The sequence below is a fragment of the Miscanthus floridulus genome, chromosome 8, assembly GCF_019320115.1.
Source record: "Miscanthus floridulus cultivar M001 chromosome 8, ASM1932011v1, whole genome shotgun sequence".
Classification (NCBI taxonomy): Eukaryota; Viridiplantae; Streptophyta; class Magnoliopsida; order Poales; family Poaceae; genus Miscanthus; species Miscanthus floridulus.
This window is the reverse complement of record NC_089587.1, coordinates 49,417,338-49,488,218: the sequence shown is the minus strand read 5'-3', so window position 1 is coordinate 49,488,218 and position 70,881 is coordinate 49,417,338. Positions and strand designations below refer to the sequence as shown.

General features: G+C 47.0%; 4 protein-coding genes and 1 pseudogene across 16 annotated transcripts; 2 read left to right on the top strand and 3 right to left on the bottom strand.

Annotated features, from left to right (window-relative positions):
* The first annotated feature begins 10,223 nt into the window (after window positions 1-10,223).
* LOC136471936 (glycosyltransferase BC10-like) lies at window positions 10,224-33,563 on the top strand. Of its 7 annotated transcripts, none has more exons than XM_066469682.1 (13): window positions 10,225-10,414; window positions 22,840-22,877; window positions 23,446-23,554; window positions 23,718-24,203; window positions 25,077-25,175; window positions 25,733-25,833; window positions 25,913-25,984; window positions 26,139-26,229; window positions 26,460-26,540; window positions 32,251-32,313; window positions 32,418-32,540; window positions 32,620-32,658; window positions 33,175-33,563. In XM_066469682.1, the coding sequence occupies exons 4-13, from the start codon at window positions 23,850-23,852 to the stop codon at window positions 33,301-33,303; spliced, it is 1,152 nt and encodes a 383-aa protein (XP_066325779.1). In that variant the 5' UTR covers window positions 10,225-10,414; window positions 22,840-22,877; window positions 23,446-23,554; window positions 23,718-23,849; the 3' UTR covers window positions 33,304-33,563. The 7 variants fall into 7 exon arrangements, with proteins under 7 accessions (XP_066325782.1, XP_066325779.1, XP_066325778.1 ...); XM_066469681.1 differs by having other exon boundaries at window positions 23,443-23,554; XM_066469683.1 differs by lacking the exon at window positions 22,840-22,877 and having other exon boundaries at window positions 23,443-23,554.
* A 5,880-nt stretch (window positions 33,564-39,443) lies between these two features.
* On the bottom strand, window positions 39,444-39,746 carry LOC136469024 (uncharacterized). The gene has a single exon (XM_066467375.1). The coding sequence runs from the start codon at window positions 39,744-39,746 to the stop codon at window positions 39,444-39,446; it is 303 nt and encodes a 100-aa protein (XP_066323472.1).
* Window positions 39,747-47,235: 7,489 nt separating this feature from the next.
* Window positions 47,236-54,175, top strand: LOC136476325 (BTB/POZ and MATH domain-containing protein 2-like). Of its 6 annotated transcripts, XR_010763527.1 has the most exons (4): window positions 47,236-47,373; window positions 47,513-48,471; window positions 53,345-53,530; window positions 53,648-54,175. XR_010763527.1 is itself a non-coding variant. In XM_066474111.1 (3 exons), exons 2-3 carry the CDS (start codon window positions 47,556-47,558, stop codon window positions 53,746-53,748), a joined length of 1,017 nt encoding a protein of 338 aa, XP_066330208.1. In that variant the 5' UTR covers window positions 47,236-47,373; window positions 47,513-47,555; the 3' UTR covers window positions 53,749-54,175. The 6 variants fall into 6 exon arrangements, 5 of the variants coding, with proteins under 5 accessions (XP_066330208.1, XP_066330207.1, XP_066330209.1 ...); XM_066474111.1 differs by lacking the exon at window positions 53,345-53,530; XM_066474110.1 differs by lacking the exons at window positions 53,345-53,530; window positions 53,648-54,175 and adding an exon at window positions 49,348-49,477 and having other exon boundaries at window positions 47,513-48,467.
* LOC136476324 (BTB/POZ and MATH domain-containing protein 2-like) lies at window positions 52,188-56,476 on the bottom strand. Of its 2 annotated transcripts, XR_010763526.1 has the most exons (3): window positions 56,355-56,476; window positions 55,058-56,257; window positions 52,188-52,272 (listed from the first exon to the last, which is right to left on the bottom strand). XR_010763526.1 is itself a non-coding variant. In XM_066474109.1 (2 exons), the coding sequence occupies exon 2, from the start codon at window positions 56,247-56,249 to the stop codon at window positions 55,152-55,154; it is 1,098 nt and encodes a 365-aa protein (XP_066330206.1). In that variant the 5' UTR covers window positions 56,250-56,257; window positions 56,355-56,476; the 3' UTR covers window positions 54,589-55,151. The 2 variants fall into 2 exon arrangements, 1 of the variants encoding a protein (XP_066330206.1); XM_066474109.1 differs by lacking the exon at window positions 52,188-52,272 and having other exon boundaries at window positions 54,589-56,257.
* Window positions 56,477-58,727: 2,251 nt separating this feature from the next.
* LOC136469023 (BTB/POZ and MATH domain-containing protein 1-like) lies at window positions 58,728-59,567 on the bottom strand (annotated as a pseudogene).
* Between the last annotated feature and the right edge of the window lie 11,314 nt (window positions 59,568-70,881).

The window sequence follows — 70,881 nt, the reverse complement described above, 5'->3', positions numbered from 1 at the left end:
ACTCTGGATTCTAGCGTTCGGTCAGTTCACAGGAGGTGAATAGAAGCGCAAAGGAGTGACTGGATGCTGAAACAATGTTCTTCCTACGTCCGGTCAGATGGTCCTGCGTCCGGTCAAGCGAAGAAGATGAATATAGGACCGACCGGACTCTGGCTGCATCCGGTCAAGGGTAACCGGACGCGTCCAGTCATGACTTGTGGGGATTTGGACCTCTCTATAGTCTACCAGACTCTAGGTGGCAGCGTCCAATCATTGCCATCGGAGCGTCCGGTCAGTTGGGATCGTGTGGATCCAGAACTCTCTCTTCTTTCCTTATCCGTCACGTTGAGGGACCACCATATAACCCAAATCGTTGCACGTGCCATTTGCCCTAATCCACCGACTTCACCTGTGCCACCGCATCGCCGCCTGCCCACTGCCTGCCCCGCCCGTGCTGCTCCCGTACCACCGCAACTCACCCACGTCGTCGTGTGCCTCACACCACCTATCGATGCTGCATGTCCACGCCACCACCGCAGCACCACCACGCTGCTCCATGCCGCAGTGCTCGCACCTTGCTCCATGTCGCCATGCCACGTAGCAGCGCCGTGCCCATGCCCTAGCACCACCGTTCCACGCCATCGCCCATGCCCGAGTCACCAGCTTCCTCACCCACAGTCATGCTCCATGCTTTGCAACAGTGCTGATGTGCCATGCCCTAGCCACGCCTGCGACCACCTCTCCACTCCATTGTCAAGCGTCGCATTGCCTCACCAAACCCTAACCCTAGGCGATTCCTGGTGGATCCCCATGATTTTTTCCTCTACTCTTTGGCTCACCAGTTCGTCAGGTAGCAAGCCATCACCTCTAATTTTGTATTTATTGCTTGCTTCTTAGGGTTTCGTATCTCTAGATATATATTGTAATTATTCATATATCCAATCTATTCTATCATGCAGCGAGTCGGTGTTTGTGAGGTTTCTTTGGCAGTGGTCAGTGAACTCAGGGCCAAGCCCATGAGTACGGATCGAGGCCAAGCCTCAAAAGTGTCAGTTGGCAGTCGGTTCTTGTCAGTGGCAGTAGTTCTTTTTAGCTCTAGCAATGGCATGTGTCAAGAACGCTAGAGGTGGTCCAGGTGATGAGGATCTGAGGCCTCTGCCTCGCTTGTCTGCTCAGGAGAAAGGCAAGGCCAAGAAGACCACAACAAAGAAGCGAAAGCTTATCAATGTAGAGGATGAGAGAGCAGTTGCAGCCGCCGCAGAGCGTGCAGAGAGAGGAGGAGCTTAGAGTGGTGTTCGCATTGCAGACCAGCTTTCACCAGCTTAGAGGGCCGCCGTCGAGTAGGTTGAACATCGTCATGGTAGTCCAGCTAGGATTGTCATGCTTGAAGGACGATGGGTCGCTTTAGAGGAGAGTCAGCCTTAGGGGGAGCCACAGTAGCAGACACAGCCAGCAAAGAAGTTAGAGGGTACCCAATAGACAGAGCAGACTCAGGAGGCAGAGCAGACCGAGGAGATAGAGCAGGCACCTCAGCCACAGTTGCGACACTATGGTCATACTCATGCTCAGGTGACACCGAGGCTACAGACACAGCAAAGGGGTTCTCATCCACCTCCCAGACCATAGGGTCCGCCTCTAGTGACATACCTTGATCTAAGGGCAGCCACAGCCAAACAGGTGCAACAGCTCTAGTTCGTGTAGTTCGAGGACTGGTTTTCACCGAGGCGGGATGAGTGTGCTTCGGAGGGATTCTATACACCACTATAGGAGGACTTCTACAATGCTTATCTGAACAGTGGTGTGGCTTTCAAATCACAGAGAGTTTGCTTGATTGAGTCAGTTGCTGTAGCAGTAGGAGAGTAGATCCACCCGCACCTCTCTTACTTGCTAGGGTTGACAGACCTACTTGGATGGACTGGCCGCTATGTTCCATCATGGGTCCATGAGTTCTACTCTTCGCTTTGGATTGGCCCAGGCCATAGGTTCATACACTTTGTATTTAGAGGCCATGACTATAGGCTAATGAGTTTCAGGGTCAGAGAGATTCTCAGGATACCAGAGTCACCCATATGCCTTCACGAGGTTTGCTATGGTCAGACATAGCCTCCCAGATGCCCTCATGGCGGTCTTGTGCCTCCTATAGATTTGGTTCAACCTTGCTTCATAGAGCCTTTTGGTAAGGGGTTGAGCAGGACACCTAGAGACCTTACTCCTACAGCTAGGCTACTTAATGCTATCATGAGGAGGACTTTGCTCCCAAGGATGGGTTATCACGAGGGATTGACTCGCATCCAGTTGTGACTAGTGAACTCTCTGATACAACAGACAATCTTTGATATCTGGGATGTCATTCTATCTAAGATGGAGGATACACTTGTAGAGGGGTTTAGAGGTCACAGACAGCTGCCTTATGCTCACTGGATCACATTCTTGATTCATAAGGCAGTTACAGTGAAGTCTCTAGAGACGATGGCTGAGTACACAGGAGCCACTATAGAGTTTCCACCATATAACATGACTCTAATGCTCTACCATAGTACAACGAGGACACCTAGCTAGCCGCACCATCGCCCAGAGGTGCTAGAGACTATAGCCCAACAAGATGAGATCATCAGTGGCGTAGCAGCGGCAGAGGAGGAGCAACTAGATGCTTAGCAGGAGGGTATGGTCGAGAGCGACCGTAGTGACAGTTTAGATGATGATTATCAGGCTATCCCTCAGATGCTTCCTCGATGACATGATAGTGAGGCCGATGGCTCTAGCTCAGTTCCACCACAACCACCATAGATAGACCCCGCTCTCCTTGCTATTCTTGAGCGGATGAGGCAGGATCAGGCACGCTAGGCTTAGGAGACCGCAACAGCCCTTGCACAGGTTTAGGTCAGACGGGATGAGTTCTAGAGACAGTAGCAGGCTATGCAGCAGCAGCAGCTCCTAATCCAGCAGTAGTTACTTGGTTTTATGCAGCATGTCATTACTGCTATTGTGTCTACACTACCACAGTTTACACCTCAGCTCGGCCAACCTATCACCACTACAGTGATACCAACTTTATAGCCCAGTGGGCTTCAGAGTCAGAGACAGCTAGCTACATAGTTTGCTTCACCGACAGAGTAGGTGTCCTAGTGGTTTGCTTCACTAGTGCCAGCCTAGGGTCCTTCCTTCACACCTATTGTTTTGGGCTTCACTCTGGCTCAGAGCTCCTCAGTGCTTGTGACTGACACCCTAGTTTCCAGGAGCCTTGGTGCTACATTCAGTGAGTTGACAGGGTAGCCTATACCACCAGAGCTATAAGTCCTTGCTTCTACCATAGTTGCTCTAGTTACTGGGACTACAGAGACGCTCCCTTCATCTGTTGCATCATTAGAGCCACATGCTATAGTGTATCTGTAGAGTCACAGGCCGCACCAGTCCCATAGTAGACCCAGACCGCTTCAACTTCACTTCTAGTGATAGAGGGTCAGACAGCTCAAAGCTCCGGATCAGAGGATGATGCTACACAATTTCAGAGCCCACCGCACCTCATGGTTTTGGTGCTTGACGCCAAAGGGGGAGAGGGATCGAGTATGTTAGACCTAGGGGGAGCGATATATCTAGGGGGAGTTTATGGTTTATTACTTTTTACTTTTGGCTTTTTATGTGTGATACATTACTATGCATTCATGTTTACTTTCATGCATTGAACTACATACGTGTGATTGTGATATTTATGTGATATGTGTTATACTTATGTGATATGTGACATGTGTGCTCTCTACTTTGATCTTTATATATGTCATGTCACTTTATTATGCTCATTTGGTATGCTTCCGCGTGTTACTCCGATGCAAATAAGCTTTATTTCGTGTACCCATGCTTATTTCATATCTATTGAGTACATCATGTTGGCTTGGGTCATATAAGCATGCCTAATTCTTTTGTTCTTATTGTCAAAAGCTAAAGCATGTTGAAAACCTCACCTCTTTTACATACTCAAGGTTGTATTGTCATCAATCACTAAAAAGGGGAAGATTGAAAGCATCTAGGCCCCTAAGTGGGTTTTGGTGATTAATGACAATATGAGATTACTATGACTAACATGTGTTTTGTAGAGGCAATTAAGTTAGGTCATGGTAATGACAATTGATTAGGCAATCATGGTTATCATGCCCCTACGATGGAAATCGTTTCGGTTTTCAAAGGATGGATGACAAGGTTAATGATGGACTAGTTCTAAGTGTCGTTTGGTGTTGAAGAGACACTTAGAGTAGTTTAAGACTTTGTTTTTCCTTTGACCATACTATTAAGAGGGGTATGGACAAGTAGCTTGACCTAGGTGAGTCTAGTGGGTTAGGTGTGGTGCACACTTGTCAAATCTAGCACTAGGTAGCTCAGGAGTAGCCCTAAGATCAATCGGAGCAAACTTCATTCACATATGATTTCGAGTTGGAAGTGAATGGAGGGTCAAATAACTGACCGGACGCCGGTCTAGTTGTGACCGGACGCTGAAGGGTGAGTCCGGTCAGTTCATTTGATCAACTAGAGCCGTCTGATTGCGACCGGACGCTGAGTGAAAAGCGATCGAACGCTGGGTGCCAGAGTCCAGTCAACTCTAGAGAGTTTCTAGAGAGGGAAATTCCTGATCGGACACGTCTGGTCAGTGCTGACCGAACGCTGGTCATGATCCGATTACTGACCCGACGCTGAATAGCGAAGTGATCAGACTCTGGATGTCGGTGTCTGATCAACATCAGTAAGGTTCTACAGAGCAGTTTTCATGACTGGACACATCCGGTCAGTACTGACCCGACGTAGGTTAGAGTCCGATCACAACTTAACGGCTCTATGGCAGGGATAACTGACCAGAGCGTCCGGCCACCCCGCAGAATGCTGACGCAACCTCCTAACGGTTCGTTTTGAATGAGGGGGTATAAATACTTCCTCTATTCATCCAAGGGAGGTCTCTTGCCCATTTGATCAGCTGAGAAACACCCTTGAGAGTGCTTTGGAGAGCAAGAGCCTAGTGAGGTGATTGAGATTTGAGAATCCAAGATTAAGGCCCCATTAGTGCAAGGAGAGTAGCAAATGTGCATCCACCCTTCTCATTAGGCTTATTGTGGTAAAGTGAGAGTTCATGCTTGTTACTCTTGGTGATCACCATCACCTAGATGGCTTGGTGGTGATCGAAAGTTTAGTGATCATCCAGCGGAGCTTGTGGATGACCCAACTCAAGTTATGAGCGGTTGTGGGCGATTCACCGCGACAGAGTGTCGAAGAATCAGCCCATAGAGAGTACTTGATCCTTGCGCAGATCAAGGTGGAGCTACACCCTTGCGTGGGTGCTTCAACGAGGACTAGTGGGGAGTGGCGACTCTCTGATACCTCAGCAAAACATCACCATGTTCCTTCTCCTCTCTTTACTTTGAGCATTTACTTTTGAGCAATTCAATTCTTGTCTTTACATTCTTAGAATTGCCATGCTGGAGTAGGATTGGAACTTAAGGTGCTAAACTTTTGTGCGGTAGATCATTAGAATCACATTCTAGGCACAAGGGGTGAAGTGGGCTAAGTGTAGGGTTTAATTATTGCAAAGAATTTTAGAATTAGCCCAATTCACCCCCCCCCTCTTGGGCATCTTGATCCTTTCACTTGCCAGTATGATTTTGCACTTCATTTTGGAACTCTTTGAACTTTTCGAAGGATTCTGCCTTGTTCCTCATCAAGTAGATATAGCCGTATCTACTCAAGTCATCAATAAAGGTAATAGAGTACTAAAACCCACCTCTTGCGGTTGAGTTCATTGGGCCATATACATCTGTATGTACTAGGCCTAATAGCTCATTTGCTCTCTCACTTTGTCCAACAAAAGGAGCTTTAGTCATCTTTCCAAGTAGGCATGACTCACATGTCTCAATTGATTCATAATCAAAAGAATCCAGAAGACCATCCTTATGGAGCCTCTCTATGCACTTCTTGCCTATATGGCTTAAGCGACAATGCCACAAGTAAGTAGGATTACAATCATGTTTGTAAACTCTCTTAGCATTAACATTATTGATTTCAGTTTCCTCAAGATTAAGAACATAAAGCCCGTTCACAACGGGGCATCTCCCATAGTACATGCCATTCGTAAAAATAGAACAACATTTGTTCTTTATTACAAATTCAAAACCATCATCCTCTAAACATGAGGCAGAAATAATGTTCTCATTCAATGTAGGAACAAAATAACAATTATTCAATTCTAGCACTAATCTAGAAGGTAGCGACAATGAATAAGGGCCGACGGCCAACGCAACAACCTTTGCTCCATTCCCGACACGCAAATCGATGTCGTCTCTTGCAAAGCGCCTAATTATTTTCAGTCCCTGCAATGATTTGCAAGTGTGAATCATTACACCAGTATCAAATACCCATGCATCATTAGGACATGTTGCAAGATTAATTTCTATAACATTAATACCTTGAGTGGAGGTCGCACCTCCATTCTTTTTCTTCTCTTCTAGGTACTTCTTGCAATTTCTCGACCAATGTCCTTTCACACCACAATAGCAGAGGAGGGGCCAGCCTTTTATTCTTTTCTTTGGCCTTAGTTGCCTGCCCAGAAGTCTCACTTTTGGTAGGTTTTTGACGCTTTCGCTTATTGCTCTTCTGGACTATCATCACATGACCAGGAGGCTTCCTAAGGCTCACCTCTACCGTCTTCAGCATCCCATGCAACTCAGTCAGCGTCTTCTTCAAGCCATTCATGTGATAGTTCATAATAAATGGCTCAAAGCTAGCTGGCAGAGACTGCAGTATCACATCGGTGGCGAGATCGTCATCGAGGGGAAACCCAGTCTCTATAAGGTCTCAATGTAACCAATCATCTTGATTACATGATGGCTGACCGGAGTGCCTTCAGCAAGCTTGCTACCAAATAGGGCCTTCGAGGTGTTAAACCTGTCAACCCTTGCCTGGTTTTCAAACATGCCACGCAGCCCCACGATCATATCATGCAGGTTGGTGCTCTCATATTGCTTCTGCAGCTTAGAGTTCATGCAAGCAAGCATCAAGCACTGCACATCCATAACATCATCAGTGTGCTTCACATAAGCACGATACACATTAGAATTGTGCGCGATATTTTGAGGCTCATCCGGGTAAGGCGTATCAAGAACGTACTCTTTCTTTTCCTGCCTAAGAACAATTCTCAGGTTCCGGTTCCAATCAACAAAATTAGTTCTATTTAGCTTTTCTTTCTCTAGGATCGATCGCAAATTAAAACTCAAGTGGCTCGACATTTTCTACAACAATAGAGATATGCAACGGTTAACACTACTTTCATTAAAACATTTCTAATAAAAGAAACCCCTTTATGTTTTGCGAACGTCCCCCGACATTGCATAGTGGGCCGAGACCCCACGTTCCCTATGGAACTAGTGAGCTTTGGCATCACGGCTAGCATCATAGTGAACTGATCAGTAGGCATCGCTTGCCAATCGCATTCAATGCAACTCTCGTTGTTGGTTGATATCATATATCTTGGCTTCCAACGCTATGCCCCAAAACCCAAGTCCGACTTGATAGTTTCGTCAAGTAAACCAACACTTTGCGGTGGTGTTCGACACCACCCAATAGATCAAGGTAGATGACGCCCTACTTTGGCAGACCCATCACCTACTAACAAGATCCAAAAGGTACAGCTGTTGGAAGGACATAAAAACTTAATTTTTATGAGGGATTTTTATACTCATCACTGGCAGTGTATAAATATAAATGTCACAGATAATTAAATTATTGTGATAGTATGGCCTCTCTTCGTCCAACGAAAAATAGCGCATCTAGACAACCGCTAGCAACGGGTGAGGGTGCCTACTCCTAGGCATCCCAATTTCAACGGCCTCTTCTGGACGGTGTGGTCGCCGAGTCATCTTGCCTCATGTCGATATATTACATAATTTAATTTGCCTATTGCATGCTAATAGCAAATTAAAATATAAATTACATCACATGAGCACTCCACAGGACTACACGCAGGCCGAATACAATAAATGAACAGCCTCAACCCAGCTGTAACAAATGGCGACACACATGCCGCACCAAATATTACATATAGATCATCACATATGATTTTGAGGCCATACCATCACATCATTCTCTGCAAAAACGAGTTAGACGCTACGAATAGCGTTACGGGTATTTTTTTTAACACGCAATTGGCTCCGCCAGCTGATGATGGATAGAACCATTTTTTTGCATGCTGTTACAAACTAACAAGCATGACGTTCTAGCCGGAGTAGCCATACAACTGTGTATCAACCGCTTCGCTAGACGAATTCACAACCTCGTGGTCAGCCGCGCGACGCTCGCGCGCCGTAGTAAAGACGGCCGATTAGCCAGTCACATAACGAGGGAGCAAAAACGGAGTAAAACAATCCAATACACGCATAATGCTATCTGTTCAAACGATCTATTCTACAATCAACCGCATTAAAATAATCTAGATAAAAAACAACGCAAGCACGGCTCTAGATACAACTATTAGGTTACGCGGGTGGCTACACACTAGCACAAAATAAATCACCGTGTAAAACTGGATCACTTGCTTGTAGATGATCATAGATTATATCTTCCCGACGCGTGGCGCAGCGGAAGACTTGGTGGAACGCGCGTAGTCGATGTAGTCAACGTCGAGGAAGGAGTTGTACGGCTTTACATAGTGCGCAACTCAGCGACACCTCTACCGACGTCCACAAGTATGGAGAGAAGAACAACGGCAACGTGCGTAGGTGCCTTGGGAGATTAGGGTTAATAATCCTCTGGCCGGATCATTAGTATTTATAGAAATACTAATGGCTAGCTGCATGGGCCACATGGGATTTTGATTATTGGGCATAAATCCAACAGTTGTACTGTCCCATTGCATTGGACCATAATGGCCTTTTCTGCGACCACGCAGTGAGGTCACTGGAAAGAAGAAACCAGCTAAACTTGTCGAGCTTGATGCGAAGCTTAAGAATCTTGTGCCATGCCCTTATCCACAACCATGCCCATGGTGACGTCATGAGTCTAACCAAGCCACATACTTCCAGGGAAAGGCATCCCATGAACAATGAGTAGGTGACTGCCGTGTCAACTCTGCCTTACCTTCTCCTGTCGCATGCGACGAACACTTTGAAAGCAACCAATGCACATACCTGAGAGATGCATCGAAGCAGAAGACCTCTCAGTGTTCTAAGCCCAAGAGCATTGGTGTAGAGATCATCGTAGATTAGGCCAAGACAAATCTCCAGTGACTTGAGCCTCTGTGCCTTCTCCAAACGAAAACATGTCTATCATGGGGTATAGTTTCTTGAAACATTGCTGATGCACGAGAGACAAAAAAAGAAAAGACCTTTGGCATTCGAGATATAGCATCCAAAACAGTGCTCCAGTAGTCATCTGTTCTCTCTTCTTCAGCCTCCATCCTTGAAGGAACCAGCAGCTGTGCCCGCGGAGGTCGGTACTGATGTCCAGAAGACTCCTCCAGGCTTGCAAACCGGGCACACCTGAGAGCGTTGAAATTGAAAAATTGTATAGGGAAACCAAATAAAACATACAGAAAATAAAAAAAGCCAAAAAATGATCAGATGACTGTTCAAGTAATTCTGATTATTCTCATTTACGAATAATCAATTTACACCGATTGAACATAGAATTTACAAAAAAAAAAAGTAGTAAAATATGGTTCAATGACGTGTAATCTGCTCCTACTAAACACTAAGGACTGAAACTGCATGCATAAGAGGTGACGTGATGGGTCAGCAGCTCCCTGATTTGATCTCGTACAGCACGCCATCTGAACCACATGCACATGCACCTGCACCTGCAACCGAGTAGCACCTGCGCCGCTCGCAGCATCTGTACCGCATGCACCGCTGACCCGCACCACCACCTTCACCAAGGTTGATCTCCTCCGTTCACAGCGAGATCAAACGGCCACGAGAGATCGAGTGAGACGCGGCCAAATTTCACCCGACCGCCCTATAGATTTAGCGTAAAAAAATGAAACTGCTCGGTATTCTAATGACTATCAATTAAGACTACCTAGTGATCTGTGGAGCAGTATTTGCGATTGCCACCTTTCGACTTCCCTCCGAGACAACGGCGGCCGAGCCAGAGGGGAGGCTGCGTGCTGTTTGTTTGTCTGTGGGGAAGGAGAGGGAGAAGCTGTTCCACTTCCTCCCCCGTCTTCCCCGCCGAACACAAAGCAAAGGCCACGCATGCAGAAACATTTCTCCATTGCAATTATTCCCCGCTCTCGTGCCCCTCTCTTCCTCGAACGCCCGTGCCACGAGGCCCTCTGTAGTCTCCATCGCTCCCCATCCCCACACAAATCCTGCCCGGTTCCATCGCATCGCATGCGTTTTCCCAGCTGGGTTCCCGGTGGTTTCTTGGATCGCCGCACCTTGCCGGCTTTCCCGACCTGCAGCAGGTATGTACGAGCATTTCCCGTTTCCCGTTTCCCGTTTCCATTTCTCTTGTGGGGGCAAATTCGACGCACATTGTGACGATTTGCTTTGGGTTCATGGAGCCGATTCGATGTGGTGGTTGGCATTGCACTGGAGGATTGACCGCGTTAGTCTGGGGTTAGGAGAGGACTGCCGTTGCTCTTGATTTTCGTGTTGCTCAGTTTTTGCGCTGCATCGTCACTCGTCAGATCGCTGGGTGTGAAATCTGGGTGAATTTCGTGTTTCTGTGTAGGTGAATTATTGACCATACGATGCTCCTTCTTATTGTCCCTTAATTTCATAGGCAGTGCGATCGATATTCTCTGGGATCAGAAATTCAGAATAATGGTTCCTTTTGCTCGTAATAAATTGCTCCTCGCATTGTAAACATGCAAACTCAAAACTTATGATCTGGAATCATCTTTTTAGGAGTAATAAATAATGCAGAGGTAGGTCCTGATCACATCCTAGTTACCTTGTACAGAAAATGTAGCCACATCAGATGAAAATTATTATTTTTTTACTGAAAAAAACAATACTCTTTCTGTTTTGAGAAGAAAAAGTCCAATATACCTTTAACGAATTATTGAACTTGGTGGGTAGTAACTTCGTGGTACAGATGAAAATATGTATCCTTGATTGGGACCCTAAGCCACGTGTGCATGGGCTGAGGACGAACATCAACCTGTGCTCGAGAGGACTTTGAGGGGCTCCAAGGCTCCGACTCCCATCTAGGGCGGGATAAGACTTGGCTTGGCTCGACTTTGTCGGTCTGCTCAAGTTGACTCGTTAAGGTCACGAGTCTAATAATAAATATCAGCTCAAAGTCCCAAATAAAAAGCTTTGTTGACAACGAAACCCTGACTAAAACAATGCTACTGCATACTGCAATAAATTTGATTTGTATGAGGTAGTGACAATATGTACAATATCTTTCATCGGCACAGCCAATCAATTTAAATCCATCTATCACGGAGAACAATATATATAAGAATCAAAACAAAGCTATGAAACTTGATTCAAAGGAAAAACATAAAAAATCCCATTATCATAAAGAATACAAAGTTAATCACGTCGGTAAGATCTAAGATGGTTCCGCTCGGCTCTGGAGTGCCCAAAGAAATCTAGTGGCTACATGGTTTCCGGTACGTCTTTGCCTCGCCTGAACTCGCTGCGTCGGCATGAGCGACAAGGTGCTCGCCCGTCCAGGCGAGCCAAATCAGCTCTCTCATGCGGGCAAGTTCATTCTTGCCGGCACAGTCTTCAACATGATCAGGTAAGGAAACCAAACTTGGCACTGTTGGGTAAAGAAAGCAAGCGGCCCCCTAATCTCTACTTAAATTGAAGGAAGCATTCAGCAAGAGGGCACAAGAGGAAGACTGGTGAGTTGTGTGCTTTGTGTGGGGCTGAGGTGATGTAGTATTGGGCTGAATGTATGTTGGTGGCCCTTTTACAATGTTTAGCTCATTAGGCTCGCAAGCGCAAGCTTGGGCTTTAACTAAACTAGAACAGTAGCCCGCGCATGGTTTAAAATGAAATTATACTACTTATAGTTACTTATATGAGTGCATAATTACACTACTACAATAAAACTTAACCGAGTCGTTTGGCAAACGGCCTCGGAGGCGGGCGGGCTGGTTGCCCGCCTCTGTTATTTGGTGGCTGGGCAACCGCCATGGTTAATCATTAACCGTGGCGGGCGCCTTATGCTGCCCGCCTTCGCTAATATATTAACCGAGGCAGGCGCTTTAAAACAACCGCCTCGGTTAATCGATATTAACCAAGGCGGGCACCTTATGCTGTCCGCCTCGATTAATTTATTAATGGAGGCGGGCACACTAAAAGGCCCACCTCCAAAAATAGTGGCCCAGCAGGCAGCCCATCTCGACCCGATATCCCGCTCATTGTATATATATGGGAGTTAGGGTTTCACTCTTAGCCACTCTCTCTCAGCCCTCTCCCCCCCTCCCTCCCTCAAAAGGTGCGTGGCGCACCCTCCCTCCCTCCCTCACATCGCCCCTCCCCTCCCAGCGCCCCACGTCCCCTCCTGATGCGATAGAAGGCGCGCCCCTTGATGTAGACAAGGTCCGATCTTCCGAAAGGTATGATAGCGTCGATTGGTGGAGACTCGACGTTCACGATCTAGGCTTCAAACCAAGGCTGATTCGGACCCCCACAACTATTACACCACTACTCCGTTGGTTATCAACCACACGAACGTTATTGACCTCGCCGAGAAGGCTTTCCTGCAAGCGAATCGAGAACACAAGCAAGAACGAGATGAACACAATCTGAAATTGCAAATAAATATGAGGCTTATGATAACAAGAAGGAGTTTAAGTCTTTATTCGAAAGGATTAATCACCACAGGCGAACAAGATCAAGAACTAGGGCCCTGGTTCACAGCAAGCAGCCTTGGTGGCACAGTTGCAGCAAAACGATATCTGTTTCACGAGAAAATCAAGAATTAAACAAAACCCAAACCATAAGGAGAGCGACGACAGCTATTTATAGAGTCTTGGGCATCACTCCCCTGGACGCGCCCCCTAATGGGTCCAAACACGATACATGGTCCAACGGACCAAAAGACGGTGTCACAGCACCCTAGTAGATTTTGGACGCTGACTTGTTTTGATGATTTCCGTTGATTCCGAAGGTCTTTTGATGTGAGACCACTTGGATTGGCTTCCTTATCAAATTATCTTTCCAACCATATGTGGATCGTCAAAAATGGAGTCCGGATACGTCCTGGGTGACCAGTTTAAGGCAGACTGGTCCTGGAAGCCGAGGCAGACTCGAACTTGAGTTGCTTTGGGCCTCCACCTTGGGGATTCGAACCGAATTAGCCTCGGACCTCCTTCTTGACTTGGACACCCTTGTTGGCCTCCTACCCCTCTATACCATGCGTCAAACATGGTCATATTCATGGGTTTCATATCCTCATCATCCTCCCCTTCTCGACGAAAAGCCATCCTCGGTGTCGATTGTGCTTGAAACTGATCCTGCACAATATAAAGGAGAACGGGGTTGCGAAGACAAAGAGAACTAAAATAATTGTGAGAATAAACGTGACCATGTTTCCAAGTTTCTAGCATGTCATCTCGCATAAAAATTTCAGCAAGCATGTAGACTCCATGATCCAAATGCACACGATGTATGTCAACACTATCTTGCAAAAGATTAGAATTAGCCAAAGACAATACAGGATTAGATGGTAGCAGACATAGGTAGCAACCAACAATACTCCCCTTCTTGGAAGTGAACTTGTTTCTCTAAGGAACATGAGAAAATGTTTATATTATTATGGCTGCCCTCTAAACGATCATAATCTTATACAACAAAAGGAGAATTCATATTACTACAAATGTATACTCGATGTATCATATATTGTCCCTTGTTGTTATATTTGCCAATAACATAATATGTATGTTTAGAAAACCAAGACAAATCAGCATATTTAAATAGGCTCTCCTCCAAACAATCTAGGTTAAACAAAACATCAAATTTAATGTAACCCAAAGTATGTAAAGAAGACAACAGTTTGGACTCATCAGTTTTAGTAGCAATATGAATAACATGTTTATTTTCAGCACAAGTGACTGGTTCCAAAACATGAAAAACTGAGGCATCATCAACCAATTCATCTTTATCACAAGGAGCTTCAAGCAAATTATCATGGGACGGAGATAAATCAAGAGAGGGTTCCACTAACAATTGCTCTATGATAACATGGTTTGTGGAAGAATTTAGTACATTAAAATAATTCTCACCTTCCGTGAGTATAGCACCATGGTCATTACCTGTGTTCTCAGCAGGAGTAATAGGTGCATTGTGAAGTAATGGTTCTGAATTTGCATATGAGGTTGTGAGCTCCTCATTTTCTTCCATGTCATCCTCTCTCTTATGTACATTATCCTACAGAAGATTAGTCATAGCAAGAGGAATAACAACAGACTCTTCCTCTAAATAGTGCATCTCAGCATATAAAGTCAAAACAGGAGATGGATTAACAAAGGTTTCTCGCATAAGGAGTTTCATATCATTCCAAGTTTGAGGTTTATCATAAGGATCTAAAGACTCCCACCAAGATAAAGCAGAATGTCGTAAAACACTAGCTGCATTTTTTAACTTCCTCCTTGGATACATAAAACGAGTAGTAAATATGTTATCGATGGTAATTTCCCACTCTATGTACTCATCAACACCTATACCATCATAAGTCGATGGATACAAACAACGTGTCATTGTTAGAAGACAACAAAAGACAACACAAAAGTATTATCCCTATCAACAACTTAGGTTGTGGACAAGAAAAAACAAGGCACTCAACTCTCAAGCGTCTTATCACGGTCTTACAAAGTGTTCTTACCAAAGCAACATGTGGTGCAATCGGTCGGTGACTGTGATACCGTTGTAGCTTAAGTGTAACAGTTGCAAGGTGAACCTGTACTTAGTTAGAAGAAAATAGAGCTTGGATAGGCACAATATAATAGCAAGGAATAAAAATATTCGCAACTAAATAGCAAAGCTGAATAAATATCCCGAGTACTTATCTTAGTTGCTGGCCTACTCATGTTCCAAGTACTAGATGTATCAAGTGATGTGAATGGTAGGAATATGATTAGGAACAAGGCAGAATTTAGCACACACAAACACAGCTCAAATAACGCTCTCTATGTGCTCCTCTAGATATCGTTCCACTTTTGCCCCTCTCTTTTTTCTCTATTTTTGGACTGTCGTTGTTTTTTGGGATTCTTCGACTTTTTCTTTTTTTATATTTTTTCTTCACTTAGGAGCACAAAAGAAGGAACCACATAAAATATGAGCTTAAACAAGTAAAAGGCGTGCCATGTGGAAATTTCAGAAGATGTGCTCAAAATCGATAAAAAGCTTGTGACCACAAAAATATGATCTTGTGACCAGTTTTTGGCCAAAATAAAAATTTCCGAACCCAACAAAGCAGGGGACAGACGGATCCAAAAATTTTTTTGATTGATTTTGATATATGGAACGTCGAAATCCGAGTTCGTATACGAAAACTAGACCAGTTTTACGAACTGACTCCGAATTAGAGGACAAAACGAGAACAATGCGCGCAAAATTAATCACGACAACAAGGATTTGATGGAAACAGTGAAGACAAGTGTAACAAATTAGATGGCGTGGACTAGAGTTTGATGGATATAAAGGAAATACAGCAAGACTTGAAGGTGTTCACGGATTATGATGAAAAACAAAGGGAAAACACAAACTGGACTAAAAACGATCTAAAACCAGCAACCAGAACTTGCCCTAGGACACAAACTCAACAACACGAAACAGAGATAAAATTACATGGCACAACGAGGCTATAGGACTGGGAATAGGTGGCGGTGGTTTTTTTGGCTTTTTGTGGACTATAGGTAATGCAAAAACAATAACAATCTAATGGAAAAAACAAAGTTATACCTAACGGGCAACAAGGGCTCTGATACCACTTGATGTAGACAAGACCCGATCTTCCGAAAGATATGATAGCGTCAATTGGTGAAGACTCGATGTTCATAATCTAGGCTATGAACCAAGGCTGATTCGAACCCCCGCAACCGTTACACCACTGCTCCGTTGGTTATCAACCACGCGAACGCGATTGACCTCGCCGAGAAGGCTTTCCTGCAAGCGAATCAAGAACACAAGAAAGAACGTGATGAACGCAATCTAAAATTGCAAATAAATATGAGGCTTATGATAACAAGAAGGAGTTCAAGTCTTTATTCGAAAGGACTAATCGCCACAGGCGAATAAGATCAAGAACTAGGGTTCTGGTTCACAGCAAGCAGCCATAGCGATACAGTTGCAGCAAAACGATGTCTGTTTCACAAGGAAATCAAGAACTAAACAAAGCCCAAACCCTAAGGAGAGCGACGACTGCTATTTATAGAGTCTTGGGCATCACCCCCTGGGCGCCCCCCCTAATGGGCCCAAACACGATACACGGTCCAACGGACCAAAAGACAGTGTCACAGTACCTGGTAGATTCTAGATGCTGACTTGTTTCGATGATTCCTGTTGATTCCGAAGGTCTTTTGATGTGAGACCACTTGGATTGGCTTCCTTATCAAATTATCTTTCCAACCATATGTGGATCGTCGAAAACGGAGTCCGGATGTGTCCTGAGTGACCAGTTTAAGGCAGACTGGTCTTGGAGGCCGAGGCAGACTCGAACTTGAGTTGCTTTGGGCCTCCACCTCGGGGATTCGAATCGAATTAGCCTTGGACCTCCTTCTTGACTTGAAAACCCTTGCTGGGCTCCTACCCCTCCATTCCATGCATGAGTTTCATGTCCTCATCACCCCTCCCCTCCCGACCCGAGCGCGGCGCCCCTCTCCCAAATAGTGCCCCAGACTCCCTCTCCTCTCCCTCTATGTTCTCCCTCCGGTGGCATGGGCCCCTCCCAGGCGGTGAGTGAGGGCGCGGTGGACGGGGCCTCTCCCCAGGCAGATCCGATCCCGACGACGATGGAGCAGGGGCGGGGCCTACTCTCTCGGCCAGATCCGGTGGCGGCATGAGGGAGCCACCTCCCACCTCCCTCCGCTAGCTACGGTGCGGATCCGGTGGTGGCGTGGGGGGGGCACCTCCCTCCTCACCTAGCGATATCCGGTGGTGGTGCAGGGGAGCCACCTCCCTACGGTGGCGCCACGACGTGGGGACGCCTGATCTGGCGGCGTCTCGGCAAGGGGACGTCGGATTCGGCTTGCGTCGGCAGCACGCGGGGATGCGGCAGCGGTGGGGCCGTGCGGAGCAAGCAAGCTCGCTGGTGGGCTCTGAAACGGGCTCGCCGGTGGGCTCTAGGCTTTTTTTGTTTTTTTAATCCATTAATTGTGGCGGACATTTGCATGGCGGCCGCATCAGTTAATCGATTAACCGAGACGGGCAAGGCAACCGCCTCCATTGTTCACGGATTAACCGTGACCTTTTGATGGAGGCGGTTGCCTTTGCCCGCCTCCAAAAATCAAAATCGCCCACCTCCGTTAAATTTATTGTAGTGGTAATATCATAGTGTATGTTAGTCAATGGTGTAGCTTGCTAATGTGGATAACTAAATGCATGTTAATGGATTATTGATGTGAATAGCTTAAATGAAGACATAACAACAAGTGATGTGCTAGTGTGCTATCATAATTATGTGCTAGTGGATGCTGATGTTGGCAGCTCGCATGTGATGTGCTAGTGTGCTATCATATTACGTGCTAGTGGATGCTGACGTGGATAGTTTGCATAACGAGATAGAATACTAGAGGAGATTGAAAAATAAGAGATATAGATATAGATATAAATGAGCTAAATTGTTGGCTCAGCTAGTTAGAAAATGTAAACAAGCTGGGGCGAGCCAAGCCAAAATCGAGTTGAGTCAAGCGAACCACGAGATTATTGTCCAACAATACTCCCATCACTTGACCTCTCTAAGCTCAATGCCCCCTTCACTGAGGACGAGATTTTGGGATCATTCATGAGATACCATCGGACAATACCCCTAGGCCCTAGCCATGGCTTTATTGGTCACTTCTACGACCTCGCTTGGTTGGTTATCAAACTGGATGCGTGCAACCTATATCTGATGAATGGTGAACTCTAGATACTACTACTAAATCCTCAGAACCAAAGGGGATTGGTGATTACCATCCCATTAGTCTCATCCACAGATTCAGGAAATTGGTTTCAATGGTCCTTGTCAACAGGGTCGCACCTCGGCTCAACACGATGATTTTGTCAAACCAGAGCGCTTTCATGAAAGGTTGTCAAATACCTAACAGTTTTTGTTACATAAATGCGGCGGCTAAGGCAATGCATATGAAGAAACAACGTTGCATGCTCTTCAAGATCAACATTACCAATGCTTTGACTCAGCTCCAACTTTTCATACTCTGCTCCAAACTTGTCTAGTCAAACAAGTCTAACTTCAAGAACTCTGCTCCAAGAAAAATATGGAGTTGAAGGCCAACTCCACGTTTTTTGGAGCTCCTCAAAGGGTACTCTAGAAATTGAAGTTTTGCATCTTCTCATGGAGTTGGTGGAAAATTACCCATCACTGCCACTCATTACACACATAACGGATCGTACCCCTTCTATTCTTTTCTATAGCATTGCTGCCTCCCACCGATTGTTCTCAATGGTGTTGCTCCCTTCCCTTCAAATAGTACCACCATCGTTGCCTATTCTAGCCACCCCGGACATTTCTCCAATGAGCTGATGTAAGGAATGGATAGATCCGAGTAGAGCTAGAAAAAGTGGAGCAGAGCAGCCTCAAACAGGCCCTTAGCCATTCTTGATTGAGACCTTGCAACATCTTGGGTTCTCTAGAGTTTGGACTAACTAGATCTTAGTGCTCCACTCTACAAGTACCAAGCTCATGATTAATGGTATTCAAGGGAACATGACCTATCATGCCATGGGACTTCGATAGGAGGGTCATCTATCCCCGATGCTCTTCCTCATGTTCATGGGAATGCCTTAATAACCTCACTTACTGCATGTGGATACAAGACCCTACTTCAAACATTGGTTCTCTAGTCCATCACATACAGGGCATTGCTTTTATGTGGATGATCTTGTTGTGTTCTTCTTATGGGAGGTCGCCTTGGGACATTGTGACGTTCCAGTGTCGTGTCACTCCGATTTGCTATGGCCTAGACGAGGTGGAGACCATCTAGAGTTTTTATGTTGTCCCATCAGCGACCTCCCATGCTATCTTGTACCTGGGGACTCGCTCTTCTATTAGTCACGTCTCGTGTTTACCAAAGTCAGCTATTCTATAGTTGGTGGACAGGGATGCAGACTGTTTGCTACTTTAGAAAGACAAGTTCCTAAATAGGTAAGGTCGTCCCATCCTCACCAATACTAGCTCACTGCCATATCAGTCCATATTTCCATTTTGGTCGAGCTGCAACCATGGACTATACGTGCCATCGACAAGATCCGCAAAGCATTCCATATGTGTGACATAGACGTGGTGAACAATGGTGGGCATTGTCTGGTGGCATGGACAAAATCTTCCAGACCTCCAGAGTTGGGAGGGACTCGGCCCCCATGACACGAAACTCCTTGGATTAACATTTCAGATGCGTTGGGAATGGATTCGACGCACTGACTCAACAAAGGCCTGGTATGGGTTTTGGTCGCACTTTGACAAGACGGCTAAGGCTAGGGGCTTCTTTGTCAATAAGTGTTGGCAATGGGCACTGCACACTGTTTTTGAGAGATAAATGGATTGAGGGTCGCTCCATTTGGATATTGCGCCTAGCCTTAATGCTCTGGTCAGCACACGCATTCGAAACTCTAGCACGGTCAAGGAGGGGCTCTCCAATCATCGATTGGTCTGAGGCATTTCCATCTCTGGTGTAATTTTTGTTTGAGCAATTTTGGATTATTAGCATATATATCTGGGACTTGGTGGAAAGCCCAACCCTCTCAGACACTCAAGGTGATTTCTTGTTGAAGTGGATAGGTGATGCCCAATACTGGACATCAACAGATCCCTTTTTGTGGGGCAAACAGTAATCCTCGACACAAAGCAACGATGGAAGTTAAGTTGCCAAACAACTGCAAATTCTTTATGTGGTTGGTCCCCTTGTTGTCGGAGAGGTTGTAGATGCTTGGGTTGCCTAATAGAAAGAAATGCACAATTTGTTCACAAAAGTCTAAGACACTATTAGCCCTTGTTGCTTAACTATGTCTTTAATAGGGAGACTGAAAGGTCCTAATGGCTAGAAAAGGGTGAATAACCTATTAAAAATTTCTACAGCGACACTTAACAAACCGGTTAGACAATTATGAGGTGAAGCAAGTGTTGCGCTAGCCTACCAAAAATGCAAGCAACCTACCACAATTCTAGTTTCTATTGTCTCTAACCACACAAAGGCTATGACACTACACTAAGTTAGCGTGCTCTCAAAAGCTAACTAAAGAGCCACACTAACCAAACTAACAAGCTCTCACAACTAGCTACACTAAAGAGCTTGATAACTAGTTTGCGGTAATGTAGAGAGAGTGAGCAAGATGGTTATACCGCCGTGTCGAGGAGTGAACCAATCAATCACAAGGATGAATACCAATGAAGACCAATCACCTCGAAATCAAATGATGACACAATAATTTTTTTACCGAGGTTCACTTGCTTGTCAGAAAGCTATTCCTCGTTGTGGCGATTCACTCACTTGGAGGTTCACGCGCTAATTGGCATCACACGCCAAACCCTCAATAGGGTGCCGCACAACCAACACAAGATGAGGATCACACAAGCCACGAGCAACTCACTAGAGTACCTTTTGGCTCTCCGTCGGGGAAAGATCAAGAACCCTTCACAATCACCACGATCGGAGCCAGAGACAATCACCAACCTCCGCTCGACGATCCTCACTGCTCCAAGCCATCTAGGTGGCGGCAACCACCAAGAGTAATAAGCGAATCCCACAGCGAAACACGAACACCAAGTGCCTCTAGATGCCAACACTCAAGCAATACACTTGGATTCACTCCCAATCTCACAAAGATGTTGAATCTATGATGAAGATGAGTGGGAGGGCTTTAGCTAAGCTCACAAAGTTGATATGTCAATGCAAATGGCCAAGAGAGTGAGCTAGAGCCGGCCATGGGGCTTAAATAGAAGACCCCACGAAATAGAGTCGTTGTACCCCTTCACTAGGCACTGCTCGGGGTGACCGGATGCTCCAGTTAGATCAATCGGACGCACAACCCCAGCGTCCGGTCGCCCGATGCTTGCCACGTGTCATCGTCTTCAAACGTTGTCCGCCCGATCTCAATGGTCAAGAGATGACCGGACGCGCTGCTCTAAGTGATCGGACGCACCAACACCAACGCCCAGTCATTTCTAGCAAGGTACCAGATGCGAAAAATCACGACCGGACACGTCCGATCATGACCGTCCGGACTCACCCAGCGTCCGGTCACTCAACGTCTCCCCTATGCGTTGCATATGTCATCATACGTCATACTGACCGGACTCAGGCCCTGAGCGTCCGGTCATTTCTCGCGCCAGCGTCCGGTCATGAAACCGAAACCGTACGCTCACAGCTGCCACTGACCGGACGCACCAGTCCTACCGAGACCAGCATCCGATCACTTACAGTGACCTCCGTTCATCTGGGTTTAGCCACCGGATACGTCCGTTACGCTCTGTGAAACCCTGTCTTTTCTGTACAGGGCGCCGGTGAAGCTTCTTCACCCTTGCTCAAATATGCCAACCACCAAGAGTATCATCTTGTGTACATGTGTTAGTATATTTTCACAAACATTTTTAAGGGTGTTAGCACTCCACTAGATCCTAAATGCATATGCAATGAGTTAGAGCATCTAGTGGCACTTTGATAACCGCATTTCGATAAGAGTTTCACCCCTCTTAAATAATATGGCTATCAAACCTAAATGTGATCACACTCGCTAAGTGTCTTGATCACCGAAACAAAATGGCTCCTACTATTTATACCTTTGCCTTGAGCCTTTTGTTTTTCTCTTTCTTCTTTTCAAGTCCAAGCACTTGATCATTACCATGGCATCGTCATCATCATGTCATGATCTCCATTTGCTTCACCACTTGGAATGTGCTACCTATCTCATAATCACTTGATAAATTAGGTTAGCACTTAGGGTTTCATCAATTCACCAAAATCAATCTAGAGCTTTCAGAGACCTGGTTCAGGGCCCTCAGATCCTTTGAATAACAATCCCATGACTGGCTGCCATCCTCAGAATCTTCCTGGCCAGACTTGTGGCTCCAAGTAAGGAAAATCCTTCCAGAGCCTCGGGGCATCGAATGTTTGATTCCCAAGTCATCCTAATCTCTTAGAAGATCTGGAAGGAACACAATGCTCGGGTGTTCAGAGGACTACAATTGATTCATCCTATATAGTTGACCAAGATATTAAAGAGGAAGCTGGTTGATGGTCGCAAGCCAAGTTAATCATTTTGCCTATTGTATCACAATAGTTTCAAGTGTGTGGCTCGCTCGAGGCGCTTGCGTGTGTGCTTGATGGGACATGTGGTTTGGTAGTTTGTTTTCTCTCCTATCTGTTTTAGTTGGGTCTGTTTTCTTCTCATCGAGACGTTTTGCATGCTAGACTGTATCTTAACCTCTTAATGAAACACATGCACGGTACGTTCTAAAAAATGTGTCTTGATTTTAGATGCTCCATGTTGTGCAACCTTAGAGCCACAAGTATTGGTCCTGCATGCAACGACATGCCTACCACAATAATGGCTCTGTTTTTGGAATCTGTTGGCTTTGCAAACTCATTTGCATTTATTTATTATTATGGAACTAAGAGGTGGTTAAAAGAATCTTTTGTAGAGTTAAATTCGCAAACTTCTACTAGAGCCGTGAAGATTCAATAAACTCACTACATTCTCAATGCAGTCAAGCACATCAAAGGAAATGCAAACTAGGCCGTTGAGGTATATATCACCAATGCCTCTCATGCTGACAGCATAATATTTCTATGGACATCTTATAAGAACAAAAGCACAATGGGATCGAGAAGGCTGATGATGCCACTCATCAATCCATGAGGTCTCCATTCTTCGGATTGAGCAGGAGGGCAATCACATCTGTTTTGTTCTGTGGCAAACAAAAAGGATTGTTTATGATTGTTCTTCTAAAATGAATGCTTGTGGCTTTTATTCTACTGTCATAAGATTATATTGCCATCCTTTTATTTCGGTGCCAGTGTCGAGGACTTTTTGGCATGTGCACTTTAGAACCCTTGGTTTGTCAGATCATCTTAATTGATTATGATGCACATACATGTGTTTGGATATGTTTCAGAGTATACTATAATCTTTAAGGTAATAAAAATTGTAGATATATTTAATAAGGAAAAATAAATATTAGAAGGAAATTGCCCTTTTGATTTGTTTTTTTAAATACCCCTTTGATTTGTAAGTAGTAATAGGATTCCAAATATTAGCTTTTACCATTCGATTATTTTGTGGTACTAAATTATGTAGTGCAAATATGCAGAAGTTTCTTCACATTATTTTAGCAACAAGCAACATAGTATTGGAGATTGCTTTCTCGCTTGTAGATCAGAAGAAATCCTAGTTAGCCTTCCAACATCAATTCAATTCTTATAGTAAGTTAACTCTATTTCAATTATTTTGTTTTGAGAGGATGGGTCTTTCCTTGGCCTGTTGTACTATCTTTTCTGTCTTAATGAAATGGTACACAACTCTCTTGCGTAGTTCGAGAAAGGACAGCAGGTTTAATTAGCTCCTCCTTTTGCTTTTATTTTGCAGAAGCACTTATAGTAGCAGAAGGCAATTGTTTTTTCAATTTTCACATTTTTGGAAGCTCCACTAAGACACTTTTGCTTTAGTCAAGAAGAGAGTAATGAAGGCAGGGCACATCAATGTGAGTAGCCAAAAGGAATGAAGTGGTATCAGGTGTGGAAATTGGGCTTCGGCGATATGAAGGGTGTTACAGTTCCTCGCACAAGAGCAAGTCCAAGAAGACGCATATGGATATCAGTGGTTGTAATATTCATCGCCATCACTGTGCTATGGGCTTATCTTTACCCACCCCAGGATTATACCTATCCTGTTAGGGACTGGTTTCCCTCAGAACCAACCCGGGAACTTACTGATGCAGAGACTGCTGCACGTGTTGTCTTCAGACAGATCCTCTCGACGCCTCCTTTCATATCAAGGAACCCAAAAATTGCCTTTATGTTCCTGACCCCAGGCAAACTTCCATTCGAAAAATTGTGGGAGTTGTTCTTTAAGGTATCCAGTGCCACTTTCCCTTGTGTATATTCAAGCATACTTGACAACTTTATACATGATATTAATTTTGCGTCCTAAAGGATGACTTAATAAAATACAAATATATTACTCTCCAATTTAAAGTACAGATGGTTGATGTGCAGTAATTTTCTTTTCTCGAACTATGCAAGAGAGATGATGTCATTTCATTAAGAAAATGAGTACAAAATGTACAACACCAAGACACCAGACAGCAACCCAATGCACTAGATCACAAAAAGCAAGCACACCGGGTTCAAACAAAGCAAACGATCACATTTTTTTCGAAAGACAAAGGAGAGCTACATGTCATTTCATTAAGAGAGAAAAAGAGATACAAAGGTCAGGGTAAAACAGCCGCACCTGAAAACGACCATAAAATGACCAAAAGAAAAAAAAAACATATAAAAGGTCCCAAACACCCCGAGCCAAAAACACCACAGAGCGTCCTCCTCTTCTTCCATCCTCACAATCAAGGAAACACTCAGGACAGCATTGTTGAAGACACAATCATTGCGGTGTTTCCAAATCTCCCATCCAATGAAGATGTGCAGTAATTCACCAGTCATAACTAAGATCAAAAGTGCATTAGTTGTCCATAGGCTGCATCATATCTTTCATCTTTCATTTCATGAAATGTGTTCTTTATTGGCCATTGTTTTATTTAAATGTCCTTAAATCTAAACCAGAATCCGATTTTGTTATATTACTGGATTTGCCCCTAGTACCAAACCACAAGTGTACTTTGTTCTGAACCTATTTTTCTCTTTACTTTCGTTATGGTACCATTTGAAAGAACAAGGGATACATCTTACTCCATTTGTGTTTTCCATGCTATTCATCTTATCTCTCTAGGGACATGAGGGGAGATACACTATATATGTTCATGCTTCACGGGAGAAGCACGAACATGTCAGTCCCATATTTGTCGGTCGAGACATACACAGTGAGAAGGTAATGCTATTAAGGATGAAGCCACGCTGAGCTTGTGTATTTGTAAGATCACAAGGTAGAAATATGTTTTGATTTACTATGATTTCTTATATGTCTAACACATTTTCTGCTGGATTTTCGAGTAAATGCGTTATAGTTCTTCAGAGTTTCCAGTGATAATTAATTTTACTTAGCCATTGTCTTATATATCTAGTTATGCATATTGAAACACTTAAAAGTACTTGACATACTGTGTATAGGAATAGGCACAGGATGCAGTTTCAGAATATATGCACATTTATGCTGAAAAAATTATGGGACCACAGTTCCAAAATTTTAAAAAATAACTTGATGCACATATAACATGCATGTATGCTTGATCTGGAAGTAGAACTTATCTAGCAGATTGTTTCCTAATATTATTTGTATTCATATATCTGCAGATAATTCGATTTGATAGATTTGGTTCTGTCTAAGAAGTATAGCCAGTTAGTGAGTAGATAATTAATGTTTGCTGCACATTGACTATATACCTATACGTGTTCCGTAGGATTCTGATATTGGCAAATTCCTAGCAGGTAGGATGGGGTATGATTACAATGGTTGATGCAGAGAGGAGGCTGTTGGCAAAAGCTCTAGAAGATATAGACAACCAGCATTTTGTTTTGCTTTCAGACAGGTGATCCCCATATTCGAAAATACTTTCTATCATGAAGAACTCTCTCACTATGTAATCATTCCTCATACAATGAATTCAGCTGTGTTCCTCTTCACAATTTTGACTTTGTGTACGACTTCCTCATGGGATCAAGACACAGTTTTTTGGACTGGTGAGACAATGCTCTGTCTGAACTATGCTGCATTCATTCATATCGCTAAGCCATAGCCTAGAGCATTGCACAGATCTTCAATGCCATAGTTTTTTATATACACTTGCCAAAAAAAATTTCCGGCCATTCACATTCTTGTGTATTTATTGGCTAGTTTTCACGATCCCGGGCCACATGGAGTTTACAGATACTCAAAGAATATGTTACCTGAGGTTCGGGAGTCAGAATTCAGGAAAGGTTCTCAGGTGACCTTAATATTGCCTCTTTCAAGTTCACAAATTGTGGACATTAAGTAATCAATGGGCTAGAAGGCTAGAAAGCATTGTTAATCAATAAGAATCCTCTTTTTTGTCGCAGATAATCTACTTTATTTAAAATATAAAGATTTATTTCCCCAAATGCATTGAATTTATGAGGTCTGTATGGACTCCAAGTACTGAAATATGTCTACAATACTATTCTTTGAACATCGCAGTGGTTCTCAATGAAGCGACAACATGCAATGGTGGTGATTGCAGACAGTCTTTATTACTCAAAATTCAGGCTTTACTGCAGGGTAATCAAATCTAAATTTTCATGGCCTTCCATGCATATACTGTATACTTGAGGACTAGCATAGTAATTTTGGTGTCGTGTTGTAGTCATAGACTGCACTACGTTCTAGCTTTCAGTTCACTGTTCTGTCAACTGATTTACTGTTTCTCCCAAAATCTAGATCCTCCACACTTCACCTCTGCTGCTATTCGTGTACATTTTTCCATCTGTTCTTTGTAAAGTAATATGCGGCTCTCCCTCTGTACGCGCGGCAGGGGCAGTCGCCGAAAGGGCTCCCCTGCTGCTGCACTGTAGCCGCGGCAGGGGTAGGCGCCGAAAGGCTCCCCTGTCGCACTGTAGCCACAGCAGGGACAGGCGCCAAAGTTAGCTCTGCTATCACATCTATTCACTGTAGCAACATCGCAGCCTGACATATCTGTGTACTAGGATTAGATGGGTAGAGTTGTATATATAGCTTCTCACTGCAACTCAGTGAAGAGAGAGAGTTCAGTTTTGCCATCTCTTCTGCAGAGCTCCGGCCAACGCTGGTGCTTGTGCCATAGTGTGTGTGCGAGAACGCCAGTGAGCGGTCGGCTCACCCGTGCGGGAGATCTCGGGACAAACAAGTGGTATCGGAGCCGTACAAGCGCCGTCGCCGGACTAACCGCTGGCGATGACGGATAGTTCGGGGATGGGCGACAGCAGCGGCGCTCCTGTGGTTGCTCAGCCACCACAGGAGGTCGTTGTGCGCACAGTGCTGGAGGTCAGCGGCACCAGTTGGCCAACGCTGACTCGCACCAACTATGGCGAGTGGGTGGTGACCATGAAGGTCAAGCTCAGAGCCGGACGGCTCTGGAATACCATTGACAAGGGTACCGACAACGAAGAAGACGACATGTCAGTGTTGGAGGCTATCCTTGCTGCTGTGCCAGCGGAGTATAGGGAGCCGTTGGGGGCGAAGAACTCTGCTAATGAGGAGTGGGACGCCATTGCAGCGATGCGCGTCGGCTATGACCGCGCAAAGAAGGCGACGGCCCAGCTGCTGAAGCAGGAGTACGCTAACCTCAAGTTCAAAGATGATGAGTCAGTGGAGGACTTCTCCCTCCACCAACAGTCGCTCATCAGCAAGCTGAGGAGCCACGGCGTCACCATCGACGAAGAAGAGACGATCTCCAAGTACCTTCACTCCGTGCCAGTGAAGTACATGCAAATCGCTCTCTCCATAGAGATGATGCTGGACTTGTTCACCCTCACCATTGAGGATGTGACAGGCCATCTGCGGGCGGTGGACAAGCGCATGGAGCAGGCCACAACAACAACGGATAGTGGCAAGCTGCTGCTGATAGAGGAGGAGTGAGATGCCCGGATGAAGGAGAAGAAGTCCAGGGAAGCCTCCTCCAGCCGCGGTGGCGATGGCAAGCGCCGCAGCAAGGCTTCTTCGGAGAAGAAGAAGAAGGTCGACCTCAACGCCTATCGACGCTGCAGGAAGATGGGCCATTGGACAAAGGAGTGCCCAAATCGCAAGCAGGAGAAGAAGGCTGATGAGGATGATGAGGCCACTCTCCTGATGGCGACCATCTGTGCACGACATTGAGGCCAAGGAGAAGGGAGAGGTGATGGCGGTGGAAGGGCACGGCAAGGCTCTGAAGACTGTCAACCTCGATGAACCGCGCGTCCAAGTCCACCTCGGACATGTGGGCGGCAAGTAGGAGCAGCGGTGGTACCTGGACTCTGGCGCCAGCAACCACATGACGGGCTCCAAGGAAGCCTTCTCTAAGCTCGACGACAACGTGACCGGCACGGTGAAGTTCGGTGACGGCTCAAGGGTGGCGATCTGAGGGCGCGACACCATTATCTTCAGGTGCTAGAACAGCGAGCACCGCACGCCGACGGATGTATATTACATCCCGCAGCTACGTTCAAGCATCATCAGCATTGAGTAGCTGGATGAGCGCGGCAGCGAGGTACTGATCAAGGACGGCGTCCTCAGGATTAGGGATTGAGAGTAGCAGCTTCTTGCCAAGGTGAAGAGGTCCCAAAACTGGCTATACCTGCTCGACTTGAAGGTGGAGCAGCCCATCTGCTTGGTTGCACGACACATGGAGGAGTCGTGGCTGTGGCATGCCCGGTATGACCATCTCAGGTTCGACGCGCTCGGTCGGCTGGAGAAGATGGTCCAAGGTCTGCCCCACATCAAGCATGCAGGCAAGCTGTGTGACAACTGCTGGCCGAAAAAAAGAGGAGGCTGCCGTTCCTAAAGGTGGCCAAGTATCGCGTGGTGGATGCTCTCGAGCTCGTCTATGGCGATCTCTGTGGGCCAATCACGCCAGCCACAAATGGTGGTCGGCGGTACTTCCTCCTGCTCATGGATGATTGCAGTCGCTATATGTGGCTACAACTCCTGACGAGCAAGGACGAGGTGGTAGAAGCGGTTGAGAAGTCCAAGGTGCACGTGGAGGCAGAGAGTGGCAAGAAGTTGCGTGTGCTGCGGACTGATCGCGGCGGCGAATTCACTTCGGTGGAGTTCGTTGCGTACTGCGGGGATCAGGGTATGGTGTGACACCACACCGCACCATACTTGTCGCAGCAGAACGGCATAGTGGAGCAGCAAAACTAGATGGTGGTCGACATGGCTTGATCCATGATGAAGGCCAAGAGCATGCTAGCAAGGTTCTAGGTGAGGCGGTGACCACGACGGTGTTTATCCTCAACCACGCGCCCACAAAGGCCCTGAAGGGCGTGACACCGTTCGAAGCTTGGTATGGGCGCAAGCCGAGCGTATCCTTCCTTCGGACATTCGGCTACATCGACCACGTTAGGAAGACGAAGCCGGTCCTCACCAAGCTAGAGGACAGGAGCACACCGATGGTGCTCCTGGGCTAAAGGAAGGTACCAAGGCATACTGACTCTACGACCCATGCGGAGGCAAGGTGGTTATCTCGAGCGACGTCGTGTTCGATGAGAAGGCGGCCTAGGACTGGGACAGTCCGGGCATGGGGGAAGCTGGCGGCTTCACCAGCACCTTCATCGTCGAGCACTTGGTCATCCACGGTGGTGGAGATGTTGGAGAGGAGGTGCCGACCACTCCAGCAACAGAGCCGAGCACTCCAGGATGGGTGCCGAGGACTCCAGGAGTGGTGCCAAGTGGTCCTGCAGTGGTGCCGACCACTCCAGGATGTGTGCCGAATGCTCCTGTAGCGGAGCCGAGAGGTCTTGCAATGGTGCCGACCACTCTAAGACTGCTGCCGAGCACTCCTGTAGTGGTGTCAACCACTCTAGGAGTGGTGACGAGCGGTCCAAGAGTAGTGCCAAGCACTGTAGCTGAGGTGCCGAGCACTCCAGGTGCTGTGCCGACCACTCCGGCGGAACAGGGGACTCCATCGACGCCGACCAAGTTCGCCTCGCCTCCAAGTGACATCACCGAGTTTGTGGATGCCTTCCACGACGATGAGGAGGTGTGGTTCCACAGGCTGGACGACATCATCAGCGGCACAGGGTCCTCAGGCCTGGCGGGTCGGCTGCTGAATGACCCAGAGCTGCTTCTCGTTAGTGCAGAGGAACCACCCACCTTTGCACTAGCTGAGCACGATGCAAATTGGCGACAGGCGATGCTGGAGGAGATGAAGGCGATTGAGGAAAACGAGACTTGGGAGCTCATCGATCCACCTCTAGGATGCCGTCTGATCGGCCTGAAGTGGGTGTACAAGGTCAAGCGGGACGAGCGCGGTGCCATTGTCAAGCACATGCACGCCTCATCGCCCGAGGCTTTGTCCAGCATGAGGGCATCGACTTCGAGGAAGTCTTTGCGCCGGTAGCGCGCATGGAGTCTATCCGTCTGCTGCTGGCTTTAACAGCAGCGAAGGACCGGCGCGTCCATCACCTAGATATAAAATCGACCTTCCTCAACGATGAGCTGGCGGAGACGGTCTTCGTCAGGCAACCTCCAGGTTTCGCCATCAAGGGAGCGGAACACAGGGTGCTCCGACTGCGCAAGGCGCTCTACGGACTGCGGCAGGCCCCGCGAGCGTGGAACGTGAACCTTGACGCCACATTGGGCGAGCTTGGGTTCACGCGGTGCGCAACCGAGCATGCGCTCTACACGCGGCGACTGGGGAAGGGGGAGCTCATCATCGGCGTGTATGTGGACGACTTGATCGTCACCGGCGCGCGTGCGGTGGACATCGACAGGTTCAAGCATGAGATGGCGGCTTGTTTTCGATTAAGCGATCCTGACGCGTTCTCCTACTACCTCGGCATCGAGGTGACATAGGGGAAGGAGGTGCTCACGGTCGGTCAGAGCGTGTACGCCTCGAAGCTGTTGGAGTGGAGCGGCATGGCTGAGTGCAAGCCGTGTGTGACTCCGATGGAGGAGCGGCTGAAGCTGACGAAGGCCAGTACCACGGCGAAGGTAGATGCAACACTCTATCGGAGCATCGTCGGTTGTCTGTGCTACCTAGTCCACACGAGGCCGGATATTGCGTTCGCCGTGGGCTACGTCGGCCGCTACATGGAGGATCCCCGAGAGGATCACTGGGCCACGATGAAGCGGCTGCTGCGCTACGTCAAGGGGAGGGTGGATCAGGTGATCGTCTTCCCCAAGACCGGCGGAAGTAGGATGTAGCTCACTGTGTTCAGCGATGCAGACATGGCGAGGGACATCGACGGACGGTGGAGCACCTCTGGCGTGCTCGTCTTCCTCGGGTTAGCTCCAATCTCATGGATGTTGCTAAAACAGAAGGTGGTGGCGCTGTCCACGTGCGAGGCAGAGTACGTGGCGGCGGCCACAGCGACATGCCAAGCTATGTGACTGCGCCGGCTGCTGGGTGAGCTGACCGGTGTGGAAGCTCACCCACCAGCACTAATGGTGGACCAGCCCACCATCGCCCTCGCGAAAAATCCGGTTCTCCATGACCGGAGCAAGCACATTGACCTCAAGTTCCACCTCCTCAGGGACTATGTCGATGAAGGGCAAATCGTCATCGAGTTCGTCGAATCTGGTCGGCAACTCGCGGACGTCCTCACCAAGCCACTCAGCCATCTTCGGTTCACAGAGCTGAAAAAGATGATCGGCATGGTGGAGGTTTTAGGGTTAGCAGCAGGATTAGGGGAAGAATTGTAAAGTAATCTGCTGCTCTCCCTCTGTACGCGCGGTAGGGGCAGACGCCGAAAGGACGCCCCTGCTGCTGCACTGTAGCCGCGGCAGGGGCAGGCGCCGATAGGCTCCCCTGCCGCACTGTAGCCACAGCAGGGACAGGCGTCAAAGTCAGCCCTGCTGTCACATCTAGTCACTGTAGCAGCATGGCAACCTGCCATGTCTGTGTATTAGGATTAGATGGGTAGAGTTGTATATATAGCTTCCCACTGTAACTCAGTGAAGAGAGAGAGTTCAGTTTTGCCATCTCCTCTGTAGAGCTCCGGCCAACGCTGGTGCTTGTTCTGTGTGTGCGCGCTCTGTTCTCCCTCCCTCTTCTACCTCCAGCCGTAGTGTGTGTGCGAGAACGCCGGTGAGCGGTCGGCTCACCCGTGCGGGAGATCTCGGGACCAACATTCTTTGCACTTGTGAGCATCACTCTATTAGTCTCTTCTAAATCAGCTAAAATTGCTCGAAATAAGGAACTGCTCTTGTAGGTCCTATAGTTATTTCCACTATTGTTTGATTTCATTCTGTTATGTTGATAGCACTACTTAGCTGAATAATTTGTGTCTTTGGTTGTGCTTTGTGCCCTTTGCAGCCTGGAATGGAAGAAGGTCGCAATTGCTATGCAGATGAACATTATCTGCCGACACTATTCCACGTTAGTAGCGACCACATAGTGTCATTTTAGATTTTTAAGGAATCTGATTGTCAATAATATCTTCTATAGGTACTGATGTCAAGGCTGTCATATGTACTGAACAGATGATGGACCCTGCTGGCATTGCTAACTGGTCAGTCACCTACGTTGATTGGTCTGAAGGAAAGTGGCATCCCAGATCTTTCCGAGCTAAGGATGTCACTTATGAACGCCTGAAGAATATGACTGTACGTTTACCTTTATTTTGTATCATCTTAACATGATAAATATGATCCTTTTATGCCTCTAACTTCCATTTTGCTGCAGTCAATTGATGTGAGCTACCACATCACCAGTGATGAGAAGGTCTCTTCCTCCCGTGCTATCTGAATTAATTTAATCATTGATGATTTATTTGAAAGACAAGCCTGAAAATTGCATTTATTTACTGAATTAATTATACTACCATGTTGTTTTTCAATTTATCATATATGTTGCATTATTTGCACATGATAAGTTGGGATAGGATATATATATATATATATATATTCGGTTACCCAGTGCACAATCTATAGAGTGAATTACGGTAAACTACTATTAGGCTCTGAAGTGTATAGTCCTATCAGTTCCGTCAAGCTGCAAATCAAGCAAAGTGCACACTCATCATTGCCTGAAGTTCATGTGTCATACTTTTATTTTGATTCCTAGTGAGAGAGATCTGTTCTCCCATTTTTTCTTTGGTGTGTGGTTTAAAAAATCTTCAGCCCACGTTCTCTTTTCAGTTGCAACCTGCGTGGAGTAATTGTGTTTTCTTTGATGTCAACTTAACTATTGGGAGAAACACTGGACGTCCAATGCTTATGTTCTTGTTGTTGACTGCAGAAAGATCTCTTGCAGAGGCCTTGCCTGTGGAATGGACTCAAGAGACCATGCTATTTGTTTGCAAGGAAATTTTACCCTGAAGCATTAGACAATCTTGTGAACTTATTCTCAAACTACACAATTTTCTGAGTTCTACAGCAGGAAGCATACACATTTTCGGAAGCATTGGTGTTTATGTTCGTTGTAGATTGCTGGAGGAGCAGACATATTGACACTAACTCGATCAGTATATAATAGGGAACGAGTATTAGACAATTGTTTCACCGATAAACTGTTTTAGGATTATATTCTTTTATATAGGTTTCAGTGTTACTCTTTTTTTGTGTCTCCTGGTGATAGCTAATTATGTGAAAACTATCATTACATTAATCCTTGCTCAAAAGAATGTGTAAAGAAATTTTCCATGTGTGGTCCATGATGCAGATGCCCTTCACTGAATGTGCAAAGATGGGTTGTAACTGTATGACGGTATCCAAAAACATATCTAGGTGATGGCTTAAAGCACTAATGGTATCGTTATGAGTGTACAAGCCAAAACTATGAAAACCTAGAAATATGCGCATACTCAATTAAAGGGGGATATGATTGCATCATAGTGTCTAACAAGGACACAATCTAATACATCATGTTATCAAGTAGTTGGTCATAGTCTCTTACCATAAAAATGGATGCATGTGCAGCCACAACAAACTATTAGAAATCTGGCAATCCACATGAGGTGTGTGAACAAGGGAAGTTATTTCTTCCCTGTCAACCACTATGACTAAGACAACATGACAAATCAAGACCTAGAAATGATAACCGACATGCTTCTGTACCCAGAGATGCTTTGTCCACAATGAACGAAGAAAATAAATCAATTAAATAGTTGTAGCCCCTGTATTCAGATTCAATAGTAGTAGATGCATGTAGTTCTTAATTAGATATACCTCTTTTCCAATTAATACATCGGATTCATAACCTTGGATCAAGGCCTATTCAGGGGAAACTATTAAACCCTAGGTTGTGTGGATATAATCTCAGCCAACATATGCAACGCAGTACTTTTGCTAATACATGCAAATGCATATCATATTTTGTCTATCTATCAATAATTGAACGCACCAGTAGGTGAATGTCAAGAAGTAGTCTGTTGTCAAGGCAATAATATGAGCCAGTCTGGTATTTGCTGTAAAACCTCATATTAATTAAGTAGTCATGCATTACAATAGTTACTCCAAATTTCCTTGCAAACACATCTCTCTTAATCATTTCTTTGCTTGTATCTGAAATCACATTCAAGTAATGCCCCTTGATTTCACCAATTTTGGCTTGTGCTTTATAAATTGCTTCTGCACAAAGGATAAAATAATCTATCTAGTGCATAAATGGCTGTGGTTTGAATTTTGGTAAAATCAAGTTCAACATGTAGACACTCAGCAATCCGCGTGATATATCACAATTTATTTTTGGAAATAATGCCAATTTTTTTTTGTAACGACCCGAGTTCATTACAATATAGGCTCTTAATTTGGACCATCAGAGAAACACCTTATCAAGTTCCTGTGGAGATCCCTAGTGCCTTGAGCAAGATCAAATGTTATGAGATCATCAGTCAAACCTCGCAAATATCCCTTGGATAGGCCCGATCAGGTCAGGTTAGTGATCGGAGAAATGTATAAACTTCTACACATGTTGAAAGGCAATCAATTGACATCATCAACACCAGCTCAAACCCAGTGAATATCCTAGGATGTGATATCTTGGTCTCCAATACCAAGTCACTCAATTACTTAGTCAATTTAGCACAGGCAGGGAATTACCGGAGACTCCGCCAACTAGCCCATAGATCACCGGACAGTCCAATAGATCACAGGACAACATGAATAAGTGGGAAATGAGTTGTTTTCCACTTGTGTACCTTGGACCCACATGTCAGCACGAGAATGAGGTATTCACCAGCTAAAACCACTCCACCTCACTTACTCTCTCACTCATTCATTTGCAACTCTCTCTCTCTCTAAAACTCAAGAACAAAGATGAACCCTAAAACTAGAGAGAGAAAGGAGAGTTTGGATTGAAGAAGGAAAAGTAGAAGAAGGGAAGCACCAGCATCACCTCATGGACATCTTCAACACCTTCAACCCCATCCATGGTTAGCTCAAGATGAGTAACTTTCATTTCTTGGATTCTTCTCGAAGGCCTAATTCGTGGGTTTTGGTGAAGGCTTGAGGTTTCTTACTGGTGGTGGTTCCATCATATGTAGAGTAAGTTCAAGAGATCTTTGTCTAGCTCAATCACCCAATCATCCTATGGTTGGTCTCTTGATTCATCTTTTGGAACATTTGCAAGAGGAAGCTTATGAGAAGCCAATCTCCCTTTGGATGTGTAAACAAGGACATAAAGAAGTTAGGTCTTCAAGTTTTTGGCTACGGAAGCTCTCAAATCTCAGAGCTAAGTTCTCAATCTCAATCTCAATCTCATGCATGTTTTATTCTCTAATTTCTCATGTTTTTGGTTTAATCCCCAAACCCATAGTGAAGCTTCTCCCATCCGTTTCCTAGCAATGGTCGTGCTGTTCGGTCAATTCGGGCTACATGTTGAAACAAGAATTTCCTGTGGATATAAAGATGCGGACATCCCGTGCAAGAATTTAGTTAAGCAGGGAAGCCAGACGGCGAAACTTGTAACAAATGGACATGCTTTCAAATTTCATTACAGCGAATAGCTTCTTATTTCTTCTCCCCTTTTTGTGTAAAAAAGGTTTAGCGCATCCCGACCCTTTCCGTGGTTAAGGTCGCAAAAGCTCAGAGTGCGGGTGAGCCAATTCTGATAACGCTGGTGAACAAAGAGACCGTAGCCGTTAGGGCGTGGGTTTCTCGCAGTCATACCAGTCATACTTAGGAATTGTTCCCATAAATCAAGCTCCTAGGAATTAACGTGAAAAAGGAGGGCATGCACAGAGAATGTTTGTCGGATAAATGAGCTCACATCAGCCCCCGAGTGAGGTCTGACCCTTTGCCATTTGCAGGGGTCGGATGTCACGAAAGATCAGGGATTTCGATAACAAAACTGTAAGAGAAAGTATGCATTTATTTTGGGGTAAAAGCGACGTAGCTGCTCGATGTTCCAGGCATTGGTGAAGACCTCGCCGTCGATGGTTTTCAGCTTGTAGGTGCCTGGCCAGAGTATCTCCGCGACGATGTATGGTCCCTCCCATGGCAGGGAGAGCTTGCGGCGGTCCTTGTTGCTCTATACGAGGCGAAAGACCAAGTCCCCAACGTTGAAGGCTCGGCCCCACACCCAACGGTTGTGGTACCATCGCAACGCCTGTTGGTACTTGGCTGAGCGAAGGAGGGCAACGCCACATGCTTTGTCCAGCTAGTCCATGGCATCCTCGTGGGATGCCTCGGCTCCCTATTCATTGTATGCCCTGATCCTTGGCGCTCCATAGTCGAGGTCGGTTGGGAGGATAGCCTCAGAACCATAGACCATGAAGAAGGGCGTGTAACCGGTGGCTCGACTGGGGGTTGTCCTTAGGCTCCAAAGTACCGCGGGGAGTTCAGAGACCCACCGTGCACCAAACTTGTTCAACCGGTTGAAGATCCTGGGCTTGAGGCCCTATAGGACCATGCCATTTGCGCGCTCGACCTGCCCGTTTGTTCGAGGGTGCGCGACAGTGGCCCAATCGACCCGGATGTGGTATTCATTGTAGAATCGAAGGAACTTTTTTTCGGTGAACTGCGTACCGTTGTCCGTGATGATGGAGTTCAAAACTCCAAAGTGATGGACGATGTCGAGGAAGAACAGTACAGCTTGCTCGAACTTGATCGCGGAGATCAGCCGAGCTTCTATCCATTTGGTAAACTTGTCTATGGTGATGAGCAAGTAGGTGTATCCTCCGAGCGCCTTCTTGAGAGGTCCAACCAGATCGAGCCCCCAGATCATCTGGAGTGCCTGGGCCGGGAGGTGAGTTTGCCGAGCATAGTACTAACACCCTTCACAGGTGCGTATGATCTGCTCGGCGTCGGCTACTGCAGTGGGCCAGTAGAAGCCCTGTTGGAATGTGTTTCCAACCAAGGTTCTAGGCGTGGCGTGGTGACCGCAGACCCCACCATGAATATCACTCAGCAAGAGCTTCCTTGCTCAATGGGGATGCAGCGCTGTAGGATCTTGGTGTGGCTTTGTTTGTAGAGTTCGCCCTCCACAAGAACGAAGGACTTGGCGCGGCGTGTGAGCTGTCGAGCCTCTGCCTTGTCTATCTACAGTGCATCATGGAGTAGGTAGTTGAGGTAGAGTGTTCTCTAGTCGACTAGAGGGTCAAGCTCTGTTGCTGGATCTTCTTCAAGCCCCATGACCTCGGGACCGGACGGAGCCATCGGTTGGTTAGCCCCCGAGGCTAGATCGGGTGGACCGTCGTTGGCCTATTCTGGCCCTTCATAGCGTACCAAGGGCTTATGTTGGTCGCTGGCGAAGACACTATTGGCACTGACTCTCGACCGGATGCCACCTTCGCAAGCGTGTCGGCCGCCTCGTTGAGGTGCCTCGGGATGTGATTGAGTTTGAGGCCGTCGGACTTCTCGGCAGTATGCAGCCATCTTGGCGTCATGACAGTTTGACTCCTTCATGACTTGGTCGACGACCAGCTGGGAGTCGCCCCAAACATCGAGGCGTCGGATGCCCAACTCGATGGCAATGCTAGGCCATTGATGAGTGCTTCATACTCAGCCACATTATTGGATGAGGGGAAATGGAGACGAATCATGTACCTCATGCATACCCCGAGGGGCGATACAAAGACCAGCCCTGCACCGGTGCCCCTCTTCATCAATGACCCATCAAAATACATCATCCAGTACTCTTGGTCGATGATCGTCGGTGGCATTTGGACCTCGGTCCATTCCGCGATGAAGTCAGCCAACACCTGGGATTTGATCGCTGTTCGGGAGGCATACGTAATGCCCTGATCCATCAACTCCAAGTGCCCATTTTGTGGTTCTTCCCATGGTGTCCTGGCTTTGGACGACCTCGCCGAGGGGGAACGACATCACGACCGTCACCAGGTGTGACTCAAAGTAGTGGCGTAGCTTCCTTTTGGTGATGAGGACGGCGTACATGAGCTTCTAGATTTGGGAGTAGCGGGTCTTAGAGTTGGATAGTACCTTGTTGATGAAGTACATAGGGCGCTGCACCTTGACGGCGTGCCACTCTTCTTCCCGCTCCACCACTAGGATGGTGCTGACCACTTGTGTGGTGGCCGCTATGTATAGCAGAAGGGATTCTCCATCGGTTGGAGGAACCAAGATCGGGGCCTTTGTTAGAAGCAGTTTGACCATGTCAAGTGCCTCCTGGGCCTCGGATGTCCATTCGAAGCGGTTGGCTTTCTTCAAGAGTTGATAAAGGGGGAGACCTCGTTCGCTGAGGCATGAGATGAATCGGTTGAGTGCGACGAGGCACCCTATAACTCGCTGAACCCCCTTTATATTCTGAATCGGGCCTAACCTTGTGATGGCTGAGATTTTCTCCGGGTTGGCTTTGATGCCACGCTCAGAGATGATGAAGCCGAGTAGCATACCCCTTGGGACCTTGAAAACACACTTCTCGGGATTGAGTTTGATGTCATTGGCTCAGAGTTTTGCAAAGGTCTGCTCAAGATCGGCAATGAGGTGGTCAGCCCATTTGGACTTGACCACGATGTCATCAACATAGGCCTCAATGGTCCACCCGATAAGGTCCCCAAAACACTTGAGCATACAACGCTGGTATGTAGCCCCAGCGTTCTTTAGACCGAACGGCATTGAGACATAGCAAAATGATCCAAAGGGGGTGATGAAAGATGTCACGAGCTGGTCAGACTCTTTTATCGTGATTTGATGGTACCCGGAGTATGCATCAATGAAACAGAGGGTTTCGCACCTCGATGTAGAGTCAACTATTTGGTCTACGTGTGGCAAAGGAAATGAATCCTTTGGGCACGCTTTGTTGAGACCCATATAGTCAACACACATCCTCCATTTCCCACTCTTCTTTCGTACAAGAACGGGATTGGCTAACCACTATGGGTGGTATACTTCCTTGATGAATCTGGCCGCTGAAAGTTTTGCTATCTCTTCGCCGATGGTCCTGCATTTCCCCTCGTCGAAGCGATGTAGGCGTTGCTTCACCGGCTTAGAGCCTGGGTGGATCTTCAAGGTATGCTCGGCGACTTCCCTCGTAATGCCTGGCATATCTGAGGGTTTCCACGCAAAAATGTCTTTGTTGCCGCGGAGGAAGTCGACGAGCGCGCTTTCCTATTTGGAGGAAAGCGTGGTACCAATGCACACCATTTTGTCCTTAGAGCTGTGGGAATCTATGAGGACCTCTTTGGAGCCCTCTGCTGGTTTGAAAGACTCGGTCGACTTCTTGGTGTCGGGCGCTTCTTTGGTGACCTCCTTCTTGATGGCGACGAGCTCTCTGGAGGCGATGATTGCTGCGGTGTGACCACAGCACTCGACCTTGCACTCATAGACACGCTGGAAGGAGGTGCCGACGGTGATGACCCTGCCGGGGCCTAGTATTTTTAGCTTGAGGTATGTGTAGTTGGGGACGGCCATGAACTTCGCGTAGCATGGACGTCCCAGGATGGCATGGAAGGTTCAGGGGAACCCGACCACCTCAAAGGTGAGGGGTTTTGTCCTATAATTGGACGGATCCCTAAAGGTAACAGGCAGATCGATCTGCCCAAGTGGCATGGCCTGCTTTCCAGGCATGATGCCGTGGAGAGGTGCTCGGGTTGGGCGAAGGCGTGTTCGGTCGATGCCCATCTCGTCGAGCATCTTGGCATACATGATGTTGAGGCCGCTGCCTCCATCCATTAGTATTTTGGTGAGCCACTTCGTGCGGATAATCGGGTCGACCTCGAGCGGATATCTCCCCGGATGCGGAACGCTCTCTGGGTGGTCGGCCCAATCGAAGGTTATGGCGGACTTAAACCACCGGAGGAAGGTAGGTGTGGCCAGTTCGATCATATAGACCTCACGGCGCGCGACCTTCTGACGGCGTTTGGAGTCATAGGCCGCCGATCCTCCGAAGATCATGAGGCAACCGTCCGGCATCAGAAAGCCACCGTCCTTCCCTTTGGTGTTGTCCATGGTGGGGTCAAGGTCCTTGCCCTGCTCCCCTTTGTTGGAGCCTTCGGACAAGAACCGCCTCATTAGGCTGCAGTCCTTGTATAGATGCTTAACCGGAAAGGCATGGTTCGGGCACGGTCCCTCGAGTAATTTTTTGAAATGGTTCGGAGTGCCCTCCGTGGGCTTCTGACCACCCTTGCGGTCAGTAGTAGCCACGAGCGAGTCCTCGCGCCGTTGCTTCTTGTTCTTCCTTTTGGCAGAATGATTGGAGGCGCCTTCACCGGTGCCCTCGTCCCGCGTTGCCTTGCCATCGAGACAATCGAAGATCGCTCCGACCGCCTCCTCTCCTGAGGTGGCTGGTGGCAATGTCTAGGAGTTCCTTGGTGGTTCGCGGGCCCTTATGTCCTAGCTTATGAACTAGAGACTCATAGGTAGTTGAAGGGTCGAGATGGCGACTAGAGGGGGGGTGAATAGTCTTTTCTATTCTAAAATTAATCGCGTCGGCTAACCGATACAAATGCGGAATTAAAACAATCAGTCTAGCCAAGACTATACCCCTCTATATATGTTCACTAGCACCTTGCAAAGATACTAATTATGCAACTAAGGTACCGGGCTAGCTAGAGCTCTCCTAAACAATTCTAGGAGCAAGGTCACACAAACCTATGCCACTAGTACTTTAAACAACAAGGGAGCTCCTACACATGCTAGTAAGCAAAAGCACAAAGCTAACTAAGCTCACTAGCAATGCTCAATAACAAGGCGACCAATGCCTAATTAGAGAGCGCAAATACTTAGTTACACAAACTAAGCAATGTGACTAACAAGGTTACTAAAACCAAATTAGCCACGTAAGGAAGCTACTTCTATGCTACACAAGCAAGAAGGTAATTAGCAAGCTACACAAGCTATCTAATTACAAGAGCAACTACACAAGCTTAATATGTATAAAAGTAATTGCAAGCTTGTGTAATGGGGATGCAAACCAACGGGAAGAACAAGGTTGACACAATGATTTTTCTCCCGAGGTTCACGTGTTTGCCAACACGCTAGTCCCCGTTGTATCGACCGCTCACTTGGTGGTTCGGCGGCTAATTAGCATCACCCGCTAAGCCCGTACGTCGGGCGCCGCAAGAACCCACCCCGATAGTGAGGGTAGCCCAATGACACGCTTTACTAAAGTTGCTCTTCACGACTCCCGCGGGGCGAGCACAAGTACCCCTCACAAGCACTTCTCCGGAGCGCCGCACAAGCTTCTTGCGGGCTTCCACGGAGACCACCACCAAGCCATCTAGGAGGTGGCAACCTCCAAGAGTAACAAGAACCACCGGCTTGCAACTCGATCACCTAGTGCCACTCGATGCAACCTCTCGATGCAATCGCACTAGAATCGCTCACTCACACAATCGAATGATCGCTATCAAGTATGTGTGAGATGGAGGGCTCCTAAGCACTCTCAAGCATGGACACAAAGTCCCCCAAGGTGCTCAGCACCAGCCATGGCCGAAGGCCACTTCTATTTATAGCCCCAAGGGCTAAACTAGCCGTTACCCCTTCACTGGGCAACGGTCAGGCCGACCGGACGCTCCAGTCGTGTTGACCGGACGCTGGACCTCAGCGTCCGGTCGCTCACAGATGACCACGTGTCCTGGTTCCAACTGTCACTTAACTTGACCGGACGCAGCAGCACTCAACTGACCGGACGCTGAACCCCCAGCGTCCGGTCGTTTCCAGTAAGCTCCCGAGCATGACCAGACGCGTCCGGTCGAATGCGATCAGACGCAGCCAGCGTCCGGTCACTCTCCAGCTACTGCTACACTCCACGTCAGCACGACCGGACGCAGCCTGCCAGCGTCCGGTGCATTCAGATCCAGCGTCCGGTCAGTTGACCGACGCCAGCATCTTCGCGACCAACACGTTTTCACTTCTAACTTCTTCACCCTTGCTCCAATGTGCTAACCACAAGAATTTACATCCGGCGTAATAGAAAATAGGCATCCCATTTTCCCGAAAGCGTCGAATCTCGCCTCGCAAGCTCGACGGGAGGGAGAGAGGGACCCAAAACCCATCTCACCCCTGCAAACACCACCTCCTTTGTAAATGTGCCAACACCACCAAGTGTACACCACCATGTGTATGTGTGTTAGCATTTTCACAATCATTTCCCAAAGGATGTTAGCCACTCAACTTGCCACGCCACTCGATTCTAGCGAAAATGCAAAGTTAGATCACTCGAGTGGCACTAGATGACCAATATACAAACAAGTTTGCCCTCTTGATAGTACGGCCATCTATCCTAAACCCGGTCATAAACTTCTCTACACACCTATGACCGGTGAAATGAAATGCCCTAGGTTATACCTTTGCCTTGCGCATTCCATTTCATCTCCTTCAATGTCGATACAACACATGCACCAATACGATCAACAATGATATGATCCACTTCATATCATCACATGATCATATTGGTTCATCGATCTTGACTCTACTTGCTTTTCACCGTTGCCATCATCCATCGGCGCCAAGTCTTGCTCAAGCTTCACCGCCACGTGGTCCATCACTCCAAAGCCTTCGACTTGCCCTTCACGCTTGCAACCGGTCCATCAAGCCAAGTCTTGTCTTGATCTTCTCCACCTAGATCACATGACTCAATGTCATGTCTCATGTGCAATAAGCTCCTTCATCATCACATGTGTGAGCTTTGCAACATCTCCAAGCCATTTTCACCTTCATGGCATATGTTGCTCACACACATGTACCTGTGGACTAATCACCTGTGTATCTTACATAAACACAATTAGTCCACCTAAGTTGTCACTCAATTACCAAAACCAAACAAGGACCTTTTAGTAGTCCCGAACAGGAAAGCTCCTATAACGTTGGTGTCGGCGATGTTAGGTAGCTCGTTGCACTGCCAGGAGAAGCGTTAGATGTACCCATGGAGGGTCTCACCGGCCTTCTGATGGGAGTTTTTGAGGTCCCATGGGTTTCTAGGGTGCTTGTATGTGTCCTGGAAGTTTCCCACAAAGATCTCCTTCAGGTCCATCCAACTCTGGATTCTATTGGACGGCAGGTGTTCCAACCATGCTCGTGCCGAATCGGCCAAGAACAGTGGAAGGTTGAGGATAATGAAGTCATCATTATCTGCACCACCGGCTTGGCAGGCAAGCCGATAGTCTTCGAGCCATAGTCCAGGGTTTGTTCCCTAGAGTACTTTGGGATGTTGGTTGGTGGCCGGTACCTTGGCGGGAAAGCAGCGTTGAGGATGTGTTGGCTGAAAGCCTAAGGACACAGTAGGCCGAGGCTTGAGCTTCGGTCCTCGCCGCTGTTGTAGTGTCCACCGCAATGAGGATGATAGCCACAGCTGGCTCCCTCTCGTGGATCATTGTGGGTACGCCTGCGAGCATCGAGAGTGTTGCGTGCATTGCGATTACGGCTGAGACGCTGATGCACTAGGACTGCGGCGTGCTGCCTACCGCCCTATGGTGCCTGGTGGACCGACACATCCCTGCTGAGATGTCCGGAGAGTGTGCGTTGGCTGGTGTCAAGCTCACATCGTCGAGACAACAAGCTCTCTGCCTGCTGCGCCACCGCACGCTCGAGCAGCGTGCGAATCTCGTGGTGAGCCTGACGATCCTCAGGCGTCGCGGCCTCTAGAAGACCGTGGAGTAGGGCGGCTACAGCGACGATGTTCTGGCTCACCCAAGCGAAGCGAGGGAGGGCTTCATCGTCGGCGATGATCCTCCGGTTCATGTCGTGGGCCATGGCGCGTGCGCACCCACCGTCTCCACAGTGCTCTATCTCCCGATTGAGCTCCGCGCATTCCTGCTCGAACTGGAGTCGTGCTTCCTCGATGTCCCGGTGTCGGGCTTTCAGCTGCTCCACCCCCATGCGAGGTGGGGCCGCTGTCTCCCCCTCGGCCCTGTCGTTGAGGTTGTTCGCCAAGGTAGCCTCCTCCTCAGAGACGCTTTCGACATGTTCCTTGGGGGTACCCACCATGAAGCATTCTTGGAAGGGGTGATGGCTTCCCCTGCTAGAGTCAGAGCTAGAGGGTGACCCCAGCTGCTCTGCGAGGAGGCCATGGAGAGATTCAGTGACGTGTTCAATCATCCCCACGAACTCATTGTTCGTGGGGAATGAGATCATGTGTTGTGCCCCAAGGTGGCTAACGGTCGCCACGACGTTGCAGAGACCGAACAGAAGCACTATCGGGGCGCTCCGTGTGGGGTGTTCTGGAGAGAGGGTGAGGCGGCACGGGTCCTCCCTAGACTGCTGGGGTCCTAGGGAGACACCGAGCTAGCGCTCAAGCCTCCCGTAGTCGAGGCCGATGGAGGGGAGAGGTTGGACAGCGGCGTGAGCCAATGCCAACTCTCCTCCCACTGTGCTGATGAAGTCTAGGTCACCGAAGCGCACGTGTGCACCTGAGACCCAGCTAATTCCATGGCTAGCCATCCGTGGCCTAATGTTAACATTGAAACGTGGAAAGGTCCCCTACCTGGCGTGCCAACTATCGGTGTTTCGAGTAAACACCAACTAGTAAATTTGTATTTATTACGTGTTGGGCCTGGATGGTGTGCTAAAAGACACAAGGTTTATACTGATTCGGGCAGAATGTCTCTACGTCCAGTTTGCTGCTGCTCATGTTATTAGCACTGAAAGGTTCGTAGTAGGGGTACAAACGGTCGAGAGAGGGATAGGTCCCAAGTCTCTGATGGAAAGGGTGAAAGGACGCTGAGAGCTAGGTTGCTGCTTAGCTATATGTTATGTGCTGCGTGGTGTGTTGAATTGATCCATCCCTTTAGTGGGGTGCCCTACCCTCCCTTTTATAGATCAAGGGGGAGCAGGGATTATAGATGGGAGAAAGAGGAAAAACCAGAGGCAGAGAAGGTCCTTCGAAGGTATCGGGTTTTCCTTTTCCTTTGAGCCTGCCCTGCTGACACGGCAGACGGTGCTAGGCATAGCACGTTCGCTGATCCTGATAGGGTCGTGCTCTGGCTTCGTTCAGGAAGTGGTCACGTCCCATCCCACTCCGGCGGGCGACGTGGCGCGCCAAGGTGCCAAGCCACGACCCTACGGGGAGCAGATGGCGTAGAGGCCCCATGGTCGTTACTGTAGATGACATGAGTTTCCTCCTGGACCATAGTGGTTGTCGTATGTTTCCGTCAAGATTCATGTCCGAGGGCAAATACCGGCGCCCATAACACTGTAGGACAAATGTTGGCGCCCACAACACTGTTTTGGCTCTAACATGCCTAGAAGGGCTTAAAGCGCTTGTCTGGTCATATCCTGATGGTACTTTCCTACAGGTGTGCAGGGTATGGTCCTTGGTATTGCGGTTGACTTGAGTGCCCCGCCTTATCTGCGTGCGTAGTTATGAAGGAGCAGCACACAGATGTCGGGTGAGGCGGAGCCAGCCCTCGGACGTCGGGCGAGGCGGAGCCAGCCCTCAGGGGTCGGACGAGGCAGAGCCAGCCCTCAGGGGTTGGACGTGGCGGAGCCAGCCCTCAGGGCTCAGACGAGGCGGAGTTAACACTCGGTCGTTGGGCAAGAGGTGTAGTCGCGTTCTTGTCTATTCAGAACCATCAACGTTTAATGATTATTAGCTCCTCTTTGGGTACCCCAGTATTCGGTCCCCGACAATGCCATTACTATTCGCCTATTCTGAAGCATGCCATTACAATTCTTCGTTTCCCACAAATATGCCGCATAATACGTATAGACATGGCCTGAGCCCAGCTGCAGACGTATACGAAGACGTATACTTCATCGCAGCCTCTCTCCCTATCACTGACACCTGGGCCCCACATGTCATCGTCTTCTTCCATCCCTCCTCATCTTCCCTTGCTGAGCGCATCGATGGCGATGGCGAGAAGCAGCTACATCATGCGACTGAGCAGCAGCAGTAGCATGTGGGTGAGCGGAGCTCACGGCCTAGGCGGCGTGTGGAGGACGCGGCACACGGAGCTCGCGACCGGCGTGAAGCGGGCGAACCAGGCGGTGCATGGAGCACGCGGCCGGGCTCGCGAGCGTGAGGGCGAGCTGCTGCTGCGGGCGTCCGAGCACGCGAGAGGGAGCGGGGGCGCCGGTGGCGAGGCGTGAGCGGCCGCGGGCCATGTCTGCCAGTGTCTGGGAGAGGCCTGGCCGGAGCTCCTGCCGGCCATGGCGTCGGTGCGGGAGGCCGGGCTCAAGGGGCTGCACATTCAGGCCAGCTGCGTAGGAGCTTTGGCGAGGCCCCTTCCCGACTGCAATTTTCATGGAGCTCACCTCCTCATCGGCGTCGCCCGCCTCGACCTCAGCTGCTAGGGAGCCTGCTGCTCCTGGTCGCCGGCAAGTGCGGAGGTGCCGCGAGCTCCTCTCACCCGCGTGCTGCTGTTGCTCGGCCTCGTGCTGCTGCTTCTTCTCGCCATCGCCTTTGACGCGCTCAGCAAGGGAAGATGAGGAGGGAAGGAAGAAGAAGATGACATGTGGAGCCCGCGTGTCACTGACAGGGAGAGAGGCTGTGATGAAGTATACGTCTTCGTATACGACTGCAGCTGGGTCCAGGCCGTGTTCATACGTATTATGTGGCATATTTGTGGGAAACGAAGAATTATAATGGCATGCTTCAAAATAGACGAATAGTAATGGTGTTTCTTCAAACATCAAAAATTATAATGGCATAAATCCAAATAACCCTAATTTTTTTTTTGCAATGGCTGATAATGAAATCAGCAATTTCAATGGCACACAGAGAAGTCACAAAATTTCTAATGGCGCTAAGGTAATTGGCTCATCTTCTAATATATATTCAGTTAAATCTTAAAAAATTGACTCATATTATAATATAACATGTGCAGTTATTTAGGATGGAGGGACTAACTTATGTGCTTGGCATTCTGACGTTATATTGTGGAGGTCGGTGTGAACAGTTTAGATGGCAAAAGAAAATACTATATATATCGGAATCTAGATTATCAACGACACCAGCAAATACCGAAAATAAGGGGTAAAAAAATAGAAACCCGCCTCCTGCAGTCTCATCGACTTCGTCGGTTGACCCTCGTTCCCTCCGCCGCCGCTGCGAGCCGACTCCCGGGACGACGAAGATTGCTTTCCACCGTCCTCTCTTAAGGTCCGCCCTCACCCACTTACTCCCCATCTGAAAAGAATGTTCACTCAATGCCTCTCCTCGTCTTCTCCTCAACAAAAGTTGCATCTTTTCTCTTCGTTTATTTAATCTGACCAATTCTTGGAATTAATCCTTGCCGCAGTCCGCAGGAGGATGTCGGCCGTACCCAAGAAGACATCGTCGAGATGCATCACAGTAGCGGAGACGGGCAGCCACACGTTCAAGGTCGTCGGTTACAGCCTTCAGAAGGGCACCGGCGTCGCGGCGGCTATGACTGGGCCATCCGATTCTACCCCGACGGCCCATCCACCGAGTCGGAAGAGTACGTCACAATCTGCCTCGAGCTCATGACCAGCAACGCCACGGCGCGCGCAAGCTACCACCTGCGATTGGCCAGCCAACAGAGCCCCCTGTGTTGGTGGGGCTGTAAAAGCGGTCCGAGGCTGTTCAAGTCGTGCGATGTTACACGCTTCCGTCCGCGGAACTGGAATTTCATACTGAGAAGTGATCTCGAGGAGGAATCATCCTCTTTCCTTGTCGATGATAACATCAGGATCGAATGCGAAGTTACCGTCATCAGAGAACCGCAGCTGTCTGAAACCAGGGTGGAATCTGAAATCGAGGTGCCACCGTGTGACATGATGGAACAATTTGGCAAGCTATTGGAGCAGAAGAAGGGAGCAGATGTCTCGTTCATTGTGGGCGGTGACTCCTTTGAGGTGCACAAGATTGTCCTCGCAGCGCGGTCACCTGTCTTCATGGCTGAGTTCTATGGCCGAATGCGCGAGTCAGGAATGCGCTCTGTGACCGTCGAAGACATGCAGCCTGATGTTTTCAGGGCGCTGCTGCACTTCATCTATACAGATTTGTTACCTGACATGGATGATCTTGACAGAGATGAGTACAGTGAGATGATCTGGCATTTGCTTCTGGCTTCTGATAGATATGCCATGGAAAGGCTGAAGTTGATTTGCCAAAGTATCCTTAGTAAAAATCTGGACGTGGAGACGGTGGCAACTACATTGGCTTTAGCTGATCAGCAAAATTGTGAAAGGCTTAAAGCTGCTTGCGTCGAATTTATCGGCGCTTCAAAGGATGTGAGTAAGTCTCAAAAGAAGCTGTCCTTCTGTCTTGGTAGATTTATATGAGAAAACCAGTAAGCTTTTTAAAACTTAGACAAGTTGCTCATCCTGAACTGAATTTGGCTAGTTAATTAATTTTGTCAGAAGGTCATATGAGGGACTTAATTTATAGTGACCTGTTTCAGAAGAGCAGCTCTCCAACTTCAGTCAGTGGGTGGTTAGTTTAGTTATTAGATGGAGATGATCTGCCACTTCTGTGTTCCTTTTTTTTATCTTGTTGGACCTAGTGCTCTGTGTGACACCAACTTCTCCTAGGTTATACTATTTATACCGTCAAAGTCTGGGGATCGATGAAACCCCCATAATTAGTCCAGGTTTGAAGGCTGGCACAAAACTTCTTAAGAACTAAATCTGGAGACATCTCTCCCCCTGGTCGAGTTTTTTTTTTCTGCTGTCTAACAGTACATAAATATGTGGAATTCTCAAATTCTCATCAATGTAATGAAAAAGGTGCAGCGAAGAAAAGGATGTGGTTCTTGGAACAAAGAAGCATAGATAGGAATGACAACTCTTATGCCATCAATCATAATGTGAAGTTTTATCTATATATTTTAGTGCTATTTTAGTGTTAATGTTAACTATATTACCGTTAAAATGTATAGATACATGAACAGTCTGGCAGAGTGGCACATAATTATTCAGTAGCTGTATTAGGAGGACACATCTGTGTTGAAATTGTGATCTCCCGGCTATTTCTTTAGTCAGTAAGATAAAGGGATGGAATGGGGAAGAAACACCCTGAACCATCCCGTTTGCCCACGTGGGCAATAGAAAGGGGTGGAAAGACCCCTCAAACCTTTTTGTTTAACCCTGATTCGGGATACGGACCTAATAGGTTTCAGTCCCCCGGTGTGCGGCGTTATATATATTGGAGAAAGGTCCCATAAGGAACGTAACTAAGACCAAAAGCCCATTACCCTGTCCTACCGATCAAGGACCACGCTGAAACACCGAGAAGGACCCACACATGCTCTACAGAAGACCTAGAACCAAGAACAGAGATGGGGAGCTCATCTGGTGAAGGTATGTCCATGAATCCCATCTCATGTTGTGGTTCTATCTTGAGATAGATGATCCAACACAAGTAACAATCTGCATACTAAATTGCTAGTTTAATCAGGATTCATGCCTGGGGAAGTATCTAGTAAATTTAACAATTTGCGTACTAAATTGCTAGTTTCATCTGGATTCATGCCTGGGTAAGTATCTAGTAAATTTATGGACTTATAATATATTTATTGATCACACATGGAATTTTGTGGTGTTCCATGGTGGTGTTTTTACCTTGTGATACTCCTTTTATATAGCCCGTTTCTGCTTTTCATCCAGCGATCCTCAAAATATGCTTGTTTAAACTGCAGCTTTAAAAGAATGTCACTATAGTTTAACAGTTTGGTGATCTATCATCTACAGATTTATACTTGTTGGAATATATGTGGAAATAATTTACAAGGCAGATCCTCAAAAAAGTTTTTTATCTCAAGTTAGGTTGCTTTTCTTATAAGAGAGGAGGAACTATAGGATATCGCCTTTTTCTAGTAGTATATTTATGTCATTTATGGGTTCTGTCCAAAATCGGTTGAGTTGTTGCTAGCTAACAGGTTCTGTAAAATACATGTATTTGTCTCCCTATTTCTTGTAAATATAAAGCTAGGCAGAGTTGCTCCCTGGCTCTTTGCAAGAGGAAAAAGAAAGTTAAGATGAGCATAGCAATTGCTGTTTTAAAGATTTTCTTCAATTGTTTATGTTTGACGTCTTTTGGATAATCTCAACCATAACATAGAGGAACACCGTTTTTATATTAGCGCCCATGAAATTTGTACAAATCTTAGCCATGAGGCTTTTGATATGAGCATGGCAAATAATCCTTCCCTGCATGATGTCAACCAAGTCTTCTTTCCCGACACAACCGAAAACTCAAGGGTTAAGTTATGGAGTAATGAAACATTGCCCAATATTGACGGATGTGAAAGAACAACTACTTTTTCTTTATAAATTGTGACCTTCATTTACACAATTATACCATATACTATAGATCATATATTCATATGCCGTCATGTAGCTTGACTTGACTACAGCCTGGAAAATGAGAATGATGGTCATATGTCATGTTTGTTGGATTATTTACAAGCGGTGTTCAAGCTTTTATTTTTGCAACGTTAGCCGTAGCCTATATAGGTGAATCCATGGAAGGTCATCATTAAATTTAACTATTTTACTAAATCGTTTATATGGGTGCAGCATAGCATGTGAGTGCATGCTAGTAGTACTATGAGTTGATTACTTGGCTGTTGGCTCTAAACTACAATGGTGTTTATTATTATTGGCTTGCATACTGGATTAGGTAAAACTAGAAGAGATCGTGTGAGATTCATAGTGTTTTATTGTTTTTCAAGCTATTACCTAGTTCCAAGTGCTAAAAATATCATGTCTTTTAGACACATTTTGAAATCTTAAAACATCAGGTTTTCTAAGACGGTGGAGTATTTCGTAAGTAACAGAGAATGGGCAATGTTATGGTTTTAATTGATTTCACTTGGCTCCACCTACATGAACGCACACATGGCTTTATTTCAAAACCGCCCCTTGAATTGGATAGATCTCTAGGTGCAGTTTTCTTAACGAAACCGTCCCTAAAAATGGATTTGCAGGAGCGGTTCGTTTGCTACAATGCTCCCTGCCATAGTTCTAGACGATTTCTTATGTGCCTCTATTAAAAATGAGTCATCTATAAAAAAAAATTGTACTAGTGTTCTTAACCCTGCAGCTGCTTTATTTCAGAGCCAAGCTTCCCCGGCCAATCTACAACCACAAGCATGCTGTTTTCTTCCTTATAGATTGCCAGGATCAGCTGCAATCAGCAATATATTTTAGCAAATATTTGTGAAACAAATCCATATTTGAAAAACATATTGTTGCACAACATGTTGAAGCAGCTCAGACATGCAACCAACCTGATGTCTGAGCAACTAGAGAGCAACTGCAACAAGTTCACCGACCACAAGGCTGATAAATCAAACTATTTAGCAGAAAAACGAACCACCAAGATTCCAAGAAGCCTCTCTGGCACATCAAGGACGACCAACGGAATTCCGACCACTTAATCAAACGGACAACTCCCAGCAATTGTCATGTGAGGCAACTCTTCAGGTAGACAATAACGGAGCGGTTTGCGAGCAGAGCAAGTGATACAGCAATGCCACATGACGGACTCCTAAACCATCAACAAACCCACCAACGTTGTGTTTCTTCCAGGTGTTCTTTTGGCCTTGCTTGCCAGCCTGCTACTTTTATGTAGGCTGGCGTTAGTGCTAACTGCTAACCAAAACAGGTGTTGTGCAATCTTCTACTGAGCTAGGTTCAACTGCCAAGGGTGTCAACGGGGCTGTCAGATGCGTGATGAATTGATCAATATCAAGGACCCTAGAGATCTTAATTGATGGTGGTGGGGGCATTGCTGATGGGGTCGACTGATCGGCTCCTAGGACAGAGTTAAGTGTCTCCTCTGTAGCGTCCCCTCCTGAGAGCTCGGTGGAACATCTCCAAGGTCCATCACATTTATTCGATCAGCCTCCTCAGCCATCACAGTTTCCACCTTAGGTGAGGAACACTCAGCGTCCACTACACCCTATAGAGTAGTAGAGTCTAGAATCCTCCAATATCCCTGTTCGGTTGCTTGCTTCGGCAGCACTGCAACTGCATATAGTCACTGTAGCTAGTGTTTAGTGTCTTGCACCATCGGCAGCGGCAGCAGCTGCTGCTGCAAAACCAAGCAGCCAAACTATTATATATAATAACATTGGATAATCTTTTTTTTTGGTCAAAACGTAGCATAAACACGGGTACTCACATACACTCAACCTTATGAATATAGGCAAGTAAACTCTACTCTTATAAGCACCTATGAGAGATTGTACCGACAGATTTTAAGATTGATGAGACATTATAGATGTACCTTTATCAATAAAACACATCGAAATAGTAGCACCATTAAATCCTGAAATAAATCTTGGACACCATAAAAACCTAATCAACTGAGCTACTTTCAATTCACACAACTTCAAACAATGACACCTAATTAATGATCATAGAAACTATCCCAGTTTCTGGGTTGGAACTTGCGAAGAGAGGCTGGCCCAACAAAAAAAAAACGGCCAAACTAATATGTAGATATCGTGCTAGTGTCATTGATTCCCCAATGACCGGAGAAAAAAAAAACCTGCATGGTCCATATGAGCCTGAAGAAAATAGAAAATCAGCATAGCAACATTTTGGTCCACGAAAGCAATCATATATGACAAACTACCATTACATTTAGGATCAATCTAGAGGAAGTGTTCGGCAAATGCTTAACGCCACTTTTCGCGTGGGTTCAACAAACGAGCCCATGCTAGATGACAGCAAGAGTACAAGCAGAAAAGAAGCTATTCAATAAACAGAGGAATTGCTGATAGTGTGGCGGTTTCTTATACAGAACAGACGACCCAACTAGCAATACTTTTGCTGACTGTTTTTTGCAATATTACTGCACTAATAAAACTGAAGTTGGGAGTCATGAGAGTTTCTCTTTCAAATGTTGGTCATAAATTTGTCTACATAAGGAAAATTAGCTAGGAATTCAGAACTGCAGATCAAAACCTTGATCCCTCCAAAATGAAGCATTTCATCATAAACCCGTAGCTCCTATGTGTTTCAATATATAGCTTCTCAATTTTACTATATGGAAATTGGTACCATAAGTTTCGGTATATGACTCAAACGAGTATGAACTCAGAGATTCATGAGAATCAACAGAAAACTGAACACTAACTGTGCTATGCGCCACACGTAAGGAATGCGATAGACTTTTGGAGTGCACTCTACATTGGTATGGACAATTGGACATTGCTTCCAGCTGAATATAGAAAAGACTTCTCCAATTATCTGGTCAATGAGTAGTCATACCAAAAGGAAGGGCTTTCATGAAGACGCTCTACAGCTTATAAATATCTGAGAATGCAATCTACCCGCCAGCTGAGGTAGTCAAAACAAGATGCTTCATGTTTACCACCATAGAATCTACAGGTTATACTGACGTAATCGCATCAACAGTTCTGGAATTCTAAAGAAACCCTGTTATTCTTTGACCTTTTCAGGTCATACGACAATGAGCAGGAATGGGCCCTTTCTTTGTGCTCAACCGAAGGGAACGAATAGTCAGACAAACAAGCAAGATTTTCATCAAGATGCTTTCTAAAGCTTATTTGGATGTGAATTTAAAGCTCAGAAATTATCAACATATTTTGGCATGCTTTCACTTCATTCAGAGGGAAAGGCAACGTACGAATATTGACCTCTTTACTTTTTATTGTATGAGAAGTACCTGAAGACACTTACCTTTAAACATGGTATTCACTATTGGTTGGCACCATTGGAGAGAAACGGTATTCAGCGTTCACTAAAGGAGCTAAGGTAATGGAGATTGGAGAGCAGATTTAAATTACAAATATGTGTAGCTTTGAAGCTTAGTACATTATTTATTCAGGCTTATATTTATATTTTCCATATACTACAACAATTTTTAAGAGTTATATGGTGTGCTCATTAGTATAAGAGATGCGTTTGGTTGAGGTCATTGTTCTGCTATATACAAAGGGTGCTAATATATGCTTAGATATATGAGCGTGTGGGTCTGTTTTTGTAAGGATTCTTGCCCCTTTTTCTTCTTAATATAAAGATATGCATCCCTCTTGCGTGTTCGATAATAAAAAAGTATAAGAAATACGTAACATTATCTGCTATCCAGAATTACACTCAGTAGCTCACAATACAATAGCAGAAAAATGCCTACTTTCTCACAAAAACAACAGTAAAATAAGCATAGAAAAGCATATAACTTTCTGTTCCTTGACACATGTGTAGAGCAATAAACGGTTTGCTTTTGGAGTTAGATTCCATATACCATTTAATTGGAATTTAACTGGTACAGTACACACCCAAATTTCAGTAACTTTTTCAGGCTCAATTATGAATTAGCTACAAACAAAATTATCCCAGAAAAATCAAAATACTGCAATGCTGTGGTTGACTATTCAAACCAACTCATTTCTCCAATTGTGTATTCATGTTCTATAATATAAAACTGCGGTTCATAAAAAGTTTCGAAAAAAAATGGCCATGTTATGTCATGGCTCACCGTAATCAGTACCGGAGGGGTGAGACTGAGCCATGCCATTAAAGGGCTGTGGTGATGTGGCTCAATTTCTGCCCTGTTGTGCCATTCCGACATCTGAAAGTGAGGGTGCGAAACCACCTCTATGCTCACAAAGTATTTTCCGAAAATGATAAGTAGATATGCTTGCAGCACCAAGCATTATCTACAACATTACATATGAAGATATTCTGTTTTGAATTAACCCAACTGATACTAGTTCCCTCAATGACATGCTACTGTCATGTGCTGTTTCATTACAAAAGGTGTTAGGGTAGTGTCACACATTGAGGCTGAACTACATGCGCATATAATATTTTGATAAAAGGTACAGAAATTTAAGTACTAAACTTACCAGCCATTGGCCCGAGTTAGAATGATCTTCTCTAGGAAAACCAGCATGCTATTCAGATAAATTAGGAATTAAGCTACATATTCATTGACGTACTTCAGTTGGGTTGGCAACCTGTCTTGCGATACTTGCTTCTCTTCTCCAGTGCATCTACTAGGATCGAAGGGCAAGTTCTTTTGAGAGTTGCATAACCCTCTGTTTCCACCAGAGCATCAATCTCATCTGAAGAGGCCATAAACTCGATGCAAACTTCTTTGAGACGGTTGCAGTTATGCTGATCGGCTAAAGCCAGTGTAGTGGCCACATTCTCCACGTCAAGATACTTGACAAGAATGCTTGCACACAACAACTTCAACCTATCCATAGCGTATCTATCTGCAGCAACAAGTAAAAGCTTGACAATCTCACAATATTCATCCTCATTATCAAGATCATCCCATTCAAATGACAGTTCATCAGTATAAATAAATTTCAGCAGGACCTTGAAAACATCAGGCTGCATGTCGTCTACAGTTATCTTCTGGGCCCTACTCTCCTTCATCTGTCCATACAGCTGCGCCTTAAAGACAGGGGACCGTGTGGCAAGCACGATCTTGTGTGCAGGGAAAGTCTCACCTCCAACACAGAATGTGACATCTGCTCCTTCCTTCTCCGACAGTAATTTTCCAAAATGTTCTGGTAAGTCCGTGTCCGGCACTTCGATCTCAAAGTCCCCTGTGGTTTCCACCCACGATTCCTTGACAACCGTGACGGTACACTCAATCTTCAGGCAATCGTCCACGATGTAGCCAGCTGATTTACACTCCAGCTTATTTCTTTTGCTTATGACGATCCTTGGGGTGAAGCAATTTCCATTGCAAGAATTGAACACTCTAAAGGTGGTTTCCCGATACACAGTTTCTGGCAACCCTGTAGTCTGGTTAACCAAACTCAGGTCATAGGACGCCCGCACCTCAGCGTTCTTGCTCACGAGCACAAGCGAGACGACCACAGAATCTTTGGTAGCCTCGGTAGATCCGTCCGGGTAGAAGCGGATGGCCCAATCGTAGCCGCCGACGGTGAAGATGCCCGACCGGATGGAGTTGCCGATGCCTCTGCCCTTCTTGAGGGTGTACCCGATAATCTTGAACAAATGCGTACCCGTCTCCTCTTCCGTGGTGTGACTCGACTCCGTCCTCTTGGGTTCGGAGCCCATCCTTCTCCCTGCAGGTTACAAGATCCAAAAACAATCGTCGGGAAGGGGTTTCCTTGAAAAAGAGTCACCTTTCTTTGTGGCAAGAGGAGGCGGCGGCGGCAAAACCTGGGTGAAGGATGGGCGAGGAAGTGAGCGGCAGCAGGCGGAGGCGGCGACGAGGGAGGAGGATGGCGAGGAGCCGGCTCCTGGGAAAAGGGAAGTTTTGCTTCGGGGAACGTGAGCGGCGATTTCAGCGAATGTGGAGGAGGAAGGACCGAGGACTGAAGAGTTATTGGGCGTGATCGCCAGGCTCAGAGTCTATAGATGGGCCAAATGGGCCGTTCGGCACGACACGAGCTCGGGTCCGCTGAGGCACGGCACGTCTGACTTTCAGGCATGGGCATGGCCCTTTAAACCTGGGGCCCGTCCATCGGCACGGCGAGTACGGCATGTTCATACCGGCTCAGGCCCAAGCGTTGGTTGAGCGATGGCCTGGGGTGGATTTTTTATTTTTAATTAATTTTTTAACATTTATTTTAAAATAGTCTCACTTATTTTTTTTTATAATCATTTTGGTCGCATCAATACGCCTGGCGCGATGAAATCACGTTGTCACGCCATCACGTTTGGCATGGCAGTAGTGTTTTGTCACGCCAATAGGAATAGTGTTACAAACTCAATCTTAGAAAAATCATATATTTTTCATACGATGTCAGTGAAGATGATTTTTATATAAAAGTTGTATCTCGACAAAATCTACAACTTTGTAGTTTTGAGTTTTTCCATTTGAGGTCGCTAAGATGCTTAAAATAACAATAAAGTCTCAACAACATAATAATCGTGTACAACCGTTTGTCGTCGTAGAAAAGTAATGCCTTTATTGTATGGTGTCAAAGGAATACATTGGTCTAGCATTTTGTTTGGTTTGAAAATGAGAACCAATTTTGTAAATTATGTAATAACGAACAAGAAAATCCAAGGCATCTATGCAAAGATTGCACCTACAGCAAAAGAGTTTAGGCAATCATCGGTGCGTGGGTGGAACTTAGCACCACAGGTGAGTACAAACTTATAGTCGGTCTACAAATGTTGGAGAAAATGGAGAAGAGAATAATTGATAAGGACAGAAGAAAGAGTCCGACATGATCTTAATATATTTCTGGTGGAACATATGGAAGGAAGAAAATGAAGAACATTTCAACACAAAGAGCTACAACCATCGAAGTGCCTACCTAATCAAAGAAGACACTCGATAGTATTCCATAGCATTTGAAAATGATCAAGATGGATAACAAGCAGGCATTTTTAGTCTTGTGTGGACAGATGTTGTTCGACTAGTTGTGCTTTCATTGTGTGCCTTTTGGGTTCTCGTGTTTTGTAAATATTATGTATATCTTTTTTAACTTTCTCCTACTAAAGCTTTTGCTGACCCTTCCAAAAAAAGTATGAGAACCAATTATGCAAATAGGACAATAACTCCTAAAATCACTTATCAATAGCGAAGTCAATTTCCATAATCACATGGACCATATCTACCAAAAAATTGTCTTGCATATTATGAACAAGTAAACATAGGATAATCATAATTCCTAGAACCAGAAACCAAGGCGCTCTCATCTGCAGTCCTAAAATAACTCCACATGCCATTAACCAACAAAGTTTTGGATCCATCTTGGAAGTCAATAACCATTTGGGCAACTAAAAATTTGTTTCCAAATAAAACTTGCATTGTGCTAGTTATAAAACCATAGAATTGCATTTAAGATTTCTACATGATACTGATGATATAGTAACAAAGATAATTGCATTTCTATGTCAATTTCTAGGAAACAACAGAAAAACAAGCGCCATCAGTGCACGTACTTGTGTTTTAGTGCACTAGATCTAGGACACTAAGACCAGAGATACCCCATTTTTTGCATTATGTTTAACTGAAATTTGACTGCTGATTAATAACCAGATAACCCAATTTCAGCTAACTTCAGCCTCAAAGGACATATATGATTGACTATCAACAGGATTATCCCAGAGATTACACTACTGCATGGACTCTAATGGTTCATCAACGAAAACCATATATTCGCCAAGATGTTGTATCTGTGTGTGCTATAATACAAAACGAGGTATCATAAAGCACATAAACTCAAATAAGGCATGTTTGCATCACATGGGCCTCAAAGAATTATCAGCAAGATTGCATACAAAGCTTTATCTGTCAATTTAATGTAATGTAATTGACATTATGATAACATCACTGTGTTCCTTCATTGACTTGCTACTGTTTGATATTGTAGTTTTGCATTACAGAAGTTGTGACAGTGACATGGCCAAACATTGATTCTTAATCCAGTAGCTCGATAAGGTATGCAACATAGTTTAAGAAGCTAATTAAACTTGAACTTACGATCCACATATTCTAGTCACCATAGAGTACTCTAGTAAAACAAAAAAATAAGAATAAACTGCCTACTCGCCATAGGTAATTAATGAAATGGTGATCTATATTTTGCGGCACCGGCTTGTCTTCTCCGGTACATCAACTATGACAGAAGGGCATGTTCTTTTAAGATTTGCATAACCTTGAGTGGCCACAACAGCTCTCATCCTATCTAAAGAGTCCATAAACTCAATGCACATGTCTCTAAGGCTCTTGCAGTTATGCTGATCCGCTAAGGCAAGTGTAGTTGCCACAGTCTCCACACGAAGGTGCTCGACAAGAACACTTGCACCCAATAGCTTCAACCTGTCCATGGCATATCTATCTGCAGCTACAAGTAAATGCTTGATCATCTCACTGTAATCATCAACGTCGATTTCATCATCAAAGACAGCCAGCACATCAGTATAGATGAAATTCAGCAGGGACTTGAAAACATCAGGCTACACGTCTTCCACGGCCACGCACCGTGCCTTGGTCTCCTTCATCTTTCCATACAGTTGTACCTTAAACACGGGGGATCGCGTGGCGAGTACAATCTTGTGTGCTGGGAAAGTCTCTCCTCGAACACTGAAAATCACATCTGCTTCTTCTTCGTCCAACAACAGCCTACTAAAATGCTCTAATAGATCTAAGGGTAGCACTTGAATTTCGAAGCCCCCCTTGGTTTTGCATAGCTCGGAATCCCTGACGACTATGAAATCACATTGAATGTTCATGCGATCGTTCTGGATGTAGCCATTCGATGGAAGCTCCAGCTTGCGTTCTCTTGCAACAAAATAGTTGCGCGCGACAAACATGGTTGCAGTGGAATCGGAACACATAATACTCTCCGATCGACTTTCAATCTGGTTCACCAGAAACTGATCGTAGAATGCCCTCACCTTGGCGCCCTTGTCCATGAATACCAGAGCGACAGAAGCGAACATCCTGGTGCCCTCAGTGACTCCATCAGGGTAGAAGCGGATGGCCTAGGAGTGGTCGCCGACGGTGAAGATGGCTAACTGGACGAAGTTGACGATGCCCATGCCCCTCTTCAGGCTATACCCGACGATCTCGAATGTGTGCGTGCCCATCTCCACCTGAGCGGTGCATCTTGACGTTGTCAGCTTGGATTGGGTTGCAAAATCGTCCCTGCAGCCAGGATATATAGCAAGAGCTTAGCGCAACAAGTTACTTTAAAAGAAGCACCTTTCTATGGATGGTGGAGGCGAACGTTGGAAGGGAGATGTGATTGTTGTCGTCGTCATCGTCGGTGGTGGTGGCAACGGCGGCGACAAAGGGGCGATGGGGCACTAGGGAAGTTGGGAGGGACAAGAGAGATTAGATGGCAGCCACCAAACTTATAGTAGAAGGAAAACATTAAGTAGGTTTGGAACTGGATCTTCTGTGGCACGGGCAATGTAGTGTATGCATGGTTGATACGGTCGCTCTGTAAACCTTTTTGGACTGTAGCATTTGTTTTGTAGCTTCATTTCTGGACCGCTTGTTTTCGATTGGCCGGTTCAATCACCCATTTGTAGCTACTGTAGAATCCCGATGCTACTTTAGCTATGGTATAGTTTGAAAATTGCTACTCCCACTATTTATTATATTTATAATTATATAAGGTATGTGTTGAGTGGGGGTGGTCTTCAATGTGTTCCTTAGTGGTGGTGTCCAGCTTATATTGGGGATGGAAACAAATTTGACATCAGTTTACTAGGTATAGACACAATGTCCAAACTACTATTTTAAATGGATAAATAACCATTGTACCCTTACACAAAATAATTGGCTAGATCTGGCTTTTTTTAACGAGCCAGAGGTCTAACTTAGAGGAAAGGAGGGAGGAAGGAATGAAGAGAGAAGGGGCAGAGTGGTGCCAGCTCTCTCCATGTCAGAAAGGGACAAGGGGAAGGGGAAATGGTGTGGGGCATGACAGCACGTAGGGTTGGGGCTCACGTCTTGTTTAGTGGTGAAAGAGCAAAAGGAGCAGGTGTCGAGTAGGCCAGTAGGCACGCATGGGTTGCTAGCTGTTGTGGTTGTCTTGTGGGTCCATAAGGATATGGAACTAGGGAAAGCGAGAGGCATGGGCATGGTTGTTCGTGGAGCGCATAAGGCAAGGGTGAAGGAAGTGGCGAAGCTAGAGCAAATGGGTGGGGGTGCACAACTTCATCATAAATATAGTGACCCATGTGATGTTCAAACAAGTAGCATGACTAACTCACAATTTTAATACCAAAAATTAATTTCCAATAATGGCAATGTGATTTTGGTCAAAACATAAGTAAATTGGTAGAAGCAAGGGCAATAACACTCACCGTTTATAACAAAATAAAGACGACATTAATCACTGTAGTGTAGTGATTCAAAGAATGCCAAAACAATGAACAAAAGATGTCCCATATAGCAAAATATGTGATCGAGCCTAAAGAAAAGAGAACAAATAGAACAAATAGATCAATTATTTAGCAAAGAAAATGTAGAATTATCCTGGCTAGCAAGGTCCATTCTCCAAGTATTTTCTTCTCACCTTTTCTCTTAGCTTCAGATGATAAGCATCAATTTCTTTTTTCAAACCGGGGTCATATTTAGTCTCCTCGTCCCAATTGATTTCATCCGGGGCCTTGTTTAGATTGCAAGTTTTTTCACTCTCTCTTCATCACATTAAATCTTTAGACACATGCATGGAGTATTAAATGTAGATAAAAAAATAATTAATTACACAGTTTGATTGTAAATTACGAGACGAATCTTTTGAGCCTAGTTAGGCCATGATTGGACAATAATTGTCAAATACAAACGAAAGTGCTACAGTGCCAAATACGGATTCCTAACATCAATCTAAACAAGGCCCGGAGATGAAATTCTATTAGCATCGATTATGTGTTGAGCTTTCCATTTTTAATACCTCTCCATGATTACCTATAATTCATTTATTTGCATAACCAAATTGCAGTTCATAATTTCACATATAATTAATTTCATTGAGGAACGAGGATTAACTGTACTCACCGTCAACCGTCAGGGACACAGGAACGCCGGATGCAGGAAGTAGTGAAGTACAGAGTACCGTACGCAGGGGCGCAGGGCGGCCAGCTGGCGATTCCAGACGCTCGCCTCCAGGGGCCTGCTCGGCTCGGTGCCTGGCTGCGGGCTGCCAGCTGCCTGGGCAGGACGAGGGCGGCGCAGGGACGGCAGGCCGCAGCCGCAGGGGCGCGCGGCGACGGCGGCGTGGCGTGGCGTGCGCGGCGGTGCGGGCGAGGCAGGCGAGGCATCCGCGTGGGCTTTTGGGCTGGTTGGGGGTGCCTCGTTTTGGGCCATGGGGTGCCTATAGGGCCAAATTCTTCTACTCCTAATGTTTTGTCTGGGCACCCACAGGCCTTAACTGGGTTTCGACCTGGGAGAAGGGCGAGTGGGGGTGGCATGGAGCAGACACTGTTTGTAATGGTTCGCGTCTGTATGTGACAGGAGAGCGGGGGAGGCTGTGCAAGGTAGTTGATGGCATTTCGTGGACACTAAGCCATTGCCAGGCCTGCATTATGGATTGGAGATAGAGGAATAGGTTTTGGGCCAGATTCATCCTATGCTGTTTTTCGTATTTCTGCTGTTATAATTAAGTGTCTGATTTTAAATTAAATACTCCTCAAGCAAACACATGTCATAAGAAACAAATCATTATTGTGAAACATGTATTTGTAAATATGGGATGCATAGGCTATTAGTAACACTGGAGCTGTTATTGATTTTGCATCTACTTCTTATGGGTGTCAAGGGCCTCCGCGCTCAAGGTCGCCGGACCTCGACTACGCAACTCATAGTTCCGGTCCGTGGTAGCCGGCAGGGTTATACCCCCACGCCGTGTCCTCGCTGGCTGGGTTATACCCCCTGACCGGCGGCTTGAGAGGCTGAGAGGGAGAGAGAAGATAGGCAACTGATTCTTCATTGATTTCTCCAAAGTGCGATTACAACTTATATGGCCAAGGACCCAAACTAAAGGAAGTAACAAACTCCATAATTTAAGGAACTAATAACAGAAAGCTCTCCTACTTTCTTTCCTAGCCACTAACGGAGCCTGAGCCTTGCGCCTCCTCCTCCCGCGTGGCTGTTGCTCGTTCCAGGGCGCGGCGCACGTCACGGGCACGACGCCGTCTCACATATGTGCGCCCGACCATGACATCTCCCTCTCCGTCGAGAGTCAGCTCGTCCTCGAGCTGGAAGGAGGGAAACCTGGTGCGGAACGTGTCGGTGTCCTCCCATGTCGACGATGCGGCGGAGCAGTCCTTCCACTTGATGAGCACCTGTGGGACGCCCCGGGCGAGACGGTAGCGCACCGCGCGTTCCGGCTCTGGGTCGACGGCGCCATGACGAAGGGGCGGTAGCGGTGGCACAGCAGCGGGTGGGTTGCCATGGAACTTCTTTAGGAGGCCCACATGGAAGACATCGTGGATGCGGGCACCTGCCGGTAGAGCAAGACGCACAGCCACCTCATTGATGAGCTCGACGACGCGGTACGGCCCGACGAAGCGAGGCTTTAGCTTGCCCCCTGTAGCTGGCGGCAGCGAGGACGCTGCTCGTTGGCGAAGACGCAGAAGCGCCCAGTCTCCCACCTGGTAGCTCACTTGACGGTGGTGGCGATCATATTGCAGCTTCTGCACGGACTGCGCCTGCTCCAGGCGATAGCGGACATCGGCCAGGAACTCTTCGCGTTCCGCCATTGTTTTAGCGACCGCGTGCACCCTGGTGTCGCCCGGCTCATAGGACCTGATCGAGGGCGGGTCGCGCCCGTACACCACACGGAAAGGGGTGTCGCGCAAGGAAGACTGAAACGCCGTGTTGAAGAGATACTCCGCCCACGGAAGCCACCTGACCCACTGGCGAGGTCGGTCCCCTGTCAAACACCTCAAGTACATGACAATGACGCGGTTGGCCGACTCGGACTGCCCATCGGACTGAGGGTGAAAGGCCGTCGTCATGTGGAGCTTGGTGCCCATCAAGCGCATGAGCTCCCGCCAAAAGGAGGACGTGAAAACCGCGTCCCGATCCGAGACAATGGACTGGGGAACGCCATGCAGACGAACGATGTCGGTGAAGAAGGCCTGAGCGACTGATTCAGCAGAGTATGGGTGCGCCAACGGGATGAAATGACAGTACTTGCTGAATCTGTCCACCACGGTGAGGATCACTGACTTGCCACGGACGCGAGGAAGAGCCTCCACAAAATCAAGGGCGATGTCAGTCCAGACACCCTGTGGCACCGGTAGAGGAAGAAGTAGGCCGGCCGGCTGGAGGTGCTCGGACTTATACTGCTGACACACCGTGCATTCGCGGACCATGTCTTGGACGAGCTGCTTCATATTAGGGAAGTGGAAGTCACGCCGTAGGCGATGCAGGGTGCGTTGAACGCCCTCATGTCCATCCTCATGTAGCGCCCCCATGATCTCTTGGAGCAGCGGGGAGTTGGGCGGAATGTAGAGCCTGCCGTCGAAATGGACCATGCCGTCCACGAGCGTCCAGGGCGCCTGGCGGTTCCCGGACGTGATCCCATCGCGGAGAGCGACGAGGGCGGGGTCGTCGCGCTGCGCGTGCCGCAGGCGGTCGAGGAAGTCGAAGCGGGGGGCTGATAGGGCGAGCAGCGCCCCGTCCTCCGTGTCGCGGCGGGACAGCGCGTCCGCCACCGTGTTCGCCGTGCCCGGCTTATATTCGACAGAGAAGTCGAACCCAAGGAGCTTGCCGACCCAATGGTGTTGCGGGATGGTGGCAAGGCGCTGATCCAGCAGGTACTTGAGGGAGTAATGGTCCGTCTTGACGCTGAAACGGCGACCCCAGAGGTACGGGCGCCAGTGCCGCACCGCTTGGACCAAGCCGATGAGCTCACGCTCATACGCCGCCAGCGCTCGGTGTCGTGGTGCCACTGGCCTGCTGAAGAAGGCGAGTGGGTGCCCGTCCTGGATGAGGACCGCCCCGAAGCCGTGGGACGACGCGTCACACTCGACCACAAACGGCTTGGTGAAGTCGGGCATGGCCAGGACCGGGGCTGTGGTCATGGCCATCTTGAGGTCTTCGAACGCCTTCGCGGCCTCGGGGCTCCACGAGAAGCCCTCCTTCTTGAGCAAGCTTGTGAGGGGTGCCGCCATGGTGCCGTAGTGGTGGATGAACTTGCGGTAGTAGCCCGCCAAGCCGAGGAAGCCGCGTACCGCCCGCGCCGAGCGAGGCACCGGCCATTCGTGGATGGCTTGGACCTTGGCCGAGTCCATGGCCACGCCCGCCGCTGAGATAGTGTGGCCGAGGTAGGCGACCGAGGGAACCCCGAACGCACACTTGGAGCGCTTGACGAAGAGGGCGGTCAGTCGCTTGGTCGGGCCGGCGTTCGCCCTGGGCTGAGGAGCCGGCAGCACCGCGAGTGGCTGCGGGGCTGGAAGCGCCGCGATTTGCTGCTGCGGGGCGGGCAGAGCCAGGGGCGCCTGGGCCGCTGGGCGGGGCGCTGGTGCAGGCAGGAACGCGCGCGGCGTGGCTCGGGTCGGCGCCTGGTGGAGCCGATCTAACTCCATCAACTCGACCTGTCGGGCGAGGCTCATCGCGGCGGTGAGGGTCTCTGGGTGATGCAGACGAACGGCGTGGCTCAGCGGCGGCAGCAGTCCACCTGTGTAGAGCTGAACCCGCTGGGTTTCGTCCAGACGCCCGGCACGGGAGAGGAGGGCTTGGAAGCGCGTGGAGTACTCCTCCACGGTGCCCGTGCGGCGGCACTCCGAGAGCTCAAACATCGGTGCGGATCGGAGGGGTGGCCCGAAGCGGAGGTTCAGCCGATCTTTGAAGTGCCCCCACGACGGTGTGGCTTCCTCATCTTGGAGCTGCATGAACCATTGTTGCGCAGCTTCGTCCAGGTGATAGGACGCGATCAAGACACGCTCCTCAGCCATCGTGCGATGTTGGCGGAAGTAGGCGTCACACTTGTTGAGGAAGAGAAGCGGATCGGTGGTTCCATCGTAGCGGGGGAAATCCCACTTCCTGGGACGTGGGTGGAACTCCTCGTCACGCGGCGCGTAGGTGCGGTGGTCGTCCCCTCCGCCACCCGAGGGCGACGGCTTGTCCTTCAGGGCCGCCATCTCATCCTTCAGTGTCTTCATCTCGGACTTCATCTCAGAGTTCATCGCCTTGATCATGTCCATGAGCTCGGCCATGGTGGGCTCGGCCATGGTGGATGTGGTGGGTGGAGGAGGAGGTGGGTTAGGGTTTTGGGCGGCGGCTGGTGTGGTGGGTTGAGAGGAACGACGAGACCTGGATGCCGATACCAAGTTGTCAAGGGCCTCCGCGCTCAAGGTCGCCGGACCTCGACTACGCAACTCATAGTTCCGGTCCGTGGTAGCCGGCAGGGTTATACCCCCACGCCGTGTCCTCGCTGGCTGGGTTATACCCCCTGACCGGCGGCTTGAGAGGCTGAGAGGGAGAGAGAAGATAGGCAACTGATTCTTCATTGATTTCTCCAAAGTGCGATTACAACTTATATGGCCAAGGACCCAAACTAAAGGAAGTAACAAACTCCATAATTTAAGGAACTAATAACAGAAAGCTCTCCTACTTTCTTTCCTAGCCACTAACGGAGCCTGAGCCTTGCGCCTCCTCCTCCCGCGTGGCTGTTGCTCGTTCCAGGGCGCGGCGCACGTCACGGGCACGACGCCGTCTCACATATGTGCGCCCGACCATGACATGGGTCTCAACCACAAGTCACACGTTCAAAACCATCGGCAAAGCTCTCATCAAAGCCAACCATTATGTATCATTGTCGTTGAATTCTTTTGAAGGTCAAAAAATTCTAGAAAAATATGAGTAGTTGGCTTTATGTTCATCTTCTCCTATACATACAACTAGCTTGCCTTCTCTTTCGGCTGCCTTTGGCTGAAATATTGAATCTCATAATTTTAAGCCATCATAGAGTACAGGTGTGCCACACAGCTCATTGCTTAATGGCTAGCGGTTCATTGCAGCATGCTCCATACACACTGCCGAATCAAACTTTTTGTACAACACTATCCAGGACCTAGGATGCCGCCTAGAGGGGGTGAATAGGCGTTTCTGAAAATTAACACCTTTAAATACGGAAACGATTAGTAAAGAGAGTTTTCAAAATAAAAAATCCAAATAAAGAGTAATACCACCCCTCACAAGTTAAACACAGAGTATACAAGGTGTAAAGAATATATATAGAAGCTACAACCCTACAACACAAAGTTAGAACAGAGAATAAATATTTTCAGCACAGGTACGAAATACCGGACATGTCCAGTATGCACGGTTTCTGCAGAGTAGCCCCAAACTTGCTCCTTTCGATTTATATCTTCAAACCAAACTGCAGGTATCTACTGGAGATGACAATATACACAGAGAATCTGCACAAGAGCTAGAGCAACACAAATATCGAATGAAATGCGAATTAACACACGATATTTATTTTACTGAAGTTCGGACTCATTCGAGTCGTACTCTCCGTTGAGGGGGCTGCGGGCGACCCATTGAAGGTCAGCCTTAGAGGGTACCACGAAGATCACTCTAGCCAGAGTCTTTTCCAACTCCTTTTCCTACTTCCACTAGTTGATTCTGAGGCAGCGGAATCGACCGTTACAAACTTTCTGAGGCACACCACAATCTCTTGGGTGCTCTCCGGCGACGTCTAGCCGTCTAGAACCGAAGAGTCCAAGAGTAACAAATGCGAATTACGAGATTGACAATATGCACAAGTGCTCAAGTGGTTTGATTTCTCTCTTTTTGAATTTCTCTCAACCCACTAATTGATTTGATAATTTGGATCACACACTCACTAAGAGAGAGTTTGGGAGAGTTGGCAAAGCTCAAAAATGTGCTAGAGGATCAGCAGAATCAGCAGCCTCCAAAGGTGGAGGAGGCTTAGGGGTATTTATAGCCCCCTTGGAAAAACTAGTCGTTTTATAGCCGTTATCGGACACGTCCGGTATGACTTACACTACTCCAACGGTAACTAAGTTACGGTATGTGAGGTGTCGGAACTCCCGACGCATACCGGAACTCCCGACGCATGCCGGAACTCTCGACCGTCGGAACTCCCGACCCTCAAGGCTTTTGAATACTAGCCGTTAGTCTCTGGCCGTCCATACCAGACATGTCCGATATGAATACCGAACACGTCCGGTATGACTAGGACAGTAAACATTTCCAAGTCAGTTAAGCCCAAGACGTCGGAACTCCCGACCATTGCCGAAACTTCCGACCGTCGGAACTCCCGATGAACCAACCTGAGAACAACAACTTTACAATTGCTGGGTAAATACCGGACACGTCCGGTATCAATACTGCCAGACCAGCAAAAAAACAGTTAGTTCTTTTGTCTCTCAAACACTCAAAACTCACATGGGTTGGCTTGAGCACTTATAAAACATTATCTATCAACATGGTGCATCCCTCTTAATAGTACATCATTCCTATTAACTTAAATTTAAAGAGTATAACAAATTTAAACCTTTTGAGTTGATCTCTTTCAACCGAAGCCGTGTATTCCAATCCTCATCAAGTGAGGGTGTTGAAATCATCTAGGCTCCTAGTTGGATTTTGGTGATTAATGTCAATATAAGATTATTATGACTAACGTGTGTTTTGTAGAGGCAATTAAGTTAGGTCATGGTAATGGAGATCGATTGGGCAATCGAGGTGGTCATGCCCCTACGATGGAAATCGTTTCAGTTTTCAAAGGATGGACGACAAGGTTAAGGATGACTAGTTCTAAGTGTTGACTAGAGTTGGAGTGACACTTAGAGTAGTTTAGGACTTTGTTTTTCCTTTGGCCGTACTATTAAGGGGGGTATGGATGGGTAGCTTGACCTAGTTGAGTCTAGTGAGTTAGGTGTGGTGCACACTTGTTAAAACTAGCTCTAGGTAGCTCCTATGAATGCCTAAGATCCTTTGGAGCAAACTTTATTCACATATGATCGAGAGTTGGAAGTGAATGGAGGGTCAAATACTGACCGGACGTTGGCCTCGGTGCGACCGAACGCTGGCCGCAGGGTCCGGTCAGTTCATTTGATCAAGCAGACAGCGTTCGGTGTGACCGGACGCTGGATCGATTAAGTGACCGGACGCTGAGAGGCAGCGTCCGGTCGACTCCAGTAAGGTTCCAGAGAAGGGAATCTATGACCGGACACGTCCGGTCAGTACTGACCGGACCCTGAGGGTTCAGCGTCCGGTCGAGTCCAGTAAGCATCCAGTGAGGGTTTCATACGACCGGACGTGTCTAGTCAGTGGTGACCGGACCCTGCCAGCGTCCGATCAACACATTTTCACTGGCTCGCGGATTGAATTGACCGGAGCATCCGGCCAACATGACCGGAGCGTCTGGTCACCCCATAGAAGCTCATAACGGTTCGTTTTTCAGGCTGTCTTATAAATAGGAGCTCCACTCGTGTGTAGAGTCACTTTTGCTCATTCCAACAGCTGAGAAACATGTTTGTGAGTGCTAAGAAGAGCAAGGTCCTAGTGAGGTGATTGAGATTTGAGAATCCAAGAGAGTAGCCTCATTAGTAAAACAAGAGTAGCAAAGTGTGCATCCATCTTCTCATTAGGCTTCGCGTGGTCAAGTGAGAGTTTGTGCTTGTTACTCTTTATGATCGCCATCATCTAGATGGCTTGGTAGTGATTGGGAGCTTGGTGATCACCCGGCGGAGCTTGTGGGTGACCCAACTCAAGTTGTGAGCGGCTTTGGGTGATTCACCGCGATAGAGTGTTGAAGAATCAACCCGTAGAGAGCACTTGATCCTTGCACGGATCAAGGGGGAGCTACACCCTTGTGCGGGTGCTCCAACGAGGACTAGTGGGGAGTGGCGACTCTCCGATACCTCGGCAAAACATCGCCGCGTCCCTCTCTCCCTATTTACTTTGAGCATTTACTTTAAGTATTTACTTTGAGTAATTCAATACTTGTTTTTACATCCATAGAATTGCATGTTAGAGTAAGTTTGGAATATAGGTTGCAAGTCCGTTATGCGTTAGTTTGATAGAAACACTTTTCTAGGTACAAGGGGTTAATTGGGCTATCCGTAGGATTTGATTATTGCAAGAAAATTTAGAATTAGCCCAATTCACCCCCCCCCCCCTCTTGGACATCTTGATCCTTTCAATTGGTATCGGAGCCTCGTGCTCACGTTTTAAGCTTAATCGCTTTGAGCAAGATGTCTCACGGGGATGGACCTCCTCCTATCTTTGAGGGAGATAACTTTTCATATTAGAAAATCCGCATGGAGGCGTACTTAGAAGCTCTAGATATTGGTATTCTTAGAGCCGCCTCTCAAGGCTTTCCAAAACCTCGGGATGCTATTAACCTACAAGGCGATGAGGTTAACTATGAAAAATGGAATGCAAAGGCTCAAAACACCATCTTTAGAGGCCTTTGCAAAGATGTGTTTAACTGTGTAAGGAACCACAAAGACGCCCATGCACTATGGTCGAACGGTTGTGCGCTCCATGAGGGAGCCAAGAGTGAGCATGAGGAACGCTATCATCTTGTGATTAAAAAGCTAAATTCTTTTGAGATGCTTCCCAAAGAAAGTGCTAATGAGATGTATTCTTATTTAAATGTTCTTGTAGAGGAAGTCAATGGGCTTGAACTTACTCAAATGTCACCATCCGACGTTGTGAGAAAGATCTTGAGTGTCCTCCCCATTGACAAATATGGGCATATTGTGACCGTGCTACATCAAGGTGATCTTTCCACCGCTACACCGACACAAATCTTGGGAAAGATCAATGCTCATGAGATGTACATGCACATCACGCCACAAGATGGCTCATCCTCTACAAAGAAGAAAGAGAAGGACTTAGCATTCACAGCTAGCCAAGATAAGGGTAAAGCAAGACTTGAGTATGAGAGCTCAAGTGATGAAGATGATGAAGAAAGTCTTGCTCTCATGGTGAAGAAGACCGCCAAGATGCTAAAACGGCTAAACAAGAGTGGCATCAAGTTTGACGGCAAGAAGAAGAAGTTCTTCACTAGCTCAAGAAGAAAGCTAATCTCCGAGATGGATTGCTACAATTGTGGCGAACTTGGTCATCTAGCTCATCAATGCACAAAGCCCAAGAAAGACAAGTTCAAGAACAAGGGCAAGAAAGATGACTCAAGCAAAGAAGATGAAGATGAGAAGAAAAAGAACAAGCCATACAAGAAGAGAGATGGCAAAAAGAGGGACTTCTACAAGAAGAAGAAGAGTGGCAAGG

Coding starts and splice junctions, on each gene's coding strand:
- LOC136471936 (XM_066469679.1), top strand. CDS start 23,850: ATGAAGTGGTATCAGGTGTGGAAATTGGGCTTCGGCGATATGAAGGGT. Junction 26,541..32,250: donor AATTCAGGCTTTACTGCAGG/GTAATCAAATCT, acceptor TGCCCTTTGCAG/CCTGGAATGGAAGAAGGTCG. Junction 32,314..32,417: donor ATCTGCCGACACTATTCCAC/GTTAGTAGCGAC, acceptor TGTACTGAACAG/ATGATGGACCCTGCTGGCAT.
- LOC136476325 (XM_066474110.1), top strand. CDS start 47,556: ATGCATCACAGTAGCGGAGACGGGCAGCCACACGTTCAAGGTCGTCGG. Junction 48,468..49,347: donor TTATCGGCGCTTCAAAGGAT/GTGAGTAAGTCT, acceptor CGGACCTAATAG/GTTTCAGTCCCCCGGTGTGC.
- LOC136476324 (XM_066474109.1), bottom strand. CDS start 56,249: ATGGGCTCCGAACCCAAGAGGACGGAGTCGAGTCACACCACGGAAGAG.
- LOC136469024 (XM_066467375.1), bottom strand. CDS start 39,746: ATGGCCGTCCCCAACTACACATACCTCAAGCTAAAAATACTAGGCCCC.